At 37.4% G+C, this 72089-nt stretch overlaps 3 protein-coding genes across 3 annotated transcripts in view; 2 read left to right on the top strand and 1 right to left on the bottom strand.

The window, feature by feature from the left end:
- Positions 1 to 3160: 3160 nt before the first annotated feature.
- Positions 3161 to 7156, bottom strand: IAPP (islet amyloid polypeptide). Its single transcript, XM_010186667.1, has 4 exons — positions 6845 to 7156; positions 6334 to 6430; positions 6052 to 6186; positions 3161 to 3495 (listed from the first exon to the last, which is right to left on the bottom strand). The coding sequence occupies exons 2-4, from the start codon at positions 6411 to 6413 to the stop codon at positions 3309 to 3311; spliced, it is 402 nt and encodes a 133-aa protein (XP_010184969.1). The 5' UTR covers positions 6414 to 6430; positions 6845 to 7156; the 3' UTR covers positions 3161 to 3308.
- A 16557-nt stretch (positions 7157 to 23713) lies between these two features.
- SLCO1A2 (solute carrier organic anion transporter family, member 1A2) lies at positions 23714 to 41194 on the top strand. Its single transcript, XM_010186669.1, has 14 exons — positions 23714 to 23773; positions 24899 to 25040; positions 26897 to 27029; positions 28005 to 28111; positions 31185 to 31331; positions 31635 to 31733; positions 32244 to 32477; positions 34616 to 34780; positions 36455 to 36650; positions 37489 to 37654; positions 38679 to 38863; positions 39409 to 39473; positions 40027 to 40144; positions 41035 to 41194. Exons 1-14 carry the CDS (start codon positions 23714 to 23716, stop codon positions 41192 to 41194), a joined length of 1977 nt encoding a protein of 658 aa, XP_010184971.1.
- Positions 41195 to 56762: 15568 nt separating this feature from the next.
- LOC104542381 (solute carrier organic anion transporter family member 1C1-like) overlaps positions 56763 to 72089 on the top strand; it is an 18864-nt gene continuing 3537 nt past the window's right edge. The window contains exons 1-11 of the mRNA XM_010186666.1: positions 56763 to 56873; positions 57499 to 57640; positions 57747 to 57879; positions 59496 to 59626; positions 59846 to 59992; positions 64059 to 64157; positions 64966 to 65202; positions 66354 to 66518; positions 67858 to 68053; positions 70361 to 70526; positions 71778 to 71959. Of these exons, the coding sequence (XP_010184968.1) occupies positions 56763 to 56873; positions 57499 to 57640; positions 57747 to 57879; positions 59496 to 59626; positions 59846 to 59992; positions 64059 to 64157; positions 64966 to 65202; positions 66354 to 66518; positions 67858 to 68053; positions 70361 to 70526; positions 71778 to 71959 (1709 nt within the window). The remainder of the gene's footprint in view (positions 56874 to 57498; positions 57641 to 57746; positions 57880 to 59495; positions 59627 to 59845; positions 59993 to 64058; positions 64158 to 64965; positions 65203 to 66353; positions 66519 to 67857; positions 68054 to 70360; positions 70527 to 71777; positions 71960 to 72089) is intronic.

Raw genomic sequence — 72089 nt, 5'->3', positions numbered from 1 at the left:
TCTCTCACCAAGAATCTTATTTATTTGAAAAATATTTTAATATTTTCTCAATAGAAATTAAAATTATTCATTAAAAATTTCAATAAAAGTACATTTTATGTTGCATGAATATTATATGCTTTCCTAGTTTTAGCCCAAGCTTTTAAAAGTGAAATCAGTTTCTTACCTCGACTCTATTAATCATGAAAAAATAGAAATTCTGTCTTTCATGAAGCTGTCATAGTTCCTGAGAAATATTAGACCCTAGGGCCCACTACTCCATTGAATACATTTTTCATGTTCGTATCTTCTTTTGTTTTAACATTCCTTTTGCTTGTTTGATGGCTGCTATTTTTTCCCCTTCTCATTTAGTGAAATTCAATATTATGTCCCCATTTTGTTCCTTTTAAAGACAACTTAATAGAAGATATTAAAAAGCAGAGATTTAGTATTTTTATTTTTAAATGGAATATAGCTGTGTTTATAACATAATCTATATTCTTGATTTTCCTCTTTTCTCTTTTTTGTTTTCTTGCATATTCTCTGAAAGATGTAGGGCATCCAGATGAACTGAAAAAGAATCAAAGCTATGTAAGACCTGATTCTCAAAAAATATTTGTGTCTCTAAAGATGCAGATGAATATACATTTGTATTTTTAAAAATGTGTAGAGGCACTTATTTTTTGTTATTTAATCAGGCTTCACTTAGCAGTCTTCATATTGTGAAATGTCTGAAGTTATGCTCTTTGGGGTACTAATGGTTTTATGTTTAAATGCTTCTTTTTGCTTTTGTTGTTTTTTCTTTTTAAATCCACTCTTTTCCTGGCTCATTCTCTTGTTTACAGCCTTTCCATGACTAGATCCTTCTCTAAGAGGTCTAAGTGCAGCTGGTCTAAGTGCAGAGGTCTAAGTGCAGCTGGTCTAAGTGCAGCAGACTACACAACAGGAGAAATGGTATCAGAGTTGTGTTCTCAAGTGTATATACAGGGAAACAAGTCTCTGTGTAGGCAGTTCCTCAAGATGCTCCAACTGATGAATTAACTAATGTACTTCAGAATATGAAAGTTTATTGTTCTGATGATTTGGAGCCTGATGTGTTTTGCTGAGTTTTTGTTGGTATCAAACTTTTTTTTTTCTTTTAGGTTGAACAGATCATACCAACTGCAGGTGGGATTCCTGTCACCTAACTCTAGTTGTCTTGAAATTAAGTGCCCATTTTCAGCTAATTGTCTAGACACTCTATCATCAATGAAGAAATAGAGGCACTTCAAGAGTGTGATTCATCCCATACTAAAATAGATGTCTAAACTGGGATGAATTGGATGGAGCTGTCTTTCTCTACTAAATACCAGGAGAGCACTGAAAATGCATTAGACAAAAAGCAGCTGAAGACAGGTGAGATGGTCCCCCTCTGAAATATTGATATATCAGTTATCCCTCCCTGTTGTTTTACTGATCTGAAAGATGAGTATTGATTTTCAGTATTTGCCAAATAGGGCAAACATGTTAAATAGATGTTGGTATCAAATCCATCAAGTTCAGGAGTATATAAGGTAGAAAATAATATACACAGTTCCAATGAACCTGTGCATAGACAGTCTGTGCTTTCTTTTGATTTGTCAAATGGTAGCTTAAATAGCAAAAACTGATGTGTAAAATCATTGCACATATTTCAGATTGAGATAATCTTAGAAATCAGCAACCACCCACAGCGAAGGCTCCACTTTGTTACTCCTCTGTACAAACAGCGTCACAGTGACACTCCAGAGCTATCCTGTCACTTTCTCATTTCTTTTCTGAAAAGTACATATTCCAGCTGAAAAACAAATTAAGCACACAATGGGTGTATAATACATCTCAGAAGTAACGTGATTGGAAAGCATTTCCTGCTGGCAGAAATATTAGGCAAGTTTAATATCATATGAATGGTTTTCTCAGTAAAATTCAGAATAAATAGCCATTAGAACATTAATGATGGTTGAAACTTTTCTCAACAAAGGGAGTTATCAGTAACATTTTTACAGCAGAAATTCTGTGCAGTAATTTTTATTCCCTTTTATGAAATGAAGGGAATACGCCTTTTAAAATTAAACTTAGCAAAAATGTTTGTATTTTGAGGCATACTTTATAACAAAAACAAATCTACCAAAGGCAATTATTAAACATCCATTTGCTTCTCCAGCACTAAGCTGAACTAATGCTTTTCATAATTGGATGATAAAGTTTTTCAGATAATAGTGAACTCTTCACTGAGAAAATGATGGACAAAATAACCATTGCTGCGATATAGGATGTCATCTCTATGAAAATTTGCTTACCAATTTAAAGAAAAACATGTTTATTAAGCCTGCACTGATACTGGGCTGAGGTAGGAGAAAATAACACTGTTAAATTTTCATTAAGGTCCACCCATCTCTAAACTAGTTTACTCAGATTTTAGTAGTAATGTAAGTATGCCAGTGGGAAGATATACCTTGTTTCTATGATACATTTTGATACTTGAACTGTTCATTGGTTTTGTCACTTTCCTTTGTTATTCTTGTTCAAGGAAAGGAATACTAAAGGACAGGTGGTTTTGCTAGCTTTTTAACTGCGTTTTCTTTTATTAATTTTTAAAAGCACTCATGCTCATTATGCTTATATTTTACTGATATCATCTTAAGGTAAAAACTGTAAACCCTTAAAATCCCATGCTCAGTATGTATGGAAATCTGTGCTGCAAGACCACTTCTACTTGCTTAATGCACATTAAGGTGGAAAGAGACCAGTCAGTTAACTGGTATAATCATATGCACAATGCAGCCATCTTTTCTCATGGAGTTGTTCCTTCAACTGTGCAAAACAAGACACTGTAGATGTTTCAAAACCAGAAGATTCTTCTGGTTTACTTTCATTAGGACCTAGCTTCTTTTAACTTTCTGATTTTTGTTGGTCTTAATTAAGATAATTTCTTGCTCTTATCAAACTGTGACTATAAAAACATACTCGTGATGGTTATCTTTTTCATCCTTTTAATAATAATAATAAAAAACCCTGTTGCAATTACTTTTCCATTTATTATTGTGATGTATATATATTTATTTTTCTACAAAGGAATTTGACAAGCAGATTTCTGGAGTTCTTGATGGAGTTGAAACAATAACCTATGTATGTCATTGTACATGCATAGTGAAATGATGAACATAAATCACATACCCACACACACGTACACACAGAAAACAAGGCACTGTTAAGACTGTACAAGTAATAAGTGACCAAGAGGTTATTGATACATTAAAAACTGAGCTCCTAATGAAAACTGTATCAGTGGTTATTTTAACACCCTAAAGCTATGCACTGTTTTTGGGTTCTCTGCTTAAACGCCCAACTGTGTCCCTCTTCCCATATGTATTGGACCCCACATTCGTAGGTGAATAAATTGCTCCAATGTTGTTGCTGGAACGAACTAAAAAGTCAGCCAAGCGTTGTGTCACACATGTGGCAGTGTTGCACTTCCGTTTCTCCAGGTGGTGACTACTAAGGTAAAGCAAAAAGAGCAAAGATTAAGTCAAATGATGAGCAATCAAGCGTGCCACTTCTAATAGGCATTTGAGCTGTGCTAATGTGGGAGTTCTTTTAATATGTGCACAAATACAGGAACATTACAATCTTCCTACCACCTACTTCGTGCCTGAAAAAAAGTCTTGTGCTGTATGCTATTATCAGTTTTAATGATGGGGCTTATTTAAATGCAAAGACCTTAACAGTCATATGTCATTTTATTGATATTCTGCATAGCAGTTTATGACGTCTAGAAAACCTGTAATGATAGTATAGCTGAGACAGTAAGTGGAAACAATGACTAAATGTTTAGCTTTAAGCTGAACTTCTAAATCTATTTGGAGCTCTTGCTGATATCATGAGGATTACTAACATAATGACAATCACTAACATTTATTTAGTTCTCTTGCTCCCACAGGATCATGTCCTGCTCTCCCTGAAGTGAACAGTAGTCTTCCAGCCCACATCGAGTGGACTGAGCCCAGAGACTCACCACGTATCATGAGAGGTGACAGGTGTTGCCAACTTCTGCTGACTTTAGGACCACTTAAAATTTTGCTCTGTCTAAACAGATTTCTTCTCTACTGAAAAGCAACCACATCTTTGTTGAAACACTAGCAACTTGAAAGTGCTGTTGTGGTAGAAGATAATAATTTGCTGGATGAGATTTTAAAGAGTGTTCGCGGAACACTCCATAGCTAAAAAGAACATTTTATGGTCTGAACCAACAGACCATTTACAGAACTCTGTGTAGAACTTACGTAGCTTGAGATTAATTTATTTATTTTTTAATCACAATACAGTAGTTAGCTTGAGAGAGCTTGAATTTTTGAACTTGTTTCTTAGACCACTATGTGGTTCCTTCAGACAGAAATACTTGCTTGCTGAGATTGCTTATTGAGTTATCGTTAATTTTCTTGGGTTTCTTTGTGTCGATATGGCACATGGTAGACAACAGATCACAGCAATTTTTTGCTGTGAAGAGTGACAATTTCCCTGTTTCAGACTCTGAGCAATTACGAATGAGTACATTTTCCCATTGATTGACTAAATCTGTTATCTAAAATGTCATCTATTCTTTGAGTTATTTGTATTAATCTAAGAATCCAAATGGAATACCAATTGTGACAGAAATTCCACTATTACACTGGTTCTTCATCAGCAGATAGGCAGCAATTTCTCAGCAATTAATATTTTAAATATAGTATTTAAATAATTCTATTCAAAATAAATGCTTGGATAGGTCTTGATAGAGCTTCTCTTAGGTTTCCATGGGTATTTCTATTGATTTAAAAAGAGTTTAATCAAACTCTTAATATATGAGGTTCAAAGAGCAACTGGTTCTTGTGGAAATCCTGATTTGTTTGTGGAAATCCTGATTTGTTTGTGGAGGCAGAATTCTCTTTTTCATTAAAGGTACAAAATCAGGCCCTGACACTCTAAGTTTAAAACTTCAGTCCTTATAGAAAGCTACTAGATTTGAAGCTGATGTCTAGCCTGACTGAACCCATTACACATATTAGCTCTCTGATCTGTAGCCTTTAATTGAATATGTGCCTCAATGAGAGAGTTCACCCAGTAAGAGACTGTAAACCAAGGCCTCAGAAAAGCAGATGAGGTATACCACAGTAATAAAGGTCATGCCTTGTGTTTGAGTATTACAGTTATTTTTTTTTCAAAAAGTAATAACTGTAAAAAAGTGGGAACCTAGTCTCCATTATCAAAATAATTTGGAAGACAAACAAATTGTCATATAATAATGACATTTTAAAAATAAATTCATAGAGAAAGGAACAGGCAACTGTACAGTCACGTGTATTTACTGAATCTATCTCTAACAACATTGTCATTGAAAGAAAGAAATTCAAAAGCCTGATGAACAATTAGAATCTTTTATGACATATTGCAAATACCTTTTGAAATACTATTTTATAAATAAAAAGTTACCTGAAATTTGATTTACAGATTTATATAAATGTGAATGCATGTCAGAATAGTTAAATTTTGTCATTGCAAATTGCTTCTTTTCCTTCTTCCCATGATGAAATTAATATTTAATTCTGTAATGAAATATTCTTACTTACAGGAAATATTTATGTTATAAAATAATTCCATTCTAGCAGAGCATTACTGATATTAAGAAGGGTATATTTTCTTTTATATTTTTTCCCCTTCAGGCTTGGAAATGTGACAAAATTAAATAAGAAAGCCCTTTCAAAATAAAGCTTTTTTTCTTTCTCAAGGTAATGTATTCATAGCCTTTTTCATTTGTGAAAGCATTATAATTGTAAAGTGGTTAAATGATCTGCAACTTTTGTCTCTGGATTTCACTTTCTACCCTGCATCCTTTGATATTTATGCTTACAGAATGGCTCTATTTTCAAGAACAATGGCATTTAAAGCTATTTTCTGAGAGTAAACAACAGCCATAGAGAGTCTCAAGTAACAGGATACCACTGCCACAAAGTTTACTTCGTAATTAAATCCTAACTTATATGACTAGAAAAAACAGAACTAGAAAAAAATCAATACCTTTTTGTAGTTGCTGCTGGTTGCTCTGGCATTTCCTCACTAAGTGCTGAGACTGTATTCCGTGACATTACTGGCAATAGCCATCCTTGTCTCCTGGAAGTGCCATCAGATAGATCATCAGCCACAGTTAGTAATCTTAAAAAAACAATAAAAATACCCTGTGAAATTGCATAACTCTATTTTTGCTCATATTATTTGAGATATGAAAGCAAAAGCAATTAATGCAATAATCTGAACACTTTTTCCCCTAAAAAGAAATAATTATAACTGTTTGTTACTCACTTCTCAATAGGTGTAGCTTCCAAACAGCTCAGAGTGACAGAAAGTGCAATGAAGAAAACTGACAGCTTTAGGTTGCACATCTTTGCTTCCAAACTTTCTGAAAAGAATAATGATTCAAAACTGAAAGCAAACCCAAGTACTCTTCAGCATATCCTATTACTGGTGCCCATTCTGTCCTAAATCAACAGCAGCTAGTCTTTTTCACAGACTAAAAGGATCCCCTTAAGGATTTACTGTCACAATTTTACTGTCACAATACAGTTTTAGACAGATAGCTCTCAGCAGTAAATGTTCGTTTTCCATCTAGTAGTATCCATCCTTTCTCTTATCTCTGGTTTGCATATCCTGACATGTCCCAGTGTCAAATTCTGGTCCTAGGTGCAATTTACCTTGAAGTTATCTTAGCCTTTTCCTGACAAATGCTGTTTATTAATACTGAAAACAGTGTGCTTTCCTGAAAGCACATCTGTTGTACTGCATCTTAAGTAAGAAAAAAAGGGAAATTGTTTACCTTTCAGTGATGCGGGAGCTAACAGAAGAAGCACTCCTGTGTTAGCAAGAAGGGTGCATGCAACAATTCCACGGTCGCATCTAGCTCTGGAGTATCCCTTTCCCCCCTTCCTCGCTGACAAGTAATACAGCTCTTATATACCCTTCACACCTTTCTCAGCTCTGACATCAGGCAGCACAGAGCGACTGTCATTAATTCCCATCCCTATAGATAGAAAGTACCCCATTGAGGAGCAGAGGCAGATAGGTTATTATCACATTAGCACACCAGTAAATATTAACCTGGTATATGCAGGATGCCCTCATGAAGATACTGTAGTAACATATTGCACATCAAAACTGTAGTCTCAATTTTACAGTTCTGATAAGATGCTGAGGTAATATTCCCCGTGGGTGTTCTAGAGGGCTAAATAAGGTAACAAAAGTTATATAGAAAGCCAGAGTAAATGAAACAGCAGATCACCAGTAACTGAAATGTAATAAAACAGATAGGTTAGAAAAGATAGCTTAGTTAAAGTTACGAAGGTTTGTTGTAGAAGTATGTAATGATCAAAACAGAAAAAATGCTTGAAGGGATAAAAGCTGTATGAGGAATAAAAAAAGAGTAAAAATTACTTAAATTGACAGATAGGATGATCATTCAGGGTAACGAGGTAGAAATTGTACATTTTTCAGTAAAGTAAAAATATGAATGAAAATTCTGTCATTATTAATGTAAAATCTTGTGTTTTATTAACACTGGTAGATTCTTTATGCCACACATAAGAATTGTGTTAATTACTATCCTTAAGAAGGCAAAGATTAGTATTAAAAAGCTAGGAAATGCCAGAATAAAGGCTGTTTGTAAAAATTTATTTGTCTAGTATGCACAGAGTATGTTTCAGGGTAAAATATACAGCTTTTAATAGACTAAATCCAGATTTAATAAATAACCTCATTCCAGATTTCCAAGGATGCAGATTTCCAGGATACAGATTAGAACAATTTTTTCCTGATCTCAGTGGGAATTAGGCATTTTTTTTCCTGTCTCATTCATTGCCTTTAGGTGCCCAAATGCCATTGGAAAATAGGTCTTTAAATTATTTATGGAGTTTAAGATGGTGATACAAAAGCTTAAAGTTTTCTGTGATAAGAAGTTATCACATGCATCTTCCATATCCCCACAAAACATGAATTAATTCATAACTGCTTAAATGAGTACATTGAAGTACAGTGTCTTAACTGGAAACCTCCTTTTTTTGCTGTTTTTTGTCTGTAACACCAGATTTTTCACTGAAATGGTTAAAGTTCCAGTGCTGGCTCTTTTTAGGCATCTGTGCTACTTGAGTTGAATACAGAAGGAATATTTAGCTGGGATAGTAGCCTCTTAACTTGATACAACAGCTAGCGTGCCAGTAAGATTCTAGCAAGTGGCAATATATTTGTGGGGTTTTGTTTTTAGTTTTGTTTTGGGGTTTTTGTTTGTTTGTTTGTTTTTTCTTCCCCCCATTTATTAATGGGATGTTGCTTCTGGATATTTTGCTCTCTGCTTTTAATGATACAATCATATACTTTATTTTTCCCCCCAGGTTTCTGTCATCTTCCCCTGGATGGACAGTCCCAATGTGAGAGAAGTAGGTAGAGTGTCATTTTATCTTCCCCATTACAATATGTTTTGTGAAACATCTGAAACAAGTTTCTCTCTCCAAAGAGCCTTTGACTACAATGAAACAACATTCTGGTGTTTTTTACTGTAGAAATTTGACTCCCGTGAAATAAAGGCATTTTACAGAGATAGAATTGTGCTAAAAAAACAATTATGGAAATAATCTGGCTGGTAATTGACACCAGCTAATATTCACAGCTTGAATATTTAACATGAATGCCTTAGTGCACTTCTTCCTGGATGGGAAGAGATCTGGGTCACACTGACATGCAGTAGTGATATGTGTGTGCACAGCTTTTGTGAAAAGGTAAGCTCATGTTGTTTCAATGCCTGAAAAGCAGTGGATAGATCAGAAGCAGTTTGCATCTGTGATGTTAGAAGATTGGACTGGTTATTCAGAATCAGTTAAATTTTAAGGCATCTAAGTGAACGGTTGTTACGTCAAGCTTGAATCAAACTATAGGTTGATATAAGAAAAGTAAAACAGGCTTTTCGAAGAAATATTGGTCCAAAATCCTAATTCCAACTGTGTCCTGCAAGCAATCTTGAGGATGCTCTAATGCTTTGAGGGAAGAAGAGAAAGGCTGATTCTTGAGTACATTGTAGAAATGAAACTGGATTTATGATGTCCCAGGACAATTGCCTGCCTTCTAAGCCACATAGCATTTTGGCAGAGTCAGCAAGGTGTCTATCCAGCTACTATTCAGATGTAATGCTAACAAAATTAAGGTATTGTGACTTCTGTTACAAGTTCTCTTGAGCAGGAATAGTGTTTTTCCAGACAAAAATGGATGGAATAGGAGATCTTGGAATCTCTCTGACTATTCTTAATTCAATAACCTATTAATTAAGTTATTAAACTATTAATTAATTAAACTATTAATTATTCTTAATTCAATAAAAGATTCTTAATTCAAATTTCAAGAACCTGACACCAAGTACTGTGCAGTTAGTACCGTTCAATGAAGCAATTAGAAAACTATTTTTATGACTGACAAAGTTCCTTAACCTTGATATTAGAAAAAATTCCTTGATTATTGTTCATAACAAACGTTATCAGTCTAAGGAGGAAATAAAGTATTCTCAGTAAAGAAAGCCATGAACGATTCTATCCTGAGTAGTTACATGGTAATTTTACGTTTATGCTGGTGTTTAAATCCATGTGAAAACATTTATCTAAAGTATTGTGTCTATGAGGGTTATGGGACACCAGAGCTGAGGTTTACAAAGAATCCAGAAGATATGGTATACCAATGCCCCGGTTCCTTCTGGAAACCACCTACACAAATGTCTTGACTTGCAAGATGATGAACATGCTCTGCACTGCAATGTAGTAGTAGCAGAGGAACAGAGTGCCAGTCTCATCTCAAGTGTCTGCTGCTTTTATATTCTGGGGTGTGGGATTTATCTGCCCAAATGTGAAATGAATAGAGAGCCCATTCTAGTGCCTGTTTCTAATGATTTGTGCTTGTTTCTCCTTTTTGACTAGAAAAACAGCCTTGGGTGACTTGCTCAGATATAGCTGTTTGTACTACAGATGTCTAAATGTATTTGAAGCGAATTCCATCACGGATACTTTAACTCTCTTATGTGCTCAGTTCCTAACATTTAAGGTTGTCTCTCTTTCTCATATTTACCTTTATCTTAGGCTATTCTAGGCACCTGCTGGACAGCGATTTCCCACTTTTAATGGCTGCTTTTCAGTTTTTGGGTTCCACATTTACTTAATAACATTAATAACACACATTAAGACTTTTGGTAATGGATGTCTCTTTCCCATTTATGAGTGTGACAAAAAGCCATGTTACCTGTTGCATGCCCTTTATCAGATGCTGTTCTGCTGTGTAAGGTGAATGTCTCCAGTAAATTAGATTGTCGTTCAGTTACCAGGAACTGTAAGTGTATGAATAACTTATGGTTTAGTTTTCCTGTTGTATCAGAACAGAAGAGGAAAAGCTTTAGGCATTAATCTGAAATGAGCTTATTTCAATTTTTTTTTAATAAACTAGAAATCATAGCACTGGCAGCATTAACATACATCAGTGTAAATGTTACCAGTAATGAAACAGAATGGTGCATGTGTCACTGCTTGTAGCTGTTATATGAGTTAAGCACATTTCATGAGATCTGACAAAATTGTTTCATATTTATAACAGTTTTATTAGCCTTCAATTGCTTTCAAATAAGTCTGAATCAAGTTTCTATACACAAGTAAAGTATAAAAAAAGGTTTCATCGACAGTGTCAGCACCTCTGAAAAAGTCTAAGTGTCTTGTGTTCAATTGGCCAAATATGAAATTAGAGGAATAGATCAGGTACCTAAACATAGTTTTCTGCTATTGTTTTAGATGTCCTATGATATCCAGGACTGACATTCAAAAACCTGACTCATAGGACACTGTCATAGCAACTGCAGACTAAGTGGAACATCACAGGGATTCTAAAATTACACTAGACACCTGCGATTAAGAACTTGGATTTTTCCCTAAATTTTTACATTTGGATGCCAATGTCTGAAAATTTTGACTATAATTCTCTCTTCCCAGTATTTTTTGCTTGGCACTGTGTTGATGAGTATTACAATGTTTGTATTTTCCAGTGTGTGGAGATGTAATTTGCTACTGTTAGGACTTCAGCTATGCATATCTGCTTTGTTCAGATATTGTTTTATCAAATATGTTTTTGCTAGCACAACATTCTTTGTTACTTCTGTTTGGTGTGGGCCATTTCAGCACTCAAAGCGCTCTTCTTGTTGATCCCAAAACTGATGTTAAACCTGTGGAAGAAATGTGGAAGAAGGAGCAGAAGAGGTAATAGTAGCAAAGTTAATAATTTCTCCCCCAGTGGGAAAAACAGGTGATTCAGAAATGAAGGGTGGCCATCCGTGGAATTGACTAGCAAAAGGAAAGAAGTCATTTGGATAGTAAGCAATATCTTAAATCCAGCTTTTATGATGCATTGTGCTACTCAGCTCACACCATTGACAGAACGATGATGTAGCCTCAAAGGGCTATTGCTAATGATCTCTCTGAGAATGCACTCAGCAGAGTTTGTGCTGAATCAGTTCCTATAGCTGGGAATTCCAAGCAGGAAGAATAAACCTTATGTTTAGATCTGAAAAGTCAGAACTGACAGCACAGTGATTGATGAGTTATAGTTCTGAATGCCATTCCTACTTACAGTTTATAGAGTTTTAATTGTGTGGCTTCTCCTGGCTTGTACCCAACAATTTACCTTTGAATGAAATGGAAGGTTTAAATTGTTGATTTTTTTTTTCTGCTGTTTCTTCTGCAACCTACTTCCAGAAGTATAAGCAAAAGCAGAACTCTCATTTATCAATGTCACTTAGAAGAGCTCTAGACAGTGCTAATGGTAAATAAGTAATATGAAATAGTGCTTCTATTATTTCTTTCTAGTAACTTAAGCCAACCGTTGCTTCCTGCTATGATAATTCTCTAAAGTCACTGTCTATAAGAATGAATCTATAAAAAGGTATTCAGCTTTTAAATATATTGCTGCAATACATGCATACCACTACTATATGGAGTCTTATAACATGTGGACTCATATGTGTACTTCAGAGCAGAACAAATAATTTTGCTAAGAGGAAGGCTATGGTGCTTACTTGGAGCACCTCCTGGCAGAGGCAGTGTGTTGCAAATTTGCATCCTGGCTCAGTGCATGGATCTCTCCTTACCAGAGAGTCCAGAGTGACTATTGCTGCTGAATGCACAGAACAAGGTCTCTCTGAAAGTTCCTGTAAGTGAAAAGAGATTAAGGGATTAGTTATGTGCAGAAGTGCTGTTTCCTATTTACTAAGTGTAACTGTCAGAACTCTCCACACCCTCTTCCCCACCCCAACATCTTATAAAGAGCACAGACTTCTGTAGAAGATGCAGTGACTCCATGAACCACCCTCCATGCTCCCCAGATTTATTTCAGTGGAGGTGAATCACTAGTAAGTACAGAGCAAACAGAACCATTCACCATTAAGAGAAACTGCTGGTTTTCGAAATAAATCTACACAGAATCATGTCAGCCCTTCCTACCTGATTCAGTGCATAAGTTTTAAGTAAGTTTTCCTTTAAACTATCTCACTTTCAATAATCAGTCTTTTTCTTTCCCTCTGCAAACTGTAGCAAGAGAATGACAGTCTCGCTTTGTCTTGAAACACTCTGAGTCTTTCAGATGATGCTGTCTTGACAGTTCTGCTATTAATAGCAGCATTTTATCCACTATTTGAAAAGAAGAGTTGTGCTGAACAGAGAATCAGTCATGTTATAATAATTTTTCACTAAGGGCAAGTGCAATGTACTAGCTTACGTAGGAGGATTTACGTTGAAAATACCATGAAACATAAATTAATTTATTTATGGTATGTCAGCACATGTGCTTGCAAAACAAAGTAGCCCTTCTTCAAAGAGAAGTGCAGTAGGGTTGCATTTACTGTATGCTTGGAATATTATATGTGTGAGTGCAAGACCTGACCTTTTCTTTCTACTTGGAGATGGGAAAAGATTTTCATAAGCATAGGGAGCATGAATCAGTACATGAAATTGTCTCTTTGCTGTAGGAAGACATTAAAAGTTCATTAGGAGTTCAGCATAGGTATTTGGAAAAATAAGTGGATTTTTGCTCTGTAATGGTAGTGTCTTTTACACCAAATATTGCTGTTTCAATCAATCTAGCTACCACTCCACTTTTGGCTGAGTTTATCCCTGATAACAGAAAACATTAATGGTATGGGAAAGTCAGTATTTAAATGTCAGCTCTTACAAATACTTTAGGAGCTACAAGTGATTCAAAAGGTGATGTTTCTTGCAATAAACTGTTATTGAGCCAAATACCCAGTGGAAAATTGAGGGCACTGTATTATTGCAAGACAAAAAAACCTGAGGTTTTGGAAACTTTCAGTCATTAACATGTTAAAATAATTTCATATTAACACATTGTGCCAATGAATGCTACAGTTTCAATGGGACAAAGATGAAAAGCCATTCAGTAAAGAACCTTGTGCAGAGCAGCAGTGAAGCACATACTTCAGGACAAGTGTCTTTAAAATCTGTGGGTGTTGAGTATGTAGTAAGTGTTTATTTAGAATGAGTATTTTAAGCTCTGCTTTTGGTTTCAGAGTCTTCGGAGTCTTTTCTATTGCATAAACTATTGTTCAGATTGGTGGTCATTTTTCCTCCTCTTCTTTTTTTTTCTTCATTTACAGGGTTTCTTCACATTTCCAGCTGGAGGGGTAGACCTCTGGCTAGTGACTATGATTCTAGTGACTGTGGGCTTGATTTTGTTACTCTTCACAGAGGCCCTGCGCTCCTTCCCAATGCATTCCCATGGGCTGTGTATGGCTAGTTTCATTTTAGAGAACTATCCCATTGCAACACTGTTCATACTTAGTAGTATTGCGTTAAAAAATGAAGAATGTTGGCAGTGTCATATATAATTTCCCATCAACATAACATTTTGTATAATTTCATGTCAACAAAGGGTTAACACATTCTTAAATTATTTTCAAGCAGTTATCATAAACAGTCATAATCTTCTCCATGGTGTTATGGATCATTACAGCCCACTGCTCTAAGTCATATGTCATCCTGTTGCCTTTTATAGTACTCATAATAGTCTGCAGCAGTTGAATAAAAAACTGTTAAAAGAATGATTTTAATTGTCACCATAAATGTAAGGTATTTTTTATTAGAAAGTCTTAAGTGTACATTGTTGTTTGAAGTCAGTTCTTTAATTTCCGTGTCAAAAGAGGATGTTTGTCAAATGAGGTGTTTGTAGCTTGAAAGCCATACTCACAGGTAGATGCATAGCTATGTGCCCGACTCCCAAAAGTTCACCCATGTTCCTGGAGCTTCCACTTGGATATTTCTCACCTTAGAAGAGGTCTCTGTGTAAAGTGTATCTAGAAAGGCCAGGAGTATCACCTTTAAGCATCTTCTAGTAACCAGTATCTAGCCTGATTGCATCTCTGCACACAAAGTGTATTATCACACACCAAAAAACCTGGGGACTTGATGTATAGTGAGAGTGAAATGCTATCAGGTTACATAAACCACTGATTGATGAATCATCTTTAATGACATTTTTTTAGAGGAAAAGACTCCAGAGAGGCTTTGAAGCCTTTGAACTGCCAGTCAACCTACAGTACATTTATTCCTCTAACTTTTCTTAAAGTATGTTCATGAGACAATATACCTTGTTAGTGGAAACCTGACGTCCTGAGCACACAACAAATCCCTTTGTACTTAAAAAAGGAGGTACTGCCCAAAAGTGTATTATTAGGTTTTAAACTTCTTTTCTTTTTTTGCATAGATATTTTACTCTGAAACACTGTTTTGACAATTGGAACATTTATATTTTCTAACATTTAAAAACAGAAGTTTGTGTAACAGAATGTTTTCCAGTCTGGCAGCAAACTTTATGAAGCATAAAAACTTTTATGTCTTCATATAGTTTGCCACAAAGCTGGAAGATAGGAACCTGTTTTGCTAAAACAAAAGCAAAACACAGAAATCCATACAAGTGGAAATCAATGTGCTAAACTGATTTGTTAAGAGAGAAACTGTTATGACAGCCTCACTAGTCAAGATAAATAAATAGTTATTAAAACAGACAACAATTAATGTTTTGTACATAGACATTATTACCTCCAATGTATGGATCTGAATCCTTGCTATAAATGTCTGTTTATTGTTCTGGTGATACAGGGGAAAAAACTGAGACAATGATGAGTCAAGGAGGATGCACAGAGTCGATGGCAGAGTTAAGGATGAAAGACAGGTCTGTATCTTTGTCTAGTCTGAAGCTGACATGCACTCTGCTGAGGAAATGTTACTGGACAACCTAAATCTGAATCCAGGCTCAAAATGGGCAGAAGGTCTTGTATACTGTGTGCATATACAGGGAAAAACATCACTCCACTTCCTTTGTTAAATCCAGATGGGTGCTTCCCTACCTGGCTTGCGTAGATCAAGCTCTTACCTATTAGTCTCCTCACTGGCCAGTACAATGAGACCCTGTGACTCCCTACTATTTACCTCCATCTAGTTTAACCACTGCCAAAACAAATACATTTTTCATTAAAGGAGGATTGATTAAATTATTATATCTTTCTTTATTTTGCATACTTCCTCCCTGTGTTCTGAAAGAGTATGTTCCCAGAATATCTTGAGAAGAGTGTTTTGCTTTGTGCAGATGTTGCGACCTCTATGAGCAACTGAAAAGAGAGAAGAATGTTATGAAAGAGCCTGTCTTGTGAGGTTTCCAGACTCAGTTTTGCTGGTCTGTTCAAAGGTTTAACTTAGAAATGAAGCTTTTGGAGTGTGTACTCAGACCAGAGCACAACTCTGAGAAGAAATTTCTGTGTTGTCCTTGTTAGAAATTCTCTCCATTAGCCTCTATTTGACTGGGAGCTGCATGGCTGTTAAACTATCACAGCTCTGCACCGCCACTGTCCTGATCAGCACTAATGAGGAGTAAAATTTAAGCTCCCTTGTGTCACCTGACAAGCCTGCAGTAGGGAAGCAGATCTCAGGAGATACAACTGAGAAAAAAATGGTTTTAAACATTGCTTGGATTGTGGTCCAACTCTGAACTGATAAGGGAAATGACAGTGAACCTAATTCATGTCATGATATCCTTATCTGTGTTGCTATGCTATGTCCTATGAGATGTGCAACCCATGACTGCTGTAGTGCTCAGTTCTGTGGAGACATAGCTCATATTTTCAGCTTTCCCTAAACTAGTTATGTGCATGGTTGTTTACAACTGCAGTGCTGGGAAAGAGCTATTTACTCTTCAGTGTTTCCAAAATCATGTATTGTAGTTAGACTGAGGCCAGAAGTGACTTCTGTATTTTTGGTAGGTAACTCATCATTACATGTAACATTTAGACTAGGACAAATATCTGTACATCAGGTCTGCATTTTTTACTGAGAATTTCTGCTGATTTCCATAAGAACATCATTTATCCATTTGAATTTCTTGTGATCTTGTATAACCAATAAGTCCTGACCTTAGGCTAGGAGCTGCTGGCTGACAGGGTTTCTGTTCCTTGGCCAAGGTGAGTACATCTGGAATGACATAGGGAGAAATAACCAGGGCGGGTGTCATCTGACCTGATTTTTATCTGTCTAAAAGTTAGTTATCTAGACTAAGCTACTTCTCTAGACTTCCAAATAAAAGGGAAGAAAGAAGAACCTTCAGAGACTGTTTCCTCCCAATTATTTTAGACAGCTGTCTTAAGGTGGGATAAATTACTCTCTAGAAATACTTGACTCTCTCTAATGCCTATTGTGAGACTCTAGATGAGGACCTTCAGCAAAACTACTTGCTAAGAATAGGGCATACCTGATTCTATACAAATACTAGACTCTTTCAAGGTATTTTCCTTATATTCGAGCCTTAAAGTGACTAGAGCACCCCCTCAGACAGAATCTATCCAGACAATAATATTTGTAGTCTCAGTTTCTCAAGTGATGGGCTGATAAAGCAGGAAGCAGTGAACTTGATGCAAATATGGCCTTTAGAAGAAATCCCATGAAGAAGATGGGAATTCAATATGCTAAGATATGATAGATGCTATAGATAGATGCTATACTATCCGTGAATTAATCACAACAGAGAAAACTACTGAATTCCATATGCACTGACTTTTCCATAAATTTACTGAATAATAAACTAGGCATTTGTGAACATACATTAATTTCATATCTCTATTCCTACTTTTTTGAGAGGTATTTAATTTGTACATGTTCCTGATCACTGGAAATGGCTGAGGGTGACTCCTTATCTTCATTCAGTACCTCAGTGCCACTGCTGAAGGCTCTGTGCCAAAACAAATACAGGTTATAAACGTCAAGATCTGCACAGTAGGTGCTTCCCAGTGTCACTTAAGCACATCCAAACACTGAAAATTCATAGAGGTCTCTAAAGTGTTCAGGTATGGGCCTTACGGGTGTATTTCTTCTGGCACTTTTTATGCACACAGACCACACAAGTAGGCTACAACTACCCACACACTTACTTTTAAAATGTTTCCCCAACATCCTTCAGCTTCCAAAAAGCCTGAAAAATTATAAAAGCTTTCCAGCATCCTCAGGCAGGAAAAGAAATATATTTTCAGTTTAATATTCTTTTTTCCTGGGAAACCACTATTTTAATAGGAATTATTTCTTTCATAATCCCTGTAAAAGTCATTTTTTCCTTCCTCCAGGACTGTGGAGACAAATGTATGGATACTAACCTTTGTTTGTTTGTAAGCAGAAGTCTCTAAGACACTTTCTCCATGAAGCAAAGATTGATAAAATTCCAGTAGGACTTCCTTTCTCATGGTGCTACAGAAAAATAGAACACCAGAGAGGTTTGAATGCAGAAAATCCTTGGGAAAACTCTTGTTAGAGAGTGTGTGTGTGTGTGTGTGTGTGTTCATCTGTGTTTGTGTGTGCACGTATGTGTCCAAAGGAACATGCCCTTGAAGCATCTTTTACTTCATTTTGCTTTTAAAGATAAACTCAGTTCATACTTAAGCACATCAGTAAGTGAAATTCTTTTCATTTGTGTGAATGTGTGTAGATTCCTACTTTAAGGCACTTTGCAAATATGTTAATATGAATCAACCAAAACTGAGTGTTATGTGTAAGAGTAAATAATTTGTAATAGGTAATGTGAATCTTTGGAAAAAGGTGTTTAAACCTCAAAATTCAGTTGAGATAAGCCAATGCATGTAGTAATTAAAGCCATCATCCTGAAGAGGTGCTTCAGCTTTTATAAAAATATTCTGTATTTTAAATTTTTTTTTCTTCTTCTCCTTTATTATATTTTCTTTTTCAGAGGAAAGAGGGCAGTTATTTGTCTTCAGTTTCTAAAATGCACATTATTGATGATGAATTCTAGGGGAAATTTTAAAAGCAAAGTTCTCTAAAGTGGAGCTAGAAAATCATATGATAATAGGCACAGACTAGAAATCACTTAAACTGCCACCTGGGTTATTTTTTTCTGATATGGAGATAAGTATTTAGAGTATCTTGTTAAGTGCCTGCTATAAGAAGGTGTTTATTTGACTGGAATTTTTGCTTTTCCAAAAAGTGACAATGAGTAAGTGGAGAAAAGAGAAAATGCAAGAAAATTTTCAAAGTATCTCAGTGGGAAATAAGACTTTACCTCAGATTTTAGTTAAAGGAACACAAAGGTGGAAACAGAATTTCTATTTCTAGTTAAACTGGATGAGCAAAATCCCAGTACATACAGTCATCAGGAGTGATCTGGAGACCATCATGAAGCAAGAACAGAAAGCAGCACAATAGCTCTTATGAAATGCATGTTTGCTAGGGAAGATTAAGTTTTTAGTGTATTGGAAGCATGTTAATATACGTTTACTTGAGAGATGTTCTGGCGTTTGAGAACTGAGAGTATGCTGTCAGAAATTTACAATGCTGAACTTATGTTCTAAGAAATAACAGGGAAAAATGCCTTACCTCATGCTCTGGTGCAGCACTGACCAGGCCAGGATCTTCCATCCTTCATCTTATCACATTAGCTAGAACTATTTATGCTTGGTCAAACTGCTCTCTGATTTTGCAATGTCCAGTAATCAGTAACTAACAGCACCCAGCTTGTAGAACAACCACAGCAGCTATGTGACTATGGGTGGCTTTTTTTATCTTTCATTTTTGCATGGTGAACTGTCATCATTCAACAGAAGTCCCAAAGGAAAGGGTGCCCCTAGTGAATGTTGCAATGCCTAATTATTAGGATCTTTGCCTCCTTCTAGAATTAATAAGACCTCACCAGCAGCTGGGGATGCTGAGAAGAGTGAAGTTATGCCTCTGTGCTACAGGGCCTGAGGTAGTTTTCTCCACTTTTGGTTCAGACCCAGTTCTGCCCTACAGCCTCCAAGTGCTTTATATCAGCTGGGACGGGCTACACTTTTTTCCAAACCATTCCAAGACAGTAAGAAGAGGCTAATGATTATATCTGTGCTGCTTTTCATCCACTAACTCGGGGCTTAAACACCACCTCAGGATGTGAGAAACATGAACTCATTCCCCTCTCCCAGTCTGACCTTGTGTCACCCTTTACTAGGACACCACCTGGCCTGTAAATCTGCAGTTATGTGCACTCTTAAATTTCCTTTCTTGCTTGTGAGCACTCTCTGGATGTCTTCAGTATCAGAAGTGTCAGCTCTTCATCCTCAGCGATCTGATGCAGTTGTAGCTCTTGGCCTTTTCTGGAGGAAGGGAAGGAGATGGGCTTAATTTTTAATTTTTTTTTTCCTAATGAAGAACTCAGCCTATGTCTTTCACATCTGAGCAAGTACTCTAAAATGCACAGCCAAAATGATTTGGCACACACACCAATTCTGCAGTCTTGGGTTAATTTTCAACAAATTAGAATACAAGTCAAAGTTTAAGCATACGATATCAGTCATTTCTTCTGAAAACCTTTTTGGAACTGTAAGTACTAAATTGTTTTGCCATGAGAATACTTTCCTTTGTCTCATTCTAACACTAGTGTAACTACATGTGAGTAACAGTTTTAACTTTGCCTAGTAAAACAAGATTTCAAAATGCTTTTTGCAACTAGAAAAAGAAACTAGTTAAGAATTCTAACACTGTAATTGCCCTCTGCTTTTTACCTCATATGATTTTTAATCCTGTTTGTAAACAAAAGAAGGACTAAGTTGAGCCAAATGGAAGATGCATTTTACACTTAAAACAGGATGTCCCCTTGAGACTCAGGCAGGGCAACTTGCAGAATATTGCTTTGTAGACATTTATATCCAGATATTTGTATGCTTTTGTTCTCCTCTTTATTGGCTAGGTAAGGTGAAATGTGGTTTAAAACTATAAAATGTATTTATGGGTTTGTGTGGGACAAATGGGTCCAAACTCATGCCTCTCAGTGCTAGCCTGCCTACTGTTGTAAGCTATGCTGAATAAGCCAGCTTTGACCCGCACAGCACGTATCTGCTTTGTTTTTAAGCCACCCTTGTTCAGCTCAAGTTACATCAGATGCTGTACTTCACACATCTGCTTTGTAGCTGTAGCCTGTACTAAAGCGGTCCACACCGTGCGCTTTAGTTCTCTGTGCACTAAGTACAGTGGATGTCTTCTAGAGACAAGTCTTCTCGTTACTCGTCTGTCTTTCTGGTTGCCTGTGGAAATTTAGTCCAGCAGTGGAGGTGGCTGGAAAAGGCAGCTGTGGTGTTACCTCTAACTTCTTAGCCTGGCATAAATGTGTTCCCAACTCAGTGCAGAAGTGGAAGGAACAAGATCCTGTAAGGATAGATTTTTATTGATGTTTTCCCTGAAATTTCAGTAGCCATTACAAACATGAGTAGGATTTAAGTATAGATGTTTACATGATAACTGGTAGGTCAATCAGAACTCAAGACCAGACTTTTGCATAAATACATAGTCTCACCTGACCTGCACAATTTCCTCAAGTAGTTTGTTATGAAACTTAAGTCACAATGTGAATATCCTAGTAGCATAAGCTACCTCTCCTCTTGGTGTTGACTAAGGAGATATTGATTGAGGTCCACTGAAGGAGATATTTTCCTTACAGCTGTGCTGATCCTAGGAGGCCAGCTGTGTTCAGGGCTGGCCTGGGAAGCTTAGGTTAGGGTTTGAGGCTGTAGTTCCACAAATATTTGAGGTGACATAACACATTACTAGTACTCAGATAGGCTGATTTCACTGTCCATCCTTTCCTACTCTGCTTTCACCTCCACTTTCTCCTCTCTTCTCTTCTTGACTCCACTTTACTGCTCTTTTGCTTCTGTGGGCCAAATCAGCTCACTACCTGCAAAGCAATCTTTTTCTTGCATTAAATTTCTGCCTGTTTAATGAGTTAAAGAGGATTGCAGAAGAGTTGAGAGAGCCCAAGAGTGGAAGCAAGGTAAGGAACAGGAATGTAAACAGAGAGCAGGGAGATAGGAGAAGGGAGTGGGAACAATACTGGCTCATCTTTAGGCACAGAAATGGTAGTCTGAGTTCTAACCTGGATTTAAAGTGTAGTGTAAATGCACCTGAGCTGAGTGAGATATGCACCTACATGTCTCTGATAATCTACACTGTTAGTCTGTGTTGTCTTCAGTTCCATTTGATCAAGAGTGAGCACAAAAATATTTTAAAGCTGGGGAAAGCCACCTCAGGAAAATAGCTGGAAAGAATAATTTTGTCTATTTTGTTATTCAACTAATGATCGTAATAATCTTGCCAGTAAAAATTGGATTGAAATGGGTTTTTTTACCATAATTTATCTTTGAGGTAAAGTAATAATAAGTAAAGACAAACATTGCCATTTTGTCATCTGTAGTTGCATGGGAGGCAATGTGAAGTTTCTGATGCTTCAAGAAAACTTGGCAGAGGTTGCTGGCTGGTTTAATTTAGCACTAGAACAGAAAACCTGTAATTAGCCAGATGATGTTCCCTGTGTATGTTACTGAAATGCAGGGATTGGTGTAGTAAGGGACAGAATCTCATTGCCAGCTCCTAGGAGCAGCAGAGGACAGACATAGGGGACTGCAGTCTTTGTTCTGTTGCTCACCTTTTGGCATCACAGGTGGGCTAACTTGAATAAAGCAGTATTAAGATAAGGCATAAACAATTACTTGGGATATAAACTTCTATGCCAAATTGCGAAGTGCAAAGTGGTAGAAGCACAGTTTAGTACTGTGATTGAACACAATTTATGGTAAGCATCTTTAAGCAAAGCAGAAACACAAATTATTTCTATATCATAGTTAGTTCTGTGACCTCCTACAGTTAATTGTAAAGTAAGTATTTCCAGGAATGCTATAGTAATGCATTACAGTTTTAGAGACTGAAAATGAGGAGGTAGCTGTGCAAGGAGTTAATGTCCATGAATTTGCTAGGAATCAAGTTAGTTAAGAAACACATCTGAGAGGATTAACATTGTTGTAGAAATTAGTGTTTAAAGAGATTGGCTGGGGGAGGGATGTTGTGTTGAAGAATGTAAAAGGCAATTCTGTCCTATTGGTGGACTTGTCTAGGACAGCCTGCTTTCCAGCCATGGCTTCATGAAGCAGAAAACATAGAGAAGAGCAGGTGCTGCAATATTGCACTTGGAAAGTGTTTCTGAAACGACAAAGAGGAAATTAACCTATATCCATCCTGACTGTAAGGTAGGGCTCTGACTTGTCCTGGTTTTATTCAGCTTACCCATCACGCAGCTAGAAACTGTACTGAATAACTTGATTTAATGAAGCCTTTGTGGCAGTCCTCAGACAAAAATCTTCTTTAAGCTGGTGTTCTCCCTGTTTGGCTTGTTGTGCTAACCATCAGATGTGTAGAGGCTTTTACAGGTAAGTATATTCCAAGTCTCAGGAATATATTGCTCTTTCTTTGAACACATTTTTAGGAAATATGTAAGGCGTGTAAGAAAGCAGGTGCTACCAGAAGCTCTAACCATCAAGTTGATATGGAGATGACTACAAGTAGGCAGAAAAATAAAGAGGGATGTTTCTGCAAATCTTAGGAGGGGAAGTAGAACAGAGTCTGATTTGTTTCTATTTAGAACTTAAGTTTGTCTGGTGGTTTTGTTTTAATTTTTTCTCCTTCTAATTTTAATGCCAAGAGATTGGTCTCCAATACAGTTTCCATTAAAATTAACAAATTTATATTGATGCCAGTGGAAGAGAGGAGGGCTCAACAGAGCATACAGAGCAGAACTAAATGTCCTTTTCATGGCTAGCAAGGACATGCATAGTAAATAAAAAACATGGAGACAAGTATACGTCAGTCAAACACGTAGATCTTCATAGTCCTGTCTCCTACAGTGGTCAATGCAAAGTGCTTGTGAAGAGGACGAAAAAGCTGTATTACAAACAAGCTAACTTGCCCTCGGAAAGTCTATTTTCTCCATTCTTTGCTTACTGCTTGTATGCTGCTGACAGCATTCAGTATCTGACGAGAAATAGCTAGCTGTTACATTGTTATTCACATGCCAAATTTTCTTGATTAGAATAAAGTGTATAGGCTTGTAGCTTTCTTCGGAATCCAGTTTTGTTGGAATCTAGTTTACAGTTATTTAAGGAAGACACTCAAGTATCAAATATCTTAGAAAGAATCTGATTTTTTGCAGACATGGGACAAAAATGTTTCTTTTTTTCTTTTGTCTTTTTCAACACTGTAATGGGATCATTGGACAGACTCAGAAACAGACATTGGGATCAATTTAAAAAATCAACATGAAAGAAGCTGGGAAGCCACGTGCAGAGGACAAATTCTGCTGCATTTCTAAGCTGAAGGTACAGAAATATTTTAGTAATTTTGTACAAACACACAACTGTAATCGCTTGCACTTATAGTGGTTTGATAGAAGTTACAGTCTAGACTAAATGGATGAATAAGCCCCATTACTTTCCTTATCCTTAATGCCTTAACCCAGGTCAGGCAAGTTTGTAAGCAATCATGTGTTGCTTTTTACAGCCCTGAACTTTGCACTCTGTGATGTGTTGGAGGTATGGTTAATTGATTCTTTGAAACTCCACCTCTGAATTTATGTAATCCCCCTAGTTCGACATCTACGATTCCTTCTTAAACCTGTGAAATGAGCTTTACTGATTGTGACATGGCAGTAAAACCTGGCTGTTGATATACCCTAGACTATTCAAGTTGTCAAGAAGCACTATAAAAGGTTGTAAAATAATTTGGTTTTAATAGTAATTCAAAGCTCAAATACATTACTTATGCATTTTAGCATTTGAAGCAGGTGTATTTTAAAATACTGTTGATTTAATTTCGTAAATACTGTTTATTAAGTACCTTAAAGTTAAAAAGATTTGAACCCTACTGCATATATTAATATTTTTTGTTTGTTTGTTTACTGTCAATTGCTACTAGATTATTGTAAAAAGGGCACACTATTTACTTCTTCTGTTTAAAATGACTTGGTCTGGGCTCATGACCTCTGCTGGGATGGAAGAGCAGATACTCAATCAAGTAATTCGGTCAAAGGAAATGATCTTTGTTTTGCAAGTAATTTGTCATTCAGACAAGGAAATGGTGTGAAGCTCTTTGCACCCTGGTCTGGCTGCAGACCTTATGCAGTCCTGCAGATGGCAACCTTGCAGCAGACACACGGTGGGAGAGGCTGTGCTGCACCTGCTTTGGCTGGGAAAATGGGGCTTAGGGTTTCTAGACAGTCTTGGTCAATGGGAGCGAGTGAAGAACGAAATCGTTCTTTATTTTTGGTTTAGTGAAGCAATAACTCTGTGGACAAGGATAAATGATGGGATTTATACACGTACCAGTGGAACAGAACTGTTTACTTGTTTTACATGGAAGAACATACCTGGTGGGGAAAATAACCACAGAATATTCCTAAACATATAACTATGGTTTCTTTATGCATTCTTCTCTTTCCTTCCTAGGTATTTCTGCTGGCACTGTCACTTGCATTCGTTGGTAAAACAATGTCTGGTGCTTACATGAACAGCATGTACACACAGATAGAGAAACAGTTTAATATTCCGGCTTCTTTAGTGGGGATCATTAATGGAGGTTTTGAAATTGGTAATAATTCATTTTATTATTTCTTCTTCTTTGAAAATATAATATGTTGGCTGAGCATGTACTTGTGACTCTCATGTCCACAGCAATCTGTCGATTACTGTATGTGACAGTAGTGACCAATGCTATAGACTTTGCTTTGAATCTTTCTGAACAGAACAGAATAATTTTATAAACTGTTTGTATATTTAGTATTTTGCATTTCTTTTAATCAATGACCTCAAAGTTTGTTGGAGTGGATTGTCTCCTTACTCAAACACAGTAGTATTTCAAGAGATTTCGTACCCATACAGCTGTAATGGCAATTTCCAGTTCTTTTTCTAGTGACCCCTACCTTGCCTATCAGTGAGTTTTATTGCCCAGTGACAAGTTTATGGCTTGCCATTGCCAAAAAATAAAAAAAAAAGGCCTGTTAACTTCAAACCCATCAGAATAGAGATCCTCAGAGGACGTGTTTTATACCCTTAAAGTCACAATCTTTATTATCCCTGGTTCAGCTGAGGAAATGGTCTCACAGACTCATATACACTATTGGACAGGAGAGACAAGGCTCCTCCTCCCCCTTTTCCTGGTCTTCTGCATCTGCATGTGTAAGAAGAAGAAACTGCTGGCAACACCATGCTAGTGCTTGCAAAACAGTCTGATGGGGCAGCTCAGAATTATGATAGAGAAGGAATACCCAGAATATATTCTTGCTTTTGATAGTGAAGAGACTTCAGGAGATATGAAATTGCCAAGATTAATGAAGTGGTATATAAAAGGCCTATTCTTTTAAATAAATTATCCTCTCATATGCACTTTTCTATAACAAGGTGTGGCATTCATATCTCCAAGGATGTAAAATAATTGTTAACAATCATATTGATATTTGAAATTATTAGGAGTCAGTGTATGTGGCAGTCATAAGTAACTTATTAGGACTGTGTAAGTGTACATCTTTACGTGTCATTCAAGCCACTGGTTCAAGACAGTCTGTCTAGCAGTTGTACAGAAAAAAAGATGCCATCTTCTTTCAGAGCATGATGCTCATCACTCAGAGACATAATTTTGTTGTTCTGAAAAAAAAATCACAAAATTAGCAGGTGTATGATTACTGAATTTTTATTTTTATGGGGCCTGATTCATAACATGAAGCTTGATGCTTTTCCTAGATACATAGCAATAAATGAAGACTAGCGAAAATCAACTGATTCTGAAGTGAAAGCGGAGAAGAGAATGAAGATTTTTAGCACATTTTTATTTTTAAATTATACTAGATACAAAATTCTGTATTTTTATTTCTTTCAAACTATTACTGAAAATAATGTTAATTTATTATTCCCTTTTTTCTCTGCATGTCATGTTGTGTTTATTATTTTCAGTACAAAAACACTTCCATATATATTTCTGTATTTTCCCCACATACTGCAAAATAAGAGTATCTTAGTAGAAAAACTTCCTAAAATGGTTATTCTACAGCTTCTGGGCCTGGTTTTTATGTAAAGTAATGGGAAATTTCTTCACTACATAGGTGGAGTCAAAAATCTCATTCACCATGATCCCTTTTCCATTCTGCCTTTTATTCTCATGTTCTTTCCATGTGGTGTAACTCCCTCAGAAAAAAGATCATAGAATCATAGAATCATATAATGTATGGGGTTGGAAGGGATCTTTAAAGATCATCTAGTCCACAAAAAAGAAGATCACAGATAGGAAGGAATTACTGCATTATTTATGCAGTTGCCTGTCCAGTTACAGTTTTTACAAGATAAGAGAAATACAGGATGTTGAGCTAACAAGGTGTACTCAAATCTGTGTTGCACTTTATACCTTCTAAAGGACGCCTTGGTTTGTAAATATTAACCAGATTCTTTTTGTAGGCAACTTGCTGCTGATAGCATTTGTGAGTTACTTTGGAGCAAAGCTTCACAGACCCAGAATAATTGCTTTGGGCTGCACAATTATGTCATTTGGATGTCTTTTGATATCACTTCCTCATTTCCTATTTGGAAAGTGAGTATTTTGCTTAGCTTATTTTTTTTTCTTTTTTTTTTAGCTTAGCAGGTTCTGTGATCCTTACTTGCCTTAATCCGTAACTTCTCCCACTGAAATAGTATTGCTTATTGAGAGAAACACTGCTGAGCATGGGTATGGTATGATAATTGTAGAGTAGATTGTTTTGTTCTATTTCTGAGATGGATTCAAAAGTCAGTCATCACTTCCTGAGGAGAGTCACCCCTCAGCTGGTCATCTTGCCTAGCCTTGCTTTCATTTGTCTTGCTTGTTATGCTCTCTCTTGTGTGGACTCTTTGAAGAAACAGTGGCCTGTGATGCTGTCACAGTACACTGCTAACTCTTAGCTGCTTGGATGAGGTGACTTTGAAAGATGTCTTTGGTCTGGAGCCTGGATGGCAGATCATACCTGTTCACTGTGTCAGCAAGGCCTTTACAGACCATAAGGATCCTTTAACCACTTTTTCACTATTTTTGTTTGTCTTAACAAAATAATAGTTTAGTCTTGTCTATATTCTAATTGGTGAGATATCTTTTGGGAGAGGAATATCCTCTAATCTTGTTATGCCCATTGTTATGCCCAATGTGGTATTGCTCTGACAGCCTTGCTGGCACCATCTGCTTAGGGTGTAAACTGGGCTAGAATGTAAGAAGAGTGGGAGAGAAGATTATATAAGGATGTTATAAGGGTGTTAAGATGATAAGGTGTTTCATCAACTTGTCCTGAAGCATCTGATTCAAGATTATGTTAGAGGCTAGATAACAGTCTGGATAAAACATTGGGTTGGTGCCTTGCTACAGTTCCTTTGTTCCTAACCTGATTTGTTACAGAGGCTCAGTTAAATTTGACATTGGTTTCCTTCTTCCTATAGCTACGCACTCTTATAGGTAGCTTCATTACTGAAGTACAGATTTATGAGGTAGTTCTGATGTATTGCTTTTTAACCTATACATGTTTTCCTTTGATTCAAACAGGTATCGTATTGAAAGCAGTATTTCAACACGGGAGAATTTTTCAGTCATGCCTCTGTGCCTTGTTAATCAAAGCTTGTTCTCTTTACCTTCAGAAGAACCATCAACAGGTATGACTCTTCCTGTACCTACTAATACTTTTCCCTCAGTTTTTATAGTGTTTATGTAAATAGGATTTTACTTTTATTAGTAATTATTTCAGGGTCCTACTTTTGATCACTGATTTTTGCAGGCATAAAAGCTAGTGGCAAGGAAATTTTCTAGCTGCCTTGTTTCTTTAGTCTGTGACTCCAGAGCTGTAGCTTTTTTTTCATGTAGTTTTCACAGTATCTGAACAGCTCAGTTAACATCCCTGTCCATCCACTTTGGGGAAATGTAACACCAGGTTGTTCTCACAAATGTTCCTCTTTTTGACTTGAAATTCTATAATATCATAAGGACATGAGAAGCGTATTTGGACAGTGGGTAAAAGGCATCAGGATGCTTTTTCATTGTACTGCACAAGAAATAAAAGAGTGAGAAACAGAGAAAAAAAATAATCCCACTTCCTTTTAGAGAAAAGAGGAAATAGTTTAAACTAGGCTGAAACATATCTGGGAGACTGAAACCTGTATGTGCACTAGCACTATGCATATAAAGTAACTAATATGAAGTCAAAAGTCACAGAATCCTCACACTGAGGATGAGATTAATCTCCCGAGTCTTTGGCTACCTGAAGGGGAAGCATTTAGTCTGAACTATCTCTTCAGGTTCCCTTGATAGTTGGTCAAAGGAGACTACAAAGATCCTCAAGACTGTGTCCCTTGCTGTAATGACATACATGTGCTTTACTTTATGGTGGGTAAGGTTACCTCCTGGATGCACCTAGTGACTGTTGGAAACTTAGATGATTGGTGGATGGCAAAAGTTAGGTGAGATGAATCCCACAGTTAATTGTTATATTTTGTGATGGTGTTCCATCAGTGTCTGCTAAAAGTAAATCACACTGCTGTAATATTGTATGTACACAGTGACATCAAGGCATACTGTTCTTGTACTGTAGTTTTCTATGTCTCCATTTAGTAACAGATGTGGCTTCCAATCTTTCCAAGACTGCATGTCATGTAAGGCACTAATTTTTCCATCTTCACAATGAAAAGTTGAGAAAGGTGTATACTTAATAACACTTAGTATTAATGTTTCATTTGAAGAGTTTAGATACTGGTTTTTTTCATTTTATAAATGCACAATTAAGGTAGACATGTAAAGCATTTTCTTCTAAATTATACAGCCATTCAATGTACACACTAGAACCTGTAGGTCCTCAAGCCTATGACTATGCTTGGGTAAGGTGATTGTTTCTCTACCAGTTTATGGACAAGCAAAACTGATTTTCATACATATGAGTCCATCTCCTGTGTGATGCAAAAAGTGGTTTGAATTTGACCACATCTGTGTCTGAGTTTGACCATATTTGACCATCAATCTGACATTGATAGAGGAAATCCAAGCTTGACCTCTAAACAGTAATGCTTTCATTTAGAAAGCCATCAGTTGCTGCTAACACAGCCATTTTTTATATGTTAAAAATTTGGCACTGAGAAGTCTCATCATGACAAAGTGGGACAAGGAGAACAGTGGAATCTGAAGCAGACTGTATGGGATAAAGAAAACCAAGATCAGAGAGAGAGAAAGAAAGTATTAAAGGTCATAATATTTCCTGATATGACTGTACTGATGTGGGACAAACAGGATTGTGCTACAGCACAGCATTATTCTGCTGAGTTATGTAGAAGGGCAGATGCGAATAAATGAGAACTAGATCCCCAGATAAATTCAGTAGGTTGGCCAGATATATTGTTACGGATCTTGATTTTGATAAGGAGTTGTATAAAGGTCACAGTGAGACAGAGACTTCCTCAGAGCAGTGCCCAGATAGGCAGATTGCAGGCTATGTTCCAGTGGATGCCTGCTCAGGGAAACATGGACCTTCTGAGTTGCAGATGGACATAGAAAAACTTTCTGTAACATCTGGTGACATGCACCAATTATGCTAGAGTTTGTATATTATTTGCCAGATTCGAATTTGCATTGTTCTCAATATGTCAGAAATCTGAAATTCAGTACCCAAGCAGATATCATCAGGACGGATGAAATTTCTGGGTATGGAGGTCATTGATATGCAGGGCAAAAATCTGCAGTGCTAGAACAGAACTTTGAGATAAGGGCCCAAGATGGGGTTTCCAGGTGGTGAGGACTGTTGTACAGAGTGCTTGTTGAAGTTAACAGCAAACAGCCAATTATTTAGACACAGAGAAATTTACTCTCCATGTGCTTTACTGGTGGCTTATGAACATTAGTAAAACACAACTGCGCTTTGAATCACGGAACAGAAGGTGGAAAGCTCAGAAGTCTCTTTCCATGCAAGGGTAGAACAACACCACATCTGCCCTGGCACAGCTTTTTTGTAAGCAAATGGTGGTACCTCACTGTGAAATCAGGAACTCTTCTGGTTTATTTCAGACAATTTTCTTATAATCAGATGACAATGTATGGGCTTTATGCTACAATTACCTGGGTCATTGCAGAAGACTTCTGAATTTCAGAGAGATGGCCATACAATTCTTGCTAGCCCACTCTTGCTAGCCATTTTCCCACTCATATCTCAGACTGTCCCTTCAGTCTCTGTCTTTCCAGTTCGTCTAGGAGGAGGCTATGGGAAACAGTGGCAATTGCTTTGTTGAAGTCCAGGTAAAAACACCCACTGCCCTCCCCACATCGACAGAAAGTATTACTTTATTGTAGAAGGTGATCAGGTTACTCAGGCATGGTTTTTCATCCCTTCATCACTGATGTTGTCTTCTCCTCAGAGATACGAAAGTGGCAGTTTTGGTGAGGGAAATGAGTAAAGGGAAGGGCCTAGGTTAGGCAGTGGTTGAACTGCCAGGTGGTTGGACAAGGTATGGCATAGAGAGGGAAGGGATTTAAACTCTATTGCAGCACACATTTGTGCACACTATTGTGCAGTACCACTGCTTCTTCCAGTTCTGGAGCCTTTCAAGTATCACAACTACTTATTTCCCTGTTTTACAGGGCTGACCTACCCACCACAGTTTAAGCTGTTAATCAACTCTTTGTCTTTGTCTCTAGAATTTAATTAATAGTTAGAATTAAAAAATTAATTCTGGCTTATTTTATTCTCAGAATGTGAAAAAGAGCCTGGGTCCTTGCTATGGATATTTGTGATGGTTGGAAACATAGTACGAGGAATGGGTGAAACTCCCATCACGCCTTTAGGCATTTCATATTTGGAGGATTTTGCCAAAGCAGAGAATTCACCTTTCTACCTGGGTAAATCTACCATATTGTGATAACTCCCCTCCCCTAAACAAACACACACATAAACAAAAGCAAAAGATAGGGTTATCATAACTTCCTTCAGTGCAATAAAGGAAGACATAAAACAGACATTACTGCCTCATCAAAATAATACTGTAGAACTTGTAATTGAACTAGAGGTGAACATGTTGAAATACGGCCATGTTTAGGCCCCAATGTCTATTCAGTACAGCTGTCCTAAACATATATATATATATAAATTCCAAGTAAACAATAGGTTCTAATTTAGTATGTTATGTCCTTTTCATACTTTAGGATGTCTACATACAGCAACTATAATCGGCCCCTTCCTTGGTTTCTTGTTGGCATCATTTTGTGCACAACTATTTGTTGATTTGGGATCAGTAGATGCAGGTAATGGATGAATACATAAAATCTTACATATAAATCAGTAGGCATGATAGTGTATTTATCAGTACTAGAGGATATTTCATTACTAATATGAGGTGTCTTAATTTTATGTGAGTTTGCTGGTGCTTCTTTTAGAATGGAAAATTTGTGTTTAATATTTAATGAAAGGCCTGAATTCTCACATACATTAATGAATCTGCATATAAATTATTTGGCGAACAATTGTGTCATCTGCTTTGACATAAGAAAGGACTAGAATTAATTTAATATGAAACACTGAAATGTACCAGAAAATTAGCAACATTAGAAAAGAAGACTAGAGACAATCCTCTTTCATCAGCCTCATTTGAAGCATTTTTAAAATGCTTTTAATATATCACATGTCAAAGATAACTAGGAAAACACAATGACAGCAATGAATATATCTGAATTAAGATAAGATGTGGTAGGTTTTGGTTGGTTTTGTTTCTGTTTGGTTTTGTTGTCTTGTTGGTTTGGGTTTTTTTTTTATAGAGGACATAACTATAACTGCTACTGATGCCCGCTGGGTTGGAGCATGGTGGCTGGGCATTTTGATTTGTGCAACACTGAATCTTCTCGTGGGAATACCTTTTTGGTTTTTGCCCAAGTCACTTGTGAAGGAAGGAGAAACTAATAAACCTGAGGAGACGAGTAAAAGAAGTGTAGTACTATTGCAAGAAAATTATAAAAATGAAGCCAAACAGACCATGTATGAGATTGCTAAAGGCAAGTTATACTGCATTTTATTTTCTTCTTAATTCAGTCCTTAAGATGTCGACTATATCTGTGTATTTTTGTAAAGATGGGTACATGATATGAAATGCATACTCTGTTTTTCATCTCTCTGTAGTACAAAGGATTTGTGCTGGAATTTAGAATGGCTCCTCATAGAGAAAGAAAGCTGATTTCATAGATCCAGGATCTGAATTCACTCCTTTCCCCCTCCTGCATTTCAGGTGTATGTAGACCTGAATCTTTTCTTCCTGGTAGAGGAAATCTCGTTAAAAATATTATACCTCAGTGAGCTGTGGATGAGTTGCAGATATTAGTTTCTTGTACCCCACATTCATTGTGCAGAAAAGCAGAAAACCAGTATGTCTCGTGCATTTCTTGAGTACAACTTTAAGCAATAAAAGGGAATTGATAGATGAGTGTCTTATAATCATTTAATGGCTGTTGAATGAGGATCTATTTGACTTACATTTATTCGTGTTACAGCTGGCAACATTCACATCTGTGGTCTTTCAGATCTATAGATTTGTAGGAAGCGATTTTTTCCTTCCACTTTTTTGTGCTAGTTGGAAACTTAAGTGACTAGAATATGTCAAAGGCTACCTTCAGAGTAGTCTCATGATTCTGTACACCCAGCTCAGGGCCCCTTGACAGGATCTTCAGTTTCAGAAAGTAAGTGCCAAGTGCCAGCTACCTCTCCATGGTGTTTCAAGCTGAGTCCTGCAAATTCACAATATTCAGAGTGAGTACTCGGATCTTGGCTGATACTGCAGCTTCATTTTGATAAACATGGCACCTTTCTCTGCTGTCATGTAGCCTTAAATGAATCCATGAATATAGTATTACTTTGGTGAGGAAAGGTTCCTAGATCAGTCTGTGGATCTTAGTACTCCAGAGTCCCTTCAGAGCTTATGTTTTCATGATCATTCCCTCCCTGTGTTGGTGTGAATGTCTGCTGTCCATAAATACCCAGAATTAAGAATCTTTTCATTTCACAGAATATTTGAGGTTGGAAGGAGCCCTTGGAGGTCTGGTGCAACACTCTGCTCAAGCAGGGCCACTTACAGCCAGTTGACTGGGATGTGTCCAGACAGCTCTTTAATTGACAAGGATTTCAAGCTGAAAATTTGAAGTGTTTTTAGCTAAAATTAATCTCTTCCATGGAAAGCTCTGATTATATAGTGGATGGTATATATAAATAATACAGCCTATTTATAGTGTTTCAGATGTTTGACTCATTTTTGCAAGACTTGCATACATATCCTCTTCTACTAAGATACTTACCTAGTTCTGAAATACATATATCCGTCTTAAGTGCTGCCCACTTTCAGTGAAGCATGGTCATTGTTTTACAGAAGCTTGTATTTTCTGAAGAGTTTCTTGACAATAGCTCAGCACATTTGTTAATAGAGAAGGTTACACAAAGAGGAACTGTGGGTTTTTTTATGGTTCAGATCCTGACTTAATAGGCATTACGCAGAGAAAAGACCTGTGAAAATTAGTTTCTCAGTTGCTTACTTGGCTGAAGACTGGTGGATCCAGACTTCGAGAGTATCATGGTAATAACTATGATCACATCCTTCTTCAGGCCAGTTGTGCCCCATAACTGACAGCAGCAATAACCAAAATCAGTGATCAGGTCTCTAGGGCAAGTTGCAACAGCTACTTAGTGTGTTTGCACTCCTTCACACTTGTACTCTTTGCAGGCCAGATGCAGGTAGAGGGGTTTTGGTAAATGCTCTGGTGGCATGGAATGAGGAGTAGGAATAGTGGGGAAGTAGCTGCTGCTGCAAATCTGTAGGTGCAAAGTTCAGTCACTATAGAGGTAAAATGTTTCAGGAAAATTTTACAATAATTATATTACTGTGATTTTTTTTTTATTAGCAGCAGCATGCATTGGTGTGCATGGTTGCATTGTGCATTGGTGTGAGGTTATCTTTGTCTGGAAGAGGCATGCTGGGGTAGCCTGAGCTAAGCAATTAATTAGCCTGCGGTAGCTGGCAAAGCACAAGTATTAGCCTGATCCAGTTAAGGACCATTTCTGTTCCCCTCTCCCCCCCTCAACCACACTGAGCAATGGGTGAGTCATTTCATAAGGTATCACACTAACACGCTACATTATTTCATTCCAGATTTCATCCCATTCCTCAAGGCTTTGTTTCACAACCCAGTTTATATGTTATTTATATGTATAACTGTGTTACAGTTCAGTGCCTTCAACGGCATGATATCCTTCATGCCCAAATATTTGGAACAGCAGTTTGGAAAATCTGCATCAGATGCCATCTTTTTAATTGGTATGTTTGCATTTTGCTTTGCTCCTTTTACCAAGTAATGTCTGTATGCAAATTTTATATATATATATATATTCATGTCTACATGTATACATATAGGTACTAAGGTCAAATGTTTCTACAAATGAGAAGTACCACACTAGAAAGCATTTCTAAATGATCATGCATTTTCTGCTAAGTATCTCTTAATTTTCTGTGCAGAATTTTATAATCTACTTCCCATCTTTTCAATAGGCTCAGAAAGTTCAGCTGATATGAACCTTGCACCACTGATCTCAAAGAGGTTATGCTAATTTGCATCAAGAGACCATGGGCCCAATGTTTCTATGGTCTTGATTAAAGCGTATACTATAAAGGGTAGATTTCATGTTCATGAAAATGCTATCATTAGCAATCTTAAGATATAGATGAGCTGAACATATGCACAGCTAAAATTGCCAGTGGTCTTCAACATTTTCTATCATCCCCACTCCTCAGGTATTGGTCCTGGGCTTTCTGTCTGTGTCAGATCTTTCAAATGCAGAACTCCATGGAAGTAAAGCACTGACCAAATAACTGTCTTTTTTTTTCCCCTCTTCTTTATTAGCTTGGGTTTTTTAATGAGTGAGGACAAGGTCCTCATGCATTAGGAAATGGTAATGACAAGTAGTTGTAGCACAAAGCAAATATACTGAAACTGTAGGAGCCTTTCTGTGGTTCGACTTTATCATGTCTTAAATTCTCAGTGTTCCCTTGCTTAATTGCAGTAACTTAAAATGACTAGAATTTATTTAATCATTATAGAAGAATCATCTTACAATACATCTAGTCATATTTCTGTTCCTTAACTTAGTGCTCATCTTTCCCAGTAACTGCACTATTTTCTTTAAAACCTGCCACACAGAATGTCACAGACCTTATGAGTATTGCTATTGCCCTCTGTTACCAGTATTATGAAGTTGTGCATCCAAAGGCATATAACTATCATACATCTCATCTGTGTTGCATTGACATTGCACTTCTGGTTTGTTTTTCAGTCTGTTTTCTTTATTGAAACACACAGTACATTGAGAGGATCCAAATTCAGGTTCAATAGTCTTCTCCTTTGGTCACATTCTCTATGCTCACACACAGTCAGATATTGTTAGAGAACCAACATTGCCTTGAGCAAAGCCAACCAAGCCATATGATGCATGTGTAAAACTACTTCCTAAATGTATTTCCGTTTTTGCTTCATTGAAGTATCAAACAGCAAAGAATTATGAGAGCACATTCAGTAGTCTCATATAAAAACTGAAAGTCTGTCCCTCCTTTCTATGATGTTCAATGTGCACCACGATGTCCTTCACTAGCTTATCTTCCTGTTGATTTTCTCTCTCAGCTAGGGAGGCTGCATTGAAACCCTGCATTTTGTGTGTGTGTGTGTTTGGTTTGGAACTAGATTGCAGCTCTAGATTGCAATTTTCCAATGAATCATTTCAGTCCTACCCTCTAGTTTGCTCTCCGAGCAGTCCCCAGCTGCTGTTGACTTTGGCAGATGTTTTGGTTGTGCAAGGGAACAAGTAGAGACCCATTTCTGACTGTAGTTAAATTATTCAATCATAGGTGTTATATGAGTCTTTGCCAAACAGTTTTCCCTTATGAGTAGCTTTGATGGTCTCCTTTATTTTAACATGGAAGTTTCACTTGTTTAAATAGGTGTTTACAACTTACCAGTTATATGCGTTGGGTATTTTTTTGGAGGCTTATTCATGAAGAAATTCAAGATAAATATCTATCAGGCTGCGAACATAGCATTTTGGGTATCTTTACTGGACTACCTTCTCTACTTTACTTCCCATTGGACTGTCTGTGATACTTCACCAGTTGCTGGCCTAACAGTTTCCTATGAAGGGTACGTTCTTTAAGACACAAGAGGACTTAAGTCTTAAGGCACCAAAATGATTGTTCTTGTCACGAATCAGTCAGGGACTCCATAGCTTTGCAACATTTTAGTTTCATGATCTAAATTCTCAAGGCTTTTTACTTGCAAGAGGTAGTAGGTCTATTTTCTGTTATTTTTGTTTTAAATAATAAAGTATTTAAAAAGATATTAACAATAAGACTCATGCAATTGCATGTCCATATTAATTCTTTTACTAATATAATTATACATTCAAGTCATATAACTGCAGATAAAAATAAAAAAGTTGTGATCACATTAGGCATACATGAATGCAATTTCTGAATTACAGAGGGACAAAACCCTTTCTTTTTTATCTTATGCTGGTCTATTGGAATTTGGTTGCTGTCGGATATCAAAGGATATCTTATCTGCAGTTTCTTGATTTGAAGGTTGCCATCAATCACTGGGAGGGGCTGTGTGTCTTTAAAATGCACATGTAGGTATATATGTAATGCTTATAGACAATCAAGAACATAAATGCCATAGATGAGGAATATGCTGTAGGATATGCAAATGTATCTATGAATTTATAATTTAATATATTGTAATGTAATGTAATATATTGTAATGTAATATATTGTAATGTAATGCAATGTAATGTAATATAATATATAGAACAGAACAGAACAACCTATAGAAAGATAGAAAGGCATAACTCCAGGGTAGGAGCATATAGGATTGTGTCCTTGATCAACATTTGAGTTAGAATAGAACCTTAAGCATTGCAAAAGGTTACTGTAGGTATCTCATTACTGAAATGTCTACTCATCTTCTAAATGTATTTCAGAATAAAACAAGTTTCATATGCAGAAAATACTCTACTTGCTGGCTGCAACAGAGATTGTGATTGCCCACTTAAAATATGGGACCCTGTTTGTGGGAACAATGGAATCACTTATGTGTCACCGTGTCTTGCTGGGTGTAAAGCCTCAAGAGGAACTGGAACAAGTGTGGTAAAGCATACATTTTATTGTGCTATAACTATGAAATACAGTAGGTGAGAAATATTCTTATCACTATAGAGTGAGAAATATCCATACATGTACATTTAATTGGATAAATGAAGTGATAGAGTTGGACAAATGCATTGATTTGCAACAGAAATTCCAAACTGAATATGAAAAGGAGTTAAAGTTTAAATTACAGAATGTAACGAAGATGACTCCTTTTCTTCTAATAATTGAAGGAATCTAAAATGCTCAAAATAGAGTGAGAAATTATTCTCAAAGTACTGCCAATTGGAAAGAACACAAGAACATTTCAGCCAAAATGAAATTCTGTAGCATGGACTCAATAGTCTCTTTTACCTTGTAGATTTAAACAAGTAACTAGATATTACAGAATTTTTGTTATCTTAATTAATAATACAGTTCCAATTTTAAAAATTGTAAGTCCTAATTAGATTGAAAACAATTGAAAACAGTAAGTTCAATAAAATCCCAAATCATACATATTTTGGAGAGCCTCTGTACTTCACAATTATTCTAGAGAATACTAGATGATAGTAAAGGCCCGACACTGATGCCCTTGCTCACCTTGACTGACATTTTAGAGCCCTTATTCTGACAAGTGTTTGAGTGAGAAGATTGTAAGCCAGCCTCAATCAAAGATCTCTGATCTCTTCTGGTATATGAAAGACCACATACTAAGTCACGAAAAAGAGGGTCAGATCTGTTTGCAGTGGAAGGACCACACAACCTGGCTGGGAAGCATGAGGGGTCTCTTGATCATGATCTCCTTGAGGAAGCACAGTCACAGCTGCGTAAGAGGACCAGAGCTCCCTCCCACTCTCTAAACCTCTACACCACATATAAATGATGGTTAGACCTGTGCCTGGCAGACAGGCCACAGAGCGGTGTTGCGCATGTGTAACATACTCAAGTGGAGGAGAGAGTGAGCTACATGCCAACTGTGTGAATTTCATTGTTGATCTTTGAGTTTTGACAAGTCTGTGTGATTAAAATACTCTGTTGACAGGTATTTGAAAACTGCACCTGTGTTGCAGCCTCAGGGTTTTCTACCCAAAATGTCTCTGCAATTCTGGGCCAGTGTGATGGAGAAGAAAACTGTGACAAGATGCTTCGTTACTTTTTAATATTAACATTAGTCTGCAGCTTCATTTTTTCCTTAGCAGCCATGCCTGGGTACATGGTCTTAATAAGGTACAGTAAAATGTCTTTATCTTAAGAAACTTACTAGACTTGTTTTCTGAGTTCAAGCACCTCTGGGAATTAAAGGTTTGTTACTTTGTGTATGGAGGGAAGAAGAATAGAAAAATCTTATGTTATTCCTATGCTGTGTTAAGGTTTAGTGTCAGGTCAGCTTTATAATCCCTTGTGGCTGGCTATCAGCTGTATCCTGAATTACTGCAGGATCACTGAGTCAGTGCACTGAGATAAAGAGGTGTGTGATGCACAAGAGCTTATTGATCACATCAATATGATGTTTATTAAGGCACAACTATCTTGCACTTTGCGCTGGCCTCCATCCACATGGATGATACTAGGACAATAGTGTTTCCTTTTGTGATTTCATAGTCCTAGTTAAGGAACTTCAGTGCTAATGAGGGTAATGGACTCTTTCAACCAGTGCTCTAATTAGAATGGTTTGGGCCTAGTGTGATGAAGAGTTTGAATAAAAAAAGGAGGTAAACATTTCTTGTTAATGTCACCCCTACTAATTGGTGTACAATGTAATTATCATACAGGTCCCTAAAGCCTGAAGAAAAGTCATTTGGAGTGGGTATCCATGGACTAGCTTCAAGAGTGTTTGGTAAGAAAAGCTCTAACACACTTCAGAAGCACAGTTAGGTCTGATCTAGAGTTTGATAAGGATCACATCAAGGCTATGAGCATAGCACATGAGTCTACTTCTGTGGATTACCTTTGATCAGGAAGAATTTGGGTATTTTACAGATCTAGGCAACACGGCAAACTAGAACAGCTTTCAGCTTGCATTTGCTTATACAATAGGCTAACTACATCTGCTGCTCCTCTGAAAGCTGTTTTACATTCCTTGCCTCATGTTATAGGTTTACTGAACACAACACTTGCTCTCACTGATGAGAGAAAATGTTGAGTTTTGAATAGGACTCACAGTCTATACAGTAGCACCTATATATTGTTAAACAGGCAATAGGAAAAAAAAATCTTTGGTTGAGGGTAGGTGGACAAGGAAGAAGAGAGAACACAAGAAATACAGAGAACATGGTTCATGCTGCAAAAGGGCAAGACAGAGTAGGTGAGAAACAGCATAGGTTCTACAATGTATCTGCTAATCAGAAAAAAATATGCTATTCACAAAAATGTTGCTGGGATATTTTTAGCTGGAATTCCATCTCCCATTTATTTTGGAGCCTTGATAGATACCACTTGCTTGAAGTGGGGTACTATGACTTGTGGTGGAGAAGGAGCATGTAGGATGTATGACATTGCCAGATACAGGTATGTTTTCTACTTTATTTAATTTCTCCTTCTTGCTCTATTATTACGTGAGTAGAGGTTTAATGTTATGCTCTTCTTCTTTTCCTAGTACACAAACTGCTCCTGTGTTAGGAATTTGACACGACACTTTTCCTTGGCATTGTCTTTAGCTGTGAAGTGCAACTTTGCAACAGATGTTGGAACACCCTTTGAACAGAAATGTTCTGGTGCCATAATAACTTTCACTAAAGGCTTTTCATGAGAACAGATGTTAAAACACTGAATTCTGATTTAAAAAATTAAAAGCAGTAAGCCCTTGTGGGAAAAATATCAGATGTTTAATGGCTGAATATGCAATATCTTTGAACAAAAAATAGTTGAAATTGTACTTGAATTGAAATAAAGGAGAAATTTATAGAAAGAATATAGTTACCCAAGCTGGAAATTGGCACAGGATACTGTTTCATGCTTTTGTACTCCTTCAAGGAGCACTGTGTGAACTTTGAAGAAAAATCTTGTTGAACCAATGGCTTTAGGCTGATTCCTTTTAATACTGTGTTAAGGTTAATTTGGAAGAAGAATGCTAGCTCATGAATATCCAGAAATTTTACTCGGGTAGTTTGAGCTGCCCTTTTCAGGGCTCGCTCTTTTCTTTGTGGAGAAAGCCATAAGGGTAACAGGTGGCTAACTTCTCTGGCTAAATTAGCTGCCTCAAGTTGGGTGACGTAAACAGCCATTTCACTGACACTGACATAGTCTCTGTTCTCATTGATTTAACTTCTGTAAGATCCAAAAGGATCAGGGCACAAAATTTAGAGTGGCTGAGAAATTGTTGCAAATCAATGTATGCTGAATAGTTCTGCTATTTTTCATGAATGCATATATTTAATAAAGCTCATCCTTTATTTCAGGTGGCTTTATCTTGGCCTGCCAGCAATATTACGTGGAGTGTCGTATATCCCAAGTGCACTAATTCTCCTTATTTTAAAGAAGAAACTTAAATCTGAAAACCAAGTCTTATTAAATGCACCAGTAGAAATGCAGGATAAAGAACAAGAAGCATTTAAATAGCATTTCAAAGCAGGACATACTGTGAAAAAACCTTGCAATATAAATTTTGGATATATCCTTGTGAAAGATTTAATACTTTAACTAGTGAACACTAGGAAAGAGATTAACAATATTACACTTTATTATATTCTAATTATACTATAGATGTATCAGTTCATAAACAGAAGTTTCATGAAAAATATGTTTGATGCAAAAGAACAAGGAGTAGAAATAAGAAAACTTATGAAATGCAAGGTTTGAGTTATCTGAGCAAAGGGCTATGACGCAGAAAAATGTTTTCAGTCCTGGTTTCACTGAAGATGGTGAGAGTTTTGCAACTGTTCCCAGATTTCCTCCTGGAATTCTTCAACAGCTTCTGCCACAGCTTCTCTCATTGACTGTAGTCAAGATATGTAGCTTCTTTGGGCCTGAGTTTTCCTTAAATTTATTTAATTATGCTGTTGGTCCTTCCAGGCAGGGATTCTGTTATTCTGCATAGTGTAGATTGTCAACATACTGGGAACATGGTTTATGACATGATCTGGGTGTTGTGGTAATAATAACAAATTTAAAAAAAGATTTATTTTTTTTAAAATGCAGTGTTATGGTGATGTTTTAAGGTTTGCATGTAGCATGGACAAGGGAAAGTTCTCAAGATTTGTTACTTCAGTTGCATTCACTCTAAAGGGGAATAACTCATACATTAAGTGTGATAGAATTATATTTGTGAGTATTTTGTGCATCGTATTGCTGTTTGCTAAATCATATACCTTCTCATGTGTTGCCAAATTATTCTTTGAGTGGTACATAACCATAATTGTCCATGTGCTCTTCCTGTTCTTTGTCCAATTTTTATTTCTCCCAGATGCGATGCTACAACGAATGTAGTAAGCATTTGGGGTTCACTGACAGTGTGCTATTGCCCTAGGATGCCTTTGGTATCTCAGGAAAAGACCCTGAGTGAATCAGGTAAAAAAAACATACAGAAAACCCTGCTGATAGAATATATGTCACAGTAAGTGTATCTTTGGTTGAGTATAGTGCATTCGTGTTTAGTTTCTAGACTGGAACTGCCTCATATTTGGCTCCAGTGCAGAGGACCATTAGGTCTGTCTGCAGGTGGCATACAATAACTTCTCATGCACTTTTATTACTGCTGTTGGAATTAAGAAACCCCTCCTGAGTATTATTCTGTACTGCACAAGGCATGGAGGGAGCTTCTGGAACTTTACCATAGACGAATGCTGCAGCACTTGCAAGTGTTCCTTACCCATTTAATCTGTATGACACTGAGTTACTACCATTTTATCGACCTGCTGGGACCTGCTGCAGCCACAGAAAAATGAGAAGGGTATTTTCCCAAAGTAGCTACACTGGTTAAGATATATTCTGTTTTACTCTATGGTGTCTTATTAACACCATAAATATATGTGCTTGGAATTGCTTCCTGCTGCTGTGGAATCAATGACAAAAGATCCACTTCCTCCCACAGAGCAGGAAATCAGCTCTAGAATTTAAAGTTTCTTCAAATACAGGAAGTTCTTACAATTAATTCTTTTTAATATGTCACAGCCCCTTCTTCACTTTGGATCAGATAATACAGCTGAACAGGTATAACGTGAGGAAGGGGAACAGAAAAGAAAAACAAACATGAAGCAGCCTGTAACTGAGCAGAACAGAGTGTGCAATTCTTTATTAAGTCACAGGTCCTCCAGAAGCTCTGTGAACATTTGGAGCACAGCTGATTGTCAGCACTGTTCTTGCTGCCATGGGGCACTTAGTGAAAGTCATCATTCTTCCTTGTGGATATTATTTTCCTCCAAAGCTAGAGTTAAAATTCTTTTGCAGGCATTTAGTCACAGTTTGGTGCCAAGGTAACCTGGGAAACTTGAAAAGTTACTGTGCACCATAGTTTCACAGCTGTAGGAAACAAAAGGGCTTTGTTAGGTAGGCAAATCTGTGCCATTTAAATGGATCACTGCCAAAGAGCCAGGGCTAGTTAACTCACTGTGTTTTGAAATGGAAGGAAGTAGATAGGAGAGTTTCCAAGTTTTAAATCTGGCATTTTAGTAGATACATTAACTTTATTTTTAATTATCCCAGTCCATCTGCTTGAGAATGCAGCAGTGAAACAGGCCACCTTTACCAGACGCTTTGCTGCTACTCAGTCTGTTTATCAACTTAGACAGCGCTGTTTGGAGAGCTGGCTGGATGATGGCATGGTAGAGAGGCTTCTTGGCGTAAGCCTATGGTGGGAGCATTACTTCTCCAGAGCAAAACCAGGAAATGGAGAGTGCAGATCATTCCTAAGTAATCATCATAAAACTTTATGATATTCCATGTCTGGTACAACAGACATTCCTAGGATTAGTTGGGAAGGCTAGAAATATACCCTTGGAGCTATTCCTTGAAATGTAAAGCCAAACTTTAGAGTTGATGCTTTCAAGTTGTGAGCTTGCTGACCTTCATTCAGCAAAGCATTTAAGCATGTGCTTAACTTACAAAGGAGTGGCCTTATTGATGCTTGTTTAAGTAGGTCACACCAGAAGTTTCCAGACAGCCTCAAACTGCCACTGTCGTGACCCCCATTTGAACAGAGACTACTTGCAGTGAGTTACAATAGGTACTTAGATGATATTCACTGAAAGTCTGGGCTGATTCTAGTCTGATGTTTCAAGCACCAAGATCTGCATCAGCATTGGGGGTAGCACAAACCACAGATGGGAATAATGCTAGTAGAAGTCACAGTAGGTGTTTTTTATAAAGCAGTAGCATGTGAATGTTTGAGTTGATTAAGTCCAATATCAAATTAATAAAAATTGGTGGTATATTTATTTTCTGAGTGCCTGAGAGCCAAGTAGATGACTTTTGCAGTACAATCAACCATGCTTCTTCATCACTGAAGTTTCAATTTAGTTAAGGGTGCCCATGAGTTGAATTTTGATCCTTAAAACTACCAAGTGGGGGGCTAGGTGCTGATGCCTGAATCCGGATGCTGCCAGACACTGAGAAACAAATACTTGATGTTTTTCTGGCACTGTGACCAGTGCAACCATCTTGGAGATATTTTAAAGCCAATGGTACACAAACTATGCACACACATATTTATATAGCATTTTGTACTCAGTACCTTCTGTAATGATCCCTGATGTTCCATTGGGTTTTTTTGACTGTGATCAGGTGCTGAGCCATCATTTTCAAAGAAATAAAAACAAAGTCTTCAGTATCTTACTGAAAAATGGCAATGCTTTTTGAAAAGCACATCTCTATGCATGTACAGGCTATGGGGTTTTTTGTCTATTTAAATTATTTTCTCTATATCAAATTTTAATTTCATCAGCTCCTTGATTTCCAAGTCTCCTAGTATTTTACAAGTCATCATTAACAGTTTTATATGTATTGTAAAACATTATGTGTCTGGTATAAACTTCATTGTCTCTCTGCTGCTTCTAACTTCTAAGAATTGAAAATTTGATGCACAATCCTTTATGCGAAATTCAGATTTTCTGGTTATGTGTATTGTTCAAGATATGTTTTTGTTTTTGTCTTCGAGAGGTGATTACTCATTTGGGAGGTAAAAATGTTACCTGGCAAGTTGATTTTAATCAGTTAGCATAAGGAAGGTGTGGTGACCAAAGCTGCATAATTACACAATAATTTGGCTGAGAGCAGGACTGATTTATGATATGAATGCTGGCTTTGTGTTTGTGACACAAACATATTATGTAAACATGTATAGCTTCTGAATACACAAACATTATAGTTTTGGACAAGTATCATTGGCAGTTCAAGTTTACTTTCTTTTTCAGTCATTTCAATTACAGTGAACAGTAGGCTGCTTCTGTATCCTTTCTGTCTCAAGTTGAGTTTTAGCAGATAACTCCTCCCTACAAACTCTTCTCATCCAAGCAAACCTCATAGTGTCAGGACCTAATTCAATCAGTAGATGTGGAGAGAGGAACACTCTGAACATATCTGGGATGGCATTTAGCATGAAAAAAGCCAAATAACTTTTCAGTTTATGTAAGTCTGGTCATGTGATAAAAACTAGATCTATCCAGCAACAGGCTCTTGGCTGCTGCTGCTTTTTTCTTTACAGAATTGCTGTTATTCTTTTCTTTTCTTAATAAGACATAAAGTGTTCCCAGTTATGCTACTTGGGATTTTGAACTTTCATTGTTTAGGTCTTTCTCTGAGAATGTGGAAAATTACTATGTAATTGCCCCTCTCTTGCTCTGTTCCTGGAGTCAAATGCATAGATTTCTTAAATCACAGGACATCAAGTAGTAGGTCCCTTTAGAAGGTGAAATCTTAGGTCTATCGCAGCGCTTAACACCTGTTCAGGAAGAGATAATTCAGTAGCTCCATCCCAGAAATGTGATATATGCCTATTCCTTTCTAGCAGAGGTGCTTAGGGAATACAAACACTGTTTGTTCAGAGCAGACATGCTTGTGACTGTAGGTGGCAGCTTGCCGGATCCTTATAGCCTGGACAGTGTAAGAGGAAGGACCTCACTTGGAGAGCAGAAAGCTCATTACAGATGGAACATGGTGGTATAAAAGAAAAAGTTGATCACAAAGGTTTTGCTTTTTAAAAGGCCTTGACCCTCTGTGTTTGTGTAAAGGCTACCTAGCTTTATAATGTTATCATTTAAATGGTTCCAAAACAGGCTTTAAAAAAACCAGACTTCTCATTTGAGATTAATGGAACACAAAGTGGTCCAGTTCATGCTGTACCTTTGCTGTTGCTATTGTTTCAAGGCAGCTCTCTGGAAGGTCAGAGTGCAGGCAACTGCAAGCTGTCTGGCACACAATTATTTCTCTTTCTTCTGTAGGTAGTAAACCAAACTTAAGATAACTTTCTGGTATAAAGACAGAATCATACATAAAATAAGCTTAAGTTTCTGCAGAAATTTCCAGAATTTAAAAAAAATTCCAAGATGCATGAGCTCTACCTGCTTTATTTTTTTTTTCCTGCAGTTTTCTACCTCATACTGCATTTTAACTCTCAATGTTCCTCCTGGTAAATCTGAATATTAAGCAACATTGCTGAATCTGAATAAAGCAGCAATAGTGTTGCTACTAATGTGTGGCTTCCACTTATGTGTGACCAGGAGCTTGCAGGAATATCTCTTTCAAAGGTGTGTGTATATATATATATACACACACATATATATGTGCGTGCACACAGACACAAAGAAAGACAGCTTGTTTATGCACTTACTGATTCTTCAGGAATTGCAATTTAACAGATGGGTCTACTAAGGGACTTCTCTTTTAATTTCAGTTCTTTTTATGTAGGAATCTGGGTTTCAAAATCCTGTCCTGAGTGCTAGAGAAGTTATTTCTTAAGTTCAAATATACCAAGCACAAAACTATTCATTGTTTCCAACTTTCTCTGTTAATTTATCTATCTTGCTATGTTTTCAGGTCAGATAGGGCCTGAGAAGTAGACACTGGATACAGTTATGAGCTTTCCTCACAGTCAGAGACCTTAAGGTCCAGTTTAGGTTTTTCCTGTATTAATTAACAAAGGCCGTGTTATGTAGAGGAAAGCTTAGATTTCTTCAAATCTTATTTCTGTATGAACATTGTGAACTTGATACTACACCCCTCCATGGCAGCAGATGGTGATAGTGTTGAAAAAATAATTACAACTTCAGTAAATAGTTGTAGGCTTGAAGAGTGTGGTACGTGTGGGAGAGCTGCTTTGCTTCAGTATTATGGGCTGATAAATTCCAAAGAAATTAATATCACACAGAAATCCTTCTGCTGTATATTTAGGTGACTTTAACACCAAGAGTGAGCTATTGCAATCATTCAGTGTAGCTGATATAATTGGTACCTCTTTTCCCCCCACACTTTTCTGATATGTGTGTTTTCACAGTGTATGTAATACAAAGAGGAGTCTTTACAGAGCTGCAGTTCAGTCAGTCTTCCAGATGCAGAGATGACTAACAAGGTATTACCCTGCAAAATTCAAAGGCCTGAATGCCCCAAAATGACAGCTGTGCCATCGATGCTAATTTGCATGTTTATTATCACAAACTCACCAAACAATATGCCAGTGTGGCCTTCAGTGAGATGAGTTGGCCTCAGTCTCCTTGGATCTGCAGCACCAGTGAGATCCTCCATAGCTCCAGTGCAACCTGAACTTTGCTTGAGAAGAAAATCTACTTCCCAACAGTTCTGGGCTGGCAGGTAGCCCTCAGTGATAAAAGATGTTGCCTGTGGTAACTAGAAAGGGAGGGCGCTAAGCAGAGGGTGCTGCGGCTGGTGTCCCATTGCATTGTCAGTGAGGCAGGGGAAAGAGGGTTTGATGCATCTGGCTTGGGAGTACAAATTGCACTGCAAGCTGCAAATGGGTACCCCTGGGCTATCAAAGGGGATTTAAGCTACTGTCTGTTTATAAAGTGCTCATGCTGGAGAACATAGGCAGTGACAGTAATGAATGAGAACAATTTAGTGTCCTAGGCCTCTAATTCTAGTAATAATCGCATTGGTGTAGCACTTACGAGTTTATAAATTGAGTAAATAAATTACATTCTCTACTGCCAATAAAAGATTATTTCTTTGTACATATTTATTAATGTTTGTCAAGTCTCATTTTAAAATTTAGAAGGCATGACTTCCATTACTTCTCTGGAGATTGTTTTATACTCTGTTAATTTTACTATCTTGGAACTTTTCCCAGTATGTCACAGATACGCCATTGTGTTAATTTTTTCTTTTACTAGAGAGTTTCTCATCCATTTTAATAGTAATTTTTTCTCTTTGATATTTTAACATTCTTCACATATTTACTTGTGTCAAGCTCCCTAAAGTAAGCCTGTACCTTTGCTATGTACTGAGCAATTAATGATTTGTCCCGAGAATGCACAACATTTGTGTGATGCTCATCAAATGAACACCCTCTTGTTCTGAAAACTGGTTCTTGACTGGCATATTGCTTTATTGCCTTGAAAAAGGTCTTCCAGTATTGCTTTAACCAGGGTTATTACTACATTATTATGCTGTATGAATTTTTTACCTTTGAGTTTTTTCTATAATTTTTGCCATTTACAAAACAAAAAGCAAAGAACTAATTTTTTTTTCAACTGTGTTGTCATTGGTCCTGTGTAACTGAATGTCAGAAACTTGCTTCAGGGACTCCTATTTTCACTTTTCAGAACCTCCAAAGCCAGCAACAACAAATATAAGAAATATGGGTCACCATGCTGCTGCCTGCAGCGGAGCACCAAAATAGTGATTATACTGCCATTTTAATGTTTACAACTATATTACTGATGCTGCCTATGACTTTTCTTACAGATTATAGAGATTCAGACTGTATCTTTACATTCCTCAGTGGAAGAAAGAAATTCCCATTGGGTGTTTGAGATTATGCTGCACAATAGTTTAAGTAATAGTTCACAACATATTTGCTTCAGATATTCCTCATGTAAAAGCCCAATTGCCTCAAAACCAATTACTGCAACTAATGCTTAAAAAATCCTTAATGCATAATTTCATTAAAAAGCAAAGTTCTACATAAAATACTGCTTCAAAAAGCAGCTGTTAGAAAAGCAGCCTTCCTTGGAACTGCAAGAAACAATACTGATCTGGAAAGAAATTAAGAAATGTTTTCTGTGAACCTTCCTAAATATAGCCCTTTTTAAGTGAAAGCACAAAGTTTTAAGTTTTCTTTAATGACTTTTAAGACATCATTTAGTAGCAAAAAAACCCCCTAAGTTGCATAAGTAATAGTCTTGCACATAAAAGTACTTTAAGGTTTCTTCATATTTTAAAAAAGTGAAGGTATGTTTATAAAATTCTAATGTACAAAAAAATTGCCATTGAGATATTCCTCCTACATTTCCCACCAAGGACGGAGTGAAAACTATTTGAGAATTACTTAGACATACTGTAAGTTATTATTGAACTTTTGAATGCAAGAACTAGCTAGCACTTAAACAACAATCATAGGCAACAGTGGTGCAGGTCCATCATAATGCTCACAAGCGTTCTCCCTGTGATGTTGGTCAGATTTACTGGAATCCAGGGATTTGCACTGTTTTTCATAGAATCATAGAATCATAGAATGTATTGGGTTGGAAGGGACCTTTACAGATCATCTAGTTCAACCCCCAAAACTGTTTTGCCAGCAGATAATTTCTCCTGTGCTTTTAGGTTATCATCCTCAGGGAGATGAGATTGAAAAAACATTCCTTGTGCAGGAATGTTACTTAAAGTGCCTAAAGTTAACTATTTACAAGTTTTCTCTCCACTGGTGCTTTGCTCCTGAAGGCACAACTGGAGTTTGTGATCCTGCTCCCCCCGTACGTGGAGGCTCACTCCTCCTTGCCCTCCAGCTCGGGCGCGTTTTCCCCTCCCACAGAGCTGGCACAGGCAGTGGGTAGCTCCCACTCCGGGCTGGAGTTTAAAGAGGTCAGCAGAGATCCTGGCCTGAGAAATACATCAGTAGTGACATAGTTGAAGATTACTTCTTTTGGGTTGTAGTCCGCTGCATAGCTGCTTGTTTACTTTCTTTTAATACAAACTCTCTGCAGAAAAAAAGGGCTGTGATTTTTAGAAGCTAAATTTCCCCATCAGTTTATTAGGTTCACGTTTAATACAACTTGCACACAAGATACTTGTAAAAAGCAATTCCCAATGGCATACATTGAAGGTGGGTACCCCTCTTCTGGAGGTTGTCAGTGGTTGTCAGACTTCTTTGCATTTTGAAAGCATGCCCAGTACATTTATTTGGGCTATCCAAATCCCAAGATGTTTTATTTGTAAGTGTTAGAGTGCCTCTAAACAACAATTCCTTTATTCAGGTAAAAGCATTGATCCAAAATGTGCTGCAGATTCAGGCCAGAAGTCACACATTAACACTGACAAAAACTTGAATTTTTTGAGATGTCCTTTTCTCTTTCAGAAGACTAATTAATTCAAGCACAAATTATATCTAAATTCAAAGGCACATGCAGCCCATCTTGCCAAGAAATTATATGACTTGAAATACTTTTTTATGTCTATTCCTCCAAGGTTAATATTATTGTTTTCCCATACGAGCACACACGTAATATCTGTCTTACAGTTTGAAGAGTAACACTCCAACTCTACTACTATTATCGTTTGAGGTTTTACATATGAGTACTCTGGGGCCTCATCCCTGCGGAGAAAATTCCCTTACTGCAGAGTTAGATTGCACCAATTTTGCAGCAGGCCTGTGAACAGTTGCCAAATTAAGTTTTATAGGAGATAATTCACATAGAAGAGCACTCTGAAATTATTTTACCACTTTGTATCTTTGTCTTTTCTTAATTCTCTTTGGGACCTAAAGAAGCTGGAATTACTAAAATAATATCACATGACAGCTTAGCATAGCAACCCCAAATCCTCTGTGCACCTTTCTGGAGGTGAAAAATTGGTGTCAAGAAAAAGACTGAACACCTTTCATGCAAATCATGCTTCTAAAAGCTTTTTCCTTTTTGAAGCAGAGGATGAACTTTTTTTCTCTCTTCTTTCACATACTGTCCTTTCATATTTCAGTAGTAGTAGGGAACAATCTATTGGGATTCACATTCTTCTTCCGCTACTACTTACTCCTGAGGAAACCCACAATGTGACTTGCAGGCAGAGCTCTCTGAGCCTTGGTCTTGCAGCCACATCAGCTCTGACACGGCTTCGCCACATGATCTTTCTGCTGCTGGCTTGGCACAGAGGTTTGTGCTGCTCCAGACTGGGGCTTTGTTTGGCAGTAAAGCTCAATCGGTGCAACCAAGCGCAACTGAAGTGATGAAAAGGAGGTTCCCCTTGCACAACGCTTCCTTCACTGATGAATGAGACAAAGCTCCCAGCGCACAGCCTCTTGAGTGAGAGCTGCCATCTGGTTTATCTCTGCATGGCAGGAGGCCAAGTCTAAAACTTCTGCAGTTTCTAAAGTGACTGCCATACAAAATAACCTCCTGGGGAAAGGAGCTGGCTGAGCATGAGAACGTGCATCCGCTCACACTGAATGTCCTTACTTGTCTTTACCTGCAGAGTATCTTGCACCCATTTGATGCGGTTCATAGCACACTGAGGGTGTTAATGTGCAGCCAGCCAGGCGCATCGCACCAGGGACACTGTGTCCTGCGTTCAGAACGTAGCCAGTTGTGCTACGCAGTGCAGCACTTGGCCAGGCTCAGAAGGCAGCTCCCTCTGTTAGGGCCATTCCTGGGGCTGTTTGCAGGGAGCTCTTGCACCCACCACTATCTACCACTGACGTGATGGCTGTTATTAAGCCTGCCACAGGTAGACAGCGTTGGGTCACAGAGGAACCAGCAACACTTCATCAGCACCAAACAAATTTTCCTTGTTGATGACCTGCTCTTCTGTCTCTGAGTTTCCATGCTACCATGGGCCACGCAGAACAGGTTCCTAGTGGGCAAGGCCAACATGCAGCCAGTTGTCAGGCTGGTGGCTGACACAGCAGCCCATGCTGTGGCTTGTGGAGAGGCCCTAGTGTGTGTTGCTGACGCTGCTCTCTGCCAGCATGTGCTAGTGGGCTGGTCAGGATCCAGCAGCTGCGGCTTGCATCCCCAGGCCTGCCCTTCCATAACAAGGGCCCTTTTCCTCACCTGTTAGCAGCTGCCATATCACCACTGAGTTGCATGGACAGGCACAATGGCAAATGCAATCAAACACTGCAGCTCAGTTTACAAAAGCTATGGAAGACTATTTTTATGGGAGCGCTGAAGTCTTTTATGGTGGGATTCATCTCTCCTGACTTTTCATTGTCAAAAGCTGATCTTGCTGTCTAGCCTTTCATAGCCATATCTGGATTTAATTTCATCTCATATCTAAAGTAAGTATCTAAAATAGACCAGACAACTCACACCTTTGGAAATGCTTCTTTTTCCTCCTCTGACTATAAAGAGCAGTTGATTGAGCGGCTCCTCTGGAAGTTTCTGCATTGAATCCATGCAGTGCTGCCTTGTAAGTGGATCCTACCATCTCTGTGTGACAACCACAAGAATTGTCATGCCCTCTATAGATAAACCTCTTTGGATTCAACCTTAAAATACATTTATAGAAGTGCTAATGGGATTTTTCTGTGTGTCTCATTTTGAGAACTGTGCCCCACTTTCTCTCCTGCTACACAATGATCTTGCAGTTACCTTTCCAGCAGACTTCTGCTCTTCCACTTGGTTGCAAGCTGACAGCAGCTATAAAATCGAGGACCCATTGCTCAGTTCAACTACTTTTTTTTCCTCAAACTTTGCAATATCCTCATAGTTAAAAGCAGGTTAGTAATGCAGGTTATAATATATGTAAATTTGAAATTATGAAATGAAGCAAATTCTCATTTGTTCTTGTTATAGTCGGGTGAATGAATCTAAGCATTTTAATGATTAAAAAGAAATTAAGGCATTAAGAACCAGGCAAAGATAACTCTTCTTCACCTAAATAAAGTATAAGAATGGATCAGTTTATCTGAAGAGTATGTTTGATTGCATTTTCTCTCTTCTGAGTTCTTTTAAGAGAAATAAAGTTTCAATATGTACATTCTTCCCTTGTGTTAAAACTAAATTAATTGGACAAGAAGTTAGCATTTAAAGACTAATGCAGCAACATTACAATTAAAACAATTTTAGAATATAACACTTTTCTGTGATGTGTATGTTCTTACTAAATGGTAGAAATGGGCTGTGTTTTGATTTGTTCAGTATTTCATGACAGCATAATGTCCCACAAATGGAAAAATGAAAAATTGAAACTTTAAATAAGGACCCATGATAATTCAATAGATATATAATCATAACAGTAAAATTTTTAAAATTCTATTAAGCAAAATCCAATAGCAAGTGTGAATCTGGCAGATAAAATGATTGCAGTTAACTGGCAAGCTTCGAGGGAAAGTAAGAACTTGCATATTTATGGACTTAGCAAGTTTACTATTTCTTTTAGCCTTCATGACTAAATAATAAGTTTCCATGTATTTCACTGAGTTAATTTAGTCTTCAGCAAATCTCTTAATGTATTTTTAAACATAAAAAGCTAATCAATGTTTTTCATACATACTTTGTCAAAGTTTGTATTTTGGGAGTTACCTTTCACTAGGAAGAAAGAGAATTGTGGGACAATGCTTTTTCCTTTCAGGGTTCCTGAAGTAACTGGAGTCATGAAACTATTTTTTCTATATCTAGAAATAACTAGAATGGTCCTTTAATTAGATGTGAATCTGATTTTGTAATTCAAGTTTCTGCAAAAGTGAACACCACGCTGTTAGATGCAACCAGATGACCAAAAACTGTTTCTTGATACTCTGTTGATAATGTCTAGAATAACTGTGAGGTTAGAATCTTTCCTTGTGCTGGAGAACTCTGCTCTTGAGAAGACACGGATTATGTGGGTTTGGACTCTCTATTATGCCCTGTTGGATGCGAGAGCTGCTTTTCTAGTTGCAGTTGGTTAGCGTGCAAGAGCTGGGCTAGCTGTGAACAATAGGCTCTCTCTTTTTCTTTGGCCTTTCTGTAGTCAGCTTGGAGGGATAGCCACATCTCCTGCTGGCACCTGCAGGAACCTCCCGTGGTTGTGTTAAATAATCCTGATTTATTATAGGCAGGGGATCTGATGGGGAGGCTGTGATTTCCTGAGGGCATCTGCTTCTCTTTAGCTCTCCATGAGGGTAGCCCTCTTCTACCTCTTCATTGAGGTTGTGACACAAAGGGCCCATTCAAAAACTGGCAGATGTCAATACACAATTCATGAACTTTGAGGAGCTAAGTCATTCCTTAGTATCTCTGCTGACCCACATCAAAGGCACCAAGAAGTGCAGGTTACTCAGGCTGCAGGTAAGATGCTTAGAAAAACTGAGCCTGCTCTCTCAGGGCTCGTGCATGTGAGCTGAACATGCTGTTGGGTGGCTAGTGGGGCATCCCCTTTGGAGAGGTGCTTAAAGCAGCTTTTGTGTTTACACTTCAAGGAAAAAAAAAAGAGTGAAGGAAACAAGCTGTTCCTCTTGGGAGAGGCTGGCACAGCTGGCATGCTGGCAAGTAAGCTGCCAAAGTAATGACAACACAAGAAAACTGACTTATTTTGCAAAGCGTTTTTATCAGTGATTGTGGGAAAGTTTTGCAATCACTGTAAGAAGGAAATCTAAGGTTAAAAAAAAAATGTGGTGGAGTGCTCCACTTCTTGGAGTAGGCAGCGCTTTTGCTGTGACGTTGTGCTGGCTTCAAGCCTGAAAGCCCTAGGGCACGGGAAAGAAACAGCCTGACACCACAGTGACACAAAGTAAGTTCTCTCTGCCCTCTCACCATCTCTCCCCACCCTCCCTTTCTGCGTCTTTCCATTTGTTTGCTTGCTTGTTTGTTTGTTTGTTTAATTATTAGGTATTAGTGCAGGACAGACGAGGCTTTGTGCACATCTCAGTGTCACTAAACTTGAAAGAGATTATACAAAGTGCAAAGGTACAATTCTGCAGAATAGTTTTTTTTAAAGGATAAACATTGTGGGCATTTTATCTCTCTGTACAAAAACTATTTACTACCATTAGTTAATTTTTAAAAATTGCCATAAGTTAAATCTGTTTTTATTTTTCTTGCTTAATTTAATTTTAAATACCATTGGTGTCAATGATTTACTGGTTTGCCCAAGTTCAGATTTTTATAGAGTGGTTACAGAAAATGTTGTTAGGCATAAGAGAAGTGTTTATACAGTGTAACATTTTATGTAAATTTGAGGTAGACTATTGAGATGGCTGCATAACATTAAATATTGTGAAAAGAAGGCCACGTCACTGATTTAAGAACTGTTTATTTAGCAGACTCAAATGTTTCACAAAGTTAATAATCAGCAAAATACAAATCAATAAAGAATCACAGAATCACAGAATCACAGAATGTTAGGAGTTGGAAGGGACCTCGAAAGATCATCTAGTCCAACCTCCCTGCCAGAGCAGGATGTACGTTTTTTTTTAGAGAACTATGTGTTTCAGCTCCTATCCTGTAAAGACTTAGGTAAATCTGAATTCAGCATACTTTAAGTATTTTAACTTCTGTTTTCAATGTTTTTTGATTTGTAGGCTCCTAAAAATGGTCTAAGAAATGTTAGGTCCCTTTAGAAATGTCATATAATGTGAATCACTCTGAAATATAAATGTGTTGGCTTTTCATAGTCACTTTTGTTAGGTCCTACTGAAGTAGGATTTGGAACTAAAGACTACAAAATTTAAGTGAGAGTGCTTATGAGGCTTTATATTAGACATTAGTGTCTATTCACAATCATTAGACATAACTTTTGGGGGGCTTTTGGGAGGCTAAGAGAGTGCTGTCCTTTCTGGTCATGGATGAATATTCCTCAGGGAGTCCAGGTGGCTCCTGGGCATCTTGGCTGGCAGAGCTGAGCTCTCCAGAGGACTAGAGAGACATTTGCAGGTTACCCTGCAGCCCCCACCGTTGAAAATCCCTCATGACACTTAAATGGCCTCCAGTTATGGGTCAGCTGGCCTCTGGGGCCTGCAGGAGGGGAGTTCTGAGAAGATCCCAGAGGAATTAAGCAGATGGAGATATCTAAGATCCCAGTGTCTTGCAGGGGAAATGTTACAAACTGTTTGGCCTGTTTTCTTCTATATTCTTCTAATATATGTGCCAATATGTATTGGAGCTCACTCATTGATTTCAGTACTACTGCACCAGTTTTCCAACAGAGGAACTTGGTAATAGCTCTTTTTGGCTTGTTATCATTCCAGATCTCCCTGTTTTAGCTGGTTTCCCTTGATCAGCTTAATCTACATGAACCAACATAGCTAAGATGACTCCTTATATCAGAGCCAATTTTCAAATGGAAAACTTCATCAGTCTCATTAAAATATCATCTATCTTGCAGGAACTTGTGGGACCTGTGGAATTAAAGATAGTAATTATTTGTTTCTTTTAATCAGTGCCCTCTTTTTGCTTAATACTTCTTTACCTATATCTCTTACCCTATCTTCTCCTCTGTTATCATTTGTGGTCCTGTTGTGCAAACATTTATCCAGTAAATAATGTTACTCATAGGAATGTTGACAGAACGGTACAGAGTAGTGTTCAGTATTTCTGCAAATTCATAGATTATGCAGTTAGAGAAAATACTCATAAATATGACATAACATCAGGAGCCTACTGGATCATACTAAAGGTCCATTTAGCCTGGAACAGTGATGAAAACGGATATCTAAGAGAGAATATAAGAATTGGTTCAGTCATGGTGAGAATATTTCTCTGACATACTCTTCTAGCCTCCAGCTGCCTAGAGACTTTCCTTCTCTAGAAAGATTTCTAAAAATTGTCAGCAAGTTGCCTCTAAATTTTCCATCTACCCAAGAAGGTCCTGAAGTCTTTTACAGAGCAGATTTCACAAAGCGGGTGTACCAGTTCTTAACTCATTACAGTGATACTTAGAATGCTCTTTAACATCCTCCATGAGATAATGTGTTAATGTGTAGAAAACTCAAGTAGTGTCTCATCATCTAGTGTATATGAAAAACATTGGAACCTCTATTCTTATGCAAATAATAGTGGATCATAATGATATTTTTTATAAACAGGAAAATCTTCAGATCTGGAGGAGGAAAACCATGGAAAAGTCAATCACTGCTGGCCAACTTAAAGACAAGTCACTCTTCCAGGATAGCAATGACAGCAGAGTTCCTGCCAAGAGTGTGTGCCATAATTGTTCAAAGCTAAAGGTATGGGGAGAGCCCTCACCACATAATTTCTCTGAAATACTGAAAATGATAATTTGAAGTTCTATTAAAATGAATTCTGCATAGTACTGTTTGACACTACATGTGTTGGAAACAATGCTCTAGGTTGTGATTCAGAGCACACAGAAGTCAATAAATGTGTACAACAGTTAAAAAGTGAGACCATATCTTACTAATGAATCATTTAGTGACATGCTATTATAGAGTGGTAATTGTTAAAGCAGCTATATCTTTTTATCTATGTTTTTCTTAGAACAGGAGAAGTAGGAGTAATAAGACATATCATAAAAATAAATAATAAATGAACAACTATGTGCTGCAAGTTTTCCCTAAGGAAGGAGAGAGCTAAAACGGTATGTGGTAGAAAGGTAGAAGGTGCACACAGTCAATGTCAACTTTCTTTTATAGTGCAGTAAAAAAGGCTTTGGAGGGCATCCTGAAAGAGAAAGTAAAATCTTCTGATGTAATGAAAGCAATAGGAAGAATCTCTTCACAGAGAATTAGAAAGCAAAGCATCTGATTTTTGTGTTTCTTAGGTAGGCTGCTCAGCCATCCAGCCATGAAAAAAAATTGTTTCTTTAAAAACTCAATTATTTTCTCTCTTCAGATATTTCTTGGAGCTCTAGCTTTTTCCTTTTTTGCCAAAGGATTTTCTGGAAGCTACATGAAAAGCATGACCAGTCAAATTGAAAGGAGATTTGAAATCTCATCATCAATTGTTGGCATTATTGATGGCAGCTTTGAGATAGGTATATGTACTTTGAAAGTTGAAAAATACCGCTTCTTAATACATTTTTCCCCTTTAAAAAAAGCCTCTTTTTCTATTCTTACTGGTTCTCTCTCCTGTTGGTGCAGGTAACTTAATGGTAATGGTGTTGGTGAGCTACCTTGGACCAAGAGTTCATCGACCTAAAGTAATTGCTGTTGGATGTCTCATCATGTCATTAGGAGCATTTTTGTCAGTGATGCCTCAGTTCCTAATGGGACGGTAAATATGGAAATTTTTCACATTTTGCAATAATTGAACTTGACCATATGAAGTGTTTTTAATCAGTTAATGAGTTAAAAGCTCGATAATAGTAGTTTCTTTCAGATAACAGGAAGGTTTTAGTAGGTGGATTTTTTAGTATTGACTTTCTACAGGTAAGTAAGAGAAAAACCCCATGTTTCTACAGAACTTAAACATAATTAGGGATAAAGTGGGTTGAATTTTTTACCTGGGATGAATATATATAGATACATATTTTTTTTAACTGTTGTTCTTTTTTATATACTTAAATGAACTGTAATGAAATCTTCATGGAAGAAGTTTTTTTCTCCATGGTGGTTAAGCTCTTTAAAATTATGATTTCTATCTCTCTGCACTGAACGCAGAGAGAGTGAGGCATCTAAATACTCCTTCACATCTAACCATTAGTGCCTACATAATTGTTAGAAGCATTTCATACCTCTCCAGGTGTTCTGAATCCTTCTCTCCTCCTCCCTACTGATTAGTAGAAAAGAAACAACTCCTCTGTCACTCCAAAATTAATATTTATTTGTGCATCTTCTTTAGTTCCAAGACCAATACCTGAGATAAAGAGGGTATGGAAAAAATTATACTTGGGGACCATGGTATCAAAAGTGGCTATAGTAACCACTCTGCTTGTGAAATAGCAGGGAACCAGTGAGATGCTGGAACAGGTTGTCCAGGGAAGTTTTGGATGCCCCTCCCTGGAAGTGTTCAAGGCCAGGTTGGACAGGGCTTTGAGTAACCTGGTCTTGGTGGGAGGTGTCCCTGCCCATGGCAGCGGGGTTGGACTGGATGATCTTTAAGGCCTCTGCCAAACCACACCATTCTGTGATTCTGTGAACCTGCACTGCAGGGTCAGCCCAGGCCAGAAGCAGAACTATAGCAATCTCTGATTTAACCCAAACTCACAGCCAGGTTATAAAGGTTACCCATTCTCCACAACACTGAGCAAAACCCTGTGCCCACAGGGATCTCATTGTCATTCATCACAATATCAAAGGTTACCACTTGATTCCACAGTCAGAGGAAATGTCTGCTTGCCATTTATCTGAACATAGCATAAATGTACTCAAGCTGGCTTCAATTTAACTTAGTAGATTTGCTGTAGTAGGCTGCGTAAGTACAGACATACTGACATGTTTTGCAGCCCGTGCTAATCTGTTTACAGAGACAGGTTACTACTAGATCCTTAGGTAACTATTTTTAAACTAGAACAGAAATCTCTGTGTTACATGTCTGTCACATAGTTAAGAAACTGATGCTGATATGGAAAAACATCAGCACTGTTGTATGTAGACAGATGTGGATGGACTCTGCCTCTGTCCTTCAGTCTTAGAATGATATCTTAAGCCCTGGAAGCAGGTATTTTTGCTCTCTAGCTTAAGATAATAATTGGGTTAGAATAGTCAGAGCATTTTGAAAAAGGTATGAAGATACCTATCTTTTTTAAGTGAAAACACTGGAAATGGGTTTCCCCTCTACTTTGCTGGCATGTAACAGGAATGAACATGTATGAACACAGGGCTCATACACACTTGCTACAAAGCAGAGTCTTTCATGTGTCAGTTGTATTTTACATAGTTGTTTTCCAGTTATAATTATGAAAGGGTAACTGTTACTCTGGACAACTCCTCTACAAGTGTATCAGCTTGCTCCCCAGCATCATCTGAGGGTCATCCAGTCACAGATGCTACAGAAACACCAAGCACAATGAAAAATTTTGGTAAGCAAAAGCTCTGATGCTGAGTTCCCTTCTTCTGCTTGTCCCCATTTTATACATCCTCTTTTACTGGAAAGCAGTAAAACCGCTATTAGAAACCATGATATACACAAACCCACTCTATAATGATTATTAAAAAAACATATTTTATCTTATTTTTCTGTTGTGATAAACTGTTTTCAGAATTATGTTCACAGACATGTAAATGTTTATGGCCTGCAGGATGTGAGAAAACAACAAATTCCCATCTGTGGCTCTTTGTGTTGGTTGGGAACCTTTTACGTGGAATTGGGGAAGCACCAGTTATGCCACTGGGGGTTTCATATATTGATGATTTTTCTAAAGAAGAAAACTCAGCATTTTACATAGGTAATAAGCAAATGAGTGATCTTTATGCTAAACATTCTTTTCTTTAACATTTCTGTAGCCAAGCAAATACTCATAAAAAAATTCTGCCTGCTCTATTCTGTGTAATTTTGAGTTGTACAGAGACAAAACAGCAATGCAAAAGAGATTTAATGTTTATTTTCAAAGGATATTTCCTAGATGCTCCTTTTGCTTTCCCCAAATAGCTTCTGCTACATGTACCAGTTCTCTCTGTGATTAAAAGAAACATAATCAAATACTAATTTCTCCAAAGTGAGAAGTCATATCTGTCTTATCTGGCATATCTTCAGTACCACATCTTCACAGGATAAAATTCTTCCTAACCACTGTTTCACAGAGAAGAGAATTATCCATGATATAGGGATCAGTAATCACAATAATGTAAATGTGTTTCAGAAGCTTTTACCTGACTTTCTGAATTTCACATGCAGCACACTTCTGATGAAAGCTTTTTAAAGCCACTACTTACCAAAGGGAAAACCAAACCTCTGCGAAGGTGTTGCAACTAATTCCTTCTAATTGAGAATTTGTTGTTATTGTTTTGATGGAAGATAGCCTATTGCCCAAGATAGAAAGACTTATACTCAGGCTTGTTAATTTATTGCCAAACTGATTTAATAACAGTTCTTGGGGCTGAAGGAGGTCAAAACTGCTCCCTGAAGTAAACTTGGTGAAGTTGAAATAGTCATAAAATAGTAAGACAGTTTTAGGAAAAGCTCAGTATGTAATGCTACAGGGTAAGGCCATTGCAAATGTCTTCATCTGGGGATAAGCAAATCTACAAGTGGGAGAAAATGGAGGTATTGTGTAGGGAGCTAACAAAAAACAAAATTTCTACTCAGCAGTTATCCAAAATATTTGCAATTGCCTCTGATCTCCTGATTAAAGGTATTTTTTAAAAGTTCAGCTGAAATTCTTTCTTGTCAGAATCTGATCTGGGAGAGGTTGTGATGGGTTGGGGACTATTATGGAAGTGAGATTAAAAATATAACGTAAACACAAAGAATAGTAGGGATTTAACCAAAACAAAAATTTGTATGGGTCATGTAAGTGAAATAAAATATTTAATTTACAGAATATTAAAATATTTCATTAGAACATTCTGAATAGCAATTTTAAGTCTCATACCATTTTGATGGACTGACCCGATTTGCAAAAATAGTTAATGTTGAAATAGTTTTTTTTTCCATACAGCTTTGTATTAAGTGTCAATAGAATACATTATTAGGTGTCAATAAAATGCATCAAAATCTTGGCAGAGTTGTAGTGCCGATGACAATTGAGAGCAATAGAACCAGAGCTGCCGTAGGAAGAAACAGAATAAGCTAAATTAGCATTTTTGTTAAGATGTTTTATACAACTTAGTAGAGGATAGTAGCTTTTCTGTAGAACTCTGTGAGACAGGAAAATGATTTTTTTTCAGGAAATTTTGTAGTTCTCAGACTGAGTTTTGCAGAACCTTTTAAAATTACATAGTTCTACCAAGCCGCCAAGATGGTCCTGAGGTGGTACAATGCACTGTACACCATATTCAGTCCTGAAAACCTGTTCTGCATAGGGTCAGTACTCAATTTGACTGTAAGGTGTAATGATTTGATCCTCTGTGTCTATTGCAATTTACATTTGTCAAGAGATAGAAATGTCAGGATGTCAGTGGTTTGCGTTGTTCTGAGATAGGCCTTTGTTAGAGTGACCTTTGAGGTCCTGCTCTGGCTGAGACATTATTCCGTAAATACTCCTCCATGATAAGTGCCTAGTTTATTCAGGTATTTTATGGTCTTCAGATGTTTTGCTTCTGGTTAGGTGCCTATAGAAGAGTTGCCAACAATTATATGAAGATTTGACCTACACTAATAAGCTTTCAGTAGTCAATTTTAAAAATTAATTTTTTATTTTATTTGAAAATGTTGACATGTTGACTTATCATGTAAGAGAAATAATAGACAAAGATATTTAATGAAGAGTACTTCACTTCCATGGTTTTCTTACCAAAGCAGAGGTTTTGAATAAATGCAGTTTTATCACTGAGTTGAGCACTAGCATAAAATCTTGTATCTGTTGAACTCATGGTTCAACATATACTGAGACCAGTATATGTTGTAAATTTTAATACATGTTACATACTGAATTAATCATCAATACAAGGACTTGACTGAGATATGTCAATATGCAGTAGCTGTTTAACTGATAAGTTAGCATGATTTACTGTTTGTGGTTTAGTCTCTTTGTGAATTACAAAGAACAAAATACAAAGGAAAAATATGCTAAGAAAATATCACAGTGAACTTCCTTGGTTTTGTCTTATCAATACAAGCATATTATCTTTGTAGAGTTATTTTTAATTTAAAGGGTATGTAAATGTGAAATTTAATTTTAAAACTATACATACGCAAAATTATTGTACATATTCTTCTTCCCTTATCTGATCGCTTATGATAGCTTCAAAAAATACACTGCATACAATATACAAGGCCATTAGTATGAGTGTGCTGGTTTTTATCTGTTCATTTTCAAAATTTGCCACTGAGTATTTGGACTTTGGAGATGAGCATGCATACTTCTGAGTAGTGGGTTTTGCTTTAGACTAGCTAATAAATAAGCATAAGGAGCTAATTCCTGGCTTCTAGTGTCAAAATTCTCACTCCGCAGAAGTCAGTTATTTTTAGTATAAAAGGCCAGATCTTCCAATGAAGTAAAATGAGAGACCTAAATGAAAGCAATATGCAATTGGAGCAATGAGGCAAAAATGAAAAGAAAATATAGCTAAATTATGTTGTAAGAATTTATTACAGAATTCCTTGATCATAAGCTAAGAAATCTCTATATTCATAAGAGAGTTTGTGTAACCAAGAGAGGAAAAATATCTGAGGTAGAACACCACAGTAGGATTTACAGAGCATAGTGCCAAATGTGGGCAAGAACTGACAGGCACTTGGTCAAGAATTCCTTTTTTTCCAGTATAATTAAGCCTTCTGCAACTCTAAACAGCTCCTAGGTGGCAGTTCCATGCTAGAATTCAGAAATCTGAATCAATGGACTTTTTTTGAAACTGTTACTCCCTTACAGCTAAACTCAACAGATAAACACAAGTGATGAGAGAATGTGAGGACCTATGCTTGAATTATTTTGAGGATATTTTAATTTTATGTTAATTGCCAGCAGTGGCCACCAAAATCAAATTGCACTGTATTTACGTACCCAGCCAGTAAAATGCAGACCTAGCTTCCTAGGTTTCTGCTAGCCTTCACAGCTTATTCATTTGCTCCTAGGGGAATCCCACCTTCTTCTGACCCCATGTTATCTCCTTTGTAAGCAGAGACAGAGTGGGAAATGACAGCCTCAGTGAGGCCAGTAGCGAAACTGAAAGCTGCTTTTAAAGAGGTCATTACTTGATCACTAGATTTCTTGATTTTTTTTACACCCACATAAATATGTATTAACGCAACAGTTAGCTGATTTGCTCAATCTGGTGTTAATGAATCAACAAAGATTCTGTCTAGTGAACTTTGATCACACAGAGGGACACTTCTATCTACTTGTTGCCTGCTGAAAATATTGTTTTTCCTGTCATGCTAATATGATTCCATCCAAGATGTAGAGTCGCATGTTGACATCTGATACCTCCAATAGGCCTAGAGATACATATTCATTAGTTAACCACCACAAGCTGAACAGTGCAACTACAAAAATAAGAGGAGAGAAGTAGGGAGAAGGAGGAATAAAAATAATTGCAATTATATCCTCTTTCTTCCTGTTCCTTCCAAGACACCAATCTTACCAACGAAATGCACATGGGGGTCCATGTGAGATAGCACTCACATTGGCAAAGCCCTGTGCAGGTGAAGGAGCCTGCTTCCACATCACAGCTAGTGTGTTGACAGCTTATGGTTTATATTCTTGCTCCTCAGAAGCTTCCCTTTAGACATCCTCAAACAGCCCCTCTTCTGTCTCCTCCTTCCTTTCTCCTTTCCTTGCCCTCAAAGAAGGTGGTGTCCTTGTCTGCTCAGTGTTTTGCTCACTCTTCTGTGCTGCTTCCCTTCTCTTACAGGCCTGGTGAGATCTTCAGGCATGTTTGGGCCAACCCTGGGCTTCCTGCTTGGATCGTTTTGTGCCAGCATCTGGGTTGACATTGGTGTTGTGGATATTGGTAAGAGACCATGGGGTGGTGCAATAATTGAGAATATGGCTCTGTATAGGAACCTGTATGCCAAGAAGCACCTTCCCAGCATGCTACTCCAAAAAGGAGAGATCTCTAGAGAGTTTTTGCTATTCAAAAGCTGGTGCTATTTACATTTTAATGCCTGCAGCTTTTTAGCGTTACTGGAATAGCCCTTGATGCAAGACCCCTACCCCCATTGCAGAAAAATTTTGCACCTCTTTTTGTGCTTGCTTACCTGCTTGTTACAGCATTCCTGTGAAGTTGAGAACAAATGAGCAAGTGAAAGGCCATCTCCTCATTGAAGGAACAGTGAAAAGCCTTTGCTCACGGACACTTTCAGCTCTTGGCAGAAGTTATGTCCTCTTAAAAAGCATGCAACAAAGATTCGTATGCAAACTCATTTCGTTGTTCAAATCACTGTCAAACCTCTAATACCAGGAAAAATTTGAGGACATTCATGGAAAAATTGTTGAGTTTGGAGATGGAAGAAGGAGGGCACAGTGGGAAACTGGGAAAGGGAAGTTCTTGTTTGGTGGTGAAGGCCCCTCTTGCTGTCACTGATTCCCACAGAAAGTGTTAGAATATTGTGGTGAGGAAATGCCACCATGGGTCTAATTGGAGACATCTATTTTTGACTGCATGGGACTGATTTGATACAAACTGCATTTCAGTTCTTCATATGAACATAAATCAACTCTGTTCCTGTCTTTAAATAATATATATATGGATACTTATAGTAAGTTTAGTTGCTCTGCATGATATTTAATCTATTTTCCTGGCTTTCTCTATTTTATAGATGCCATCAGCATAAATCCTAAGGACACACGTTGGGTTGGTGCCTGGTGGCTCGGATTGCTTATCTGTGGTGTAGTCAACTTCATTGCTTCATTGCCTTTCTGGTTTTTGCCTTACTCCTTACCAATAGAAGGAGAAAATCTAAACCTGAAGATTAGCCATTTGCCTGTTAAAGGACATCTCCGTAAAATAGACCCCCCAGCTCAGCCACAGTTGAAATTCTCAGAGGCGGTACAAGGTGAAAGATTATTGCTCAAATGTTTGCATGCACATTCTCTCTCATGGGTTCATTCCAAGCTGAGCATGGATTTGCACAAGCCTCAGCAAAATGCATGTTTCTACAGTGCAAATGATGGACGAAAATGCTCCCTTTAATTTGTAGTATTATAATTACATGCTAAGGGTGTGTTTCAGTCTTCTTATATCAGACAGCTGGAAAAAGCTCTTGCTGTTGCTTTGAACACCAGAGATCCTCAGTTTAACATGTCAGTTGTCATATGACATATTACAGCTATAATCTTATGATCATGAAGGAAGAGGTGGGGAAAACATCCCATCCCTCATTAATGACCAATCCACTGTTTCACTGAGGCCAACATGTGGCAGGGAAACATGCGACTAAGTACTACATTAACAGTTGGGGAAGTTTCACTGGATTCATATCTCCGGTGTATGAGCTAAGTGATGTTAAATTAACCTCATGAAGCAATATCAGGACCAACTATCCATTGCTGAACTCCTCCATGGGTTTTATTTGTTTGCTTCTATGCATCTACACCCCTTAGTAACTATGACAGATGTGTTTTGAACTCTTATCTTGTAGGCAAGTGTGCCAACAGCCAGACTACAAGTGAAATGCAGGTTTTTGCCTTCACTTTAATTTCATGAACTTAAATGCTCTAATCAAGGGACTCAGGAAAGGTTCCAGCCTTTTGCTGGATCAGGTTTTCCCTTTCTCTGAATATCAATCTCAAGTGGGGCTCTCATGTAGTTTGTGAAGGCTCCTGCTTTAGGCACCAAACTTTCACTTGGTACCTTGTAGAGAGTCTTAATGCTCCTTTAGGGACACTCTCCTGCACAGGAATTAGGAACCAGTGTTTCAGGGCCTTAGTGCGCTTGAGGAATAGTCCCGTGTCACACACAAGGTAATCTGGGACTTCTTATTTCCTGTTCAGCATCCACTGTGCCATTCAGCCTTGCTGCTCCTGTATGTCACGTGTTGGCAATGAGGAAAACTCTCACTTGAGCAAGCATATGTTTTGATAGGTGAAGAATTATAACCTGCAATACAGCCAGTAATTAAATTAAAGTTAGTTTTATTATATCAAGGATGTCAAAACAACTTTTCTCTGTTTAGCAGGGTGTACAGCATATACCTCTCCATTGCAGATTTTTTCCCAGCTCTGAAGAAGCTGTTTGGAAATCCAATTTTCCTGGTGTTCATCTTTCTCACTATTCTGCAGTACAATTCTCTTGTTGGCTTGATAACCTATGAGACAAAGTTTATGGAGCAGCAATTTAATGTATCAGTGGCAAGGGCCATCTTTCTAATTGGTAGGTACTTTTTCTTTTAAATTCCACTGTCAAAAAGGAAGATTTTCTTTTTACCTTCCATTTTAGGAGGAGCTTCTGTGAAATTTTTAGTTTAAAAAAGTATGTAGTGGTTTATTAATTTTCCTAAAGTATTTTGAAAATGGATGTTAATTTTAGTGTTAATTTTCCTGGTTTTCCTAATTTAGTGAGGTAGATGATTATTAGAACTGAGCAGATTTTTGGGGGGCTGAAGTTTTTATCAGAGTGAGATTTGGGTTATGAATGTGTCATTTTTGTGAACAAACTCACACATAAACTGCAACTAAGTAACAAGTAGAAGATAAAAAACATTCAATTTAGAAAATGTCTAATGAAATATGTGATGTTCCTTTTCAGAATAACAAATCAGTATAAATGTTCTTCTGTTTTGATTACAGATACAGTTTTTATAAGCACTAAGAAACCAAACTGTAAAAGTTTGAGTAATCTCTTTTAGATCAAAGCTCTTATTCTATTTGCCAGTTCCCTCAAAAATAAGTTCTTTGTAGTGTTCTACCAAAAAAAAAAAAAAAAGACTGCTGAAATAATATTAATCTTACCCTGATTAATATGGTCTCATAACCTGGCAAGAAAACCAGGGCATTTGAGGTCATCGCAGAATTGATATTCCATTACTTCAATCTGAAGGCAGCCTGCTTTGCTATGGGGCAGTTACAAATGAGGGAAGAACATGCTTTTTTCTATCTTTTTTTGGATGCAGGGAAAGTTTTACAAAAACTTGACCAAAAAAACACACAGAGAAAGGCAAACCCCTCACAATAAAACCTTGTGAAAGCTCTCTATTTAGCATGTAAGTATTAGGGCTGGAGTCTGTGAAATGCTGAACAGATTAAATTTAAATGCAAATCTTTCCATGATTCAGTCTCAGAGCAAAACAGAATCCAGTCCAAAAGCAGACACTGCTTCCTTTCATGTTTTGTTTTGGAGATTTTTTTTCCTGACTTTCAGAAAGTTTAATGTTTAACTTTAGATGAAGAAGTACCCATGAGCTAAGACATTCATCTCATCTACTCCATTTTCTAACAGGCACTTGCATAGGTTTTATTGTATCAATATGAATACAAACAATATAATAAAAAGGTAGAGAATGTCAAGGAACTAAGCTTTTTAAGTCATAACATGACTTGAAAGAAAATGAGGAAGTAAGCAAAATGACGTAAAAATACTTAGAACCTCAAAGGATCAGTCTGAAAATAGGTCAGTATGTGATATTTTGGTAACTACTAGAGTCAGATATTTCTTCTAAAAAAGATCAATGTAAGTCACAGCAGTTAACAATTTTGTTACCTTCTATTTGCAGGTGTGATACTTTTACCCATCACAATTCTGGGGATGTTTCTAGGAGGCTTTCTGATCAAGAAATTCAAACTTCACATAACTGAAATGACAAAGTTCGCATGCATCACCTTTATAGTAGCATATTTGTTAAACCTCTTGTACTTTACATGCGGTTGTGAGGTGCTCCGGGTGGCCGGTTTAACAGCACCCTACTCTGGGTTTGTATCCTCTTGGGTTTGTGTTGGTTGTGTTGTTTCCCATGGTTGCTTTCTGCCTTGTGCAGAACATGGTGTATGCACCTGTATTCCTCTACTTTCACAATCTAATCTGGGTTTGTAAACTCATTGGGGCCACAAACCTCCTACTCTAGGAAACATTTTTATTTTAATTTGGATAAATTCTGAAATGTGGCTTCTCTGTTGATATATTGTAGCATATTACTATATCTTTTGCATAAAACCCAATAATACATATATATGTTTGTTTAAAGAAAACAAATTTTTGTTGAAACTGGCATGTGCAAGTGTCAATCAGTGAGGTTTCATCTACAATGGAGCTACTGTGATTATATCATTTTATTGCTCCTTTGATGGTGATACACTCAAGAAAATCTTACATTTTGAGGTAGACTTGTCAAGCTGATACAATACCTAGTGCTGAGGATGTGCAGAATACACTAAATGTAGTTTAAAATTTTCTAAATTTCTTTTTCTAAATTATTTATTGCTGACTATTGACAATCTACCTCTATAGTCTGGCAAATCACTGCTTAAGAGGAAGTTCATCACTGGCAAATGAAATTGTTATATTCTATTTCAAAGCTTTAGTTTAAAGCTCATCTCCTCCTACCATATGGAGTATGGGATCTAGAAAAGTGTTGAAAGTGACTCCCCATTGACTTTGCCTCTGGAAGGAACCATCCTCTAGATCAGTACTTCTCAACCTGCATGGGAAGTTACAGCCTCCCTTTGTATCTGGAGCTGCTGACCTACCTGTGCCCATTTTCTCAGCTGTGAGGTAGAAGGTGGACATGTCAGGAGCGCGTGCTGCCCAAACAGATGCTCCCTTCTCCAGAACCATGGTCATGCTTTCTTGAGAGCATTTTTCTGACTCTAGTAGCCTGACACAATTGCCTACTGTTCAAATTCAGCTCAATATAGTCCAAGAAATTTCAAGGGATTTTAGAGGATTAAACTGAATCCAGCAGGGTCTGTTAGATGTTCGATTCAGACAGAAACTCAGATCTGTGTTTTTTGAACCTGAGCCTATGTTCAGGGAAATATCTCAGTTGTCTTGGCAAACCTGAATCCCCATTCAGCTTCAAGCTTAGTTACATAAAAGACGACAGAGGTTTGTGCAATGCAGATGGCTCTGATTGAGGGAAACATCTGATACTGAAGAGTGAATTAAAAATAAGCAGAAACATCAACACAGTGAGTACTGAAAGAGTAATTTAGTTTCTGCAGGAGAATTGAGACTGGAGAATTTAATATGTGCTAGGATTGTTCTGGTCAAGCAAGTCACATGCTGTTTTACCAGTTTAACAATTTGTGGTCTGAAGACCAGCAACAGCCTAACAAGGGCTAAACCTCCCAGTTGTTTTGCCTTCTAAAAGACCTAAGAGAAATGTACCCCCTTGAGGTGTGTTTTGGATTGAAGGGTAGAGAGGAAGAAAAGCCAAATTTTGAACACTTTTTCCTTTAAATCATGAGCCACTTCAAGACAGAGGTGATTTGTAGATGGTGGACTCCTAATACTTTCTGAAAACTGAGCTCTGCTACCAAGTTCTCAGAGTCCCTGGCCACTTTTTGTGTTCTCAATGCTAGTTGTCATCTGCTTAGTTAATTAAGCTCACTGGGGCCTGAGTTTGATGTTTCTTACAGAAATGTTGGTAAAAGTGGAAGCTGTAAAGCCCATGATAATATACAACAAGAAATTAGATCTGATATCAAATGAGGCTCAAGACTGTCCCAGGTGCAGGGCTGTTGCTGAATACTGTCAAAGCTGAGACAAGCAGCACTTGTCACTCAGACTCATGCAGCTTTCATTGTCATTAACCAGTGGAAAAAACGTGTCAAGGACATCTTGCTGCTGTAGTTTTATGTAGTTTTATATCACTTCTAGCACCCAGATATTGTATGATATCTACTGTAAAGGAAAACATGGCCTGTCTACAGATGGTAAAAGAGTCTAAGTATGATTTTTTTTCTTTGGTTGAGCTTCGAAATTAAAAAATAATACCAAATATTCCTTCCCAGCCAAGGATACCAAGTTTGTGAGTTCCATGCCTTTTCAGAAATAATCCTTAAAAATGTTATTTCTTGAAGAAAAATCTCAAGAGATCTTTGTTTATCTGGAATTTGCTTAGTTTCCATATGACAACTTCAGAGTCTATTGGATGGTAGCAAATACCTGTCCATGTTTATTTCTTCACTTCTCCATGTTTTTCCTGCCTACTCCCTGATATTTTGTTTTACTGTATAATTCTACTAAATGTTTTTTTATTTCTTTCTGTTTTCCTTCAGATTAAAATATCTTTCCTCCCCCAAAACCAGCTTCATGGCCAGTTGCAATGCTGACTGCGGCTGCAAACCGGATCAGTGGGACCCTGTATGTGGGGATAATGGGATCACTTACATGACAGCCTGCTTTGCAGGTTGTAAATCATCAACTGGAACAGGAAAGAATATGGTAACTATATAGGTGAATAGAGGATTATAGCTATAGCTAGAGTTATTCATCTATTATTTTTGGGGGGTTTTGTGATTAATAAATACTGTAGACACAAATGTCCATTCTGTATAGTTTCACATTGCAGAAGCTGAGTGAGTGCAAGGTTGCAGGGAAGGTTTTTAAAAGAGTTGGGCTGAGATAAGTGAAAACCTCAGACTCTTAACTTACATCTCTTGAATGCTTTTATTTTGATTAAGATTTACTTTCTTTGGCAGAATGAAGATATATTTGGATTTAAGTTTCTCAGTAGATCTCTTACTGCATAGGTGCAACACAGCTAAGAGGTGTTTGCTTTAGGAAACCTTTACTAGTCTGGTTGTTACACTAGCAAAATCCTGTGGTGTCAACCCGTGAGTAGCAGACCTATATAAAATTGTGAGTGCTGGTTTCAGAAACTGTTACAGATCATACTGGAATTGCCTGCTTTCCTGAGCTGTCCTAGTTCGGGAAAGCAAGTCGTAATTCTAAATTGTACAGCCAAGAGGTTCCATAAATATACATCTGGTCATTTCATTAAGTGTATCAGCAGCAAAGCCATTTCCAGGACTTCAAACAATCCTACATGGGAAAGACTATTAAAAACAGTGCGTTTGCAGAAGTGTGTGCACATAGTCCTATCTTTTGGCAGAAGGAAAATTATCTTCATGTAACATCACTGAAAAAGACAAGAAATATTTTCAGGCTTATATTCATATAGCCCAGCAATATTCTCTTGCTTCACTTCAGGGGAATTGGCTTTCAAATCCATGTCCCATGCTGACTTCAAAGGCTATGAAGCAGCCCACTCTTGATCCAGTGCCAAATGCCGTTTTAGATACATAATGATAGATATGCATGATTGCATTGTTGGGTCCACTTCTGTATTTCTATTGTTACTCATCTACTTCAGAGGATTCCTGAAGAGAATAGCTGGGTAACAGCTCTCATCTGAATTTTATAGCTTTGACCCATTTAAGCATACACAGAGCACCTTCTGTCTTAGCAATAGCTGAAGCTAGAGTCACAGTTGCTTTGTGTCTCTGGAGCAGCTCAGAGTGGCTGGAGCATACCAATGACCTAGGCCATCAGTCTGCAAAGATCATTAGGGAGGTTTTTTCAGAATAAACAACAGCCTGCCTGTTATGGGGAGGGAAAAATCTAGCTACTAAAATAGTTTTGTGCCACTGAATTCTGACTAAATAGATTATTCTTCTCATCTTCTCCTTTCAGGTGTTTCACAATTGCAGCTGTGTGGAAGGACAAGGGCATGGACTTGGCAATTCCTCTGCAGTTTTGGGACAATGCCAAAGAGAGAACTGTACCAAATCATTTCCCTACTTTTTAGCATTACAGGCTGCGTGTGCATTTATTTTAGCCTTAGGAGGCACTCCTACATACATGATTATGTTTAGGTGAATTACTGTACCTTACTTTGACCCTAAAGCCTGGAGAAAAAGAACTACAATTTCATTCCTATTGTGAGGAATGGCATGCAGCTCAAACTGGGGCTCTGAATCCTTGCCTGTACTCTGAAATCCAGCT

Source organism: Mesitornis unicolor, unplaced genomic scaffold (assembly GCF_000695765.1).
Source record: "Mesitornis unicolor isolate BGI_N332 unplaced genomic scaffold, ASM69576v1 scaffold45876, whole genome shotgun sequence".
In the NCBI taxonomy this organism is placed as follows: Eukaryota; Metazoa; Chordata; class Aves; order Mesitornithiformes; family Mesitornithidae; genus Mesitornis; species Mesitornis unicolor.
This window is presented reverse-complemented; position numbering and strand designations above follow the sequence as displayed.

What these genes read in the sequence shown, in the direction of transcription:
- IAPP (XM_010186667.1), bottom strand. Translation starts at nt 6,413, where the DNA reads ATGTGCAACCTAAAGCTGTCAGTTTTCTTCATTGCACTTTCTGTCACT. An exon ending in GAAGCTACACCTATTGAGAA is followed by an intron (nt 6,187 to 6,333) that starts GTGAGTAACAAA and finishes TGTTTTTTTAAG; the next exon opens with ATTACTAACTGTGGCTGATG. An exon ending in CCAGCAGCAACTACAAAAAG is followed by an intron (nt 3,496 to 6,051) that starts GTATTGATTTTT and finishes GCTTTACCTTAG; the next exon opens with TAGTCACCACCTGGAGAAAC.
- SLCO1A2 (XM_010186669.1), top strand. Translation starts at nt 23,714, where the DNA reads ATGAAAGAAGCTGGGAAGCCACGTGCAGAGGACAAATTCTGCTGCATT. An exon ending in AGATGCCATCTTTTTAATTG is followed by an intron (nt 34,781 to 36,454) that starts GTATGTTTGCAT and finishes TTGTTTAAATAG; the next exon opens with GTGTTTACAACTTACCAGTT. An exon ending in GGGTACATGGTCTTAATAAG is followed by an intron (nt 38,864 to 39,408) that starts GTACAGTAAAAT and finishes ATTATCATACAG; the next exon opens with GTCCCTAAAGCCTGAAGAAA.